This window comes from Ornithorhynchus anatinus, chromosome 11 (genome assembly GCF_004115215.2).
Source record: "Ornithorhynchus anatinus isolate Pmale09 chromosome 11, mOrnAna1.pri.v4, whole genome shotgun sequence".
NCBI lineage: Eukaryota > Metazoa > Chordata > Mammalia > Monotremata > Ornithorhynchidae > Ornithorhynchus > Ornithorhynchus anatinus.
This window is the reverse complement of record NC_041738.1, coordinates 6,733,540-6,805,628: the sequence shown is the minus strand read 5'-3', so window position 1 is coordinate 6,805,628 and position 72,089 is coordinate 6,733,540. Positions and strand designations below refer to the sequence as shown.

Here is a 72,089-nt window from a genome sequence, read left to right as displayed (position 1 = left end):
GATCATTATAAAATTCCATTATCACGGCTACAAGTTGGACTATTTGTCATCACAGAAGAGATGACAAGCTCAGAAATACTACATTTGTTATTATGAGATGATAAATGATATTCCATTAAAGCCGCAATACATCATCTGCAAAGCTGCAAAGAAGATATCAAAGCTATCACCACTTGACTTATAATTTAATTTTCAAAAGCTGTCAACTAAAATTCCAAAGGCTAAGCATTTTCATTTTTAAAGTTCATCTTATTTATTTTCCTCATCTGTTAGTCTAATTTTTGTGATATGGCAAAAATAACTGATTATGTGCAATGTATAATCCTTTTCTTTTGATTAGGTAATACATCAGATGTCACTTAGGTATTAAAAATTAAATGACAGATAATAAAACAAGAGAGCGACACAAAACACACCTGATTTTGATTTACTCCTATTTTTAAATGGAACAATAAAGGACAGGGCAATATTTGTTAAAAAAAAAGAAAAGAAACCAAATCTCAGGTATTAGCTTCAAGGGAGCGTGGGGGATAATCACCTTTACGCTCTCTATTTTTTTATGGTATTCGGGAAGCACTTTTTTATGTGCTAGGCACTGTTCTACATGCTGGGGTAGATACAAAGAAATCAGCTTGGACGCCGTCCAAATCCCTAAAAGGGGCTCACAGCCTTAATCCTCATTTTACGGGTAAATTATTATTTCCTAATGCTCTACTATTTCTCCTATCTGGAATTTATGTTAAACTCTCTCTCTCTCTGTAGATTGCAGACTCCTTGTGAGCAGGGATTGTATCTGCCGACTGTATTGGAGTGTACTTTCCCAAGGGTTTAGTACAGTGTTCTGCACAAAGTACGTGCTCAATAAATATCATTGATAAATCGATTGACCACCCCAGAACTTTTCGAGCTGGACTCCCAGGCTCATATCCCAAATCAGCATGGCCTAGGAGAAAGACCCCGGGCGTGGGAGTCAGGAGGTCACGGGTTCTAATCCCGGCTCCACTACTTGTGTGCTGTATGACCCTGGGCAAGTCATTTCACTACTCTGCTTCAGTTACCTCATCTGTAAAGTAGGGATTAAGATGGTGAGGCCCATGAGACATGGACTGTGTCCAACCTGATTATCTTGCATTTACCCCAGTGCTTAGTACAGTGCCGGGCACACAGTAAGTACTTAAATACCATCAAAATAAAAACTAAACATAACAAAAGACAATTGTATCTTTTTTCCCCTTCCTAATTGCACATCATTTGGGCCTACACCCCATGCTGTTAGCCTCTAGACTATAAACTCCTCCTCAAGAGTGTAAGCTCCTTGAAGGCAGGGAACATGTCTGTGTTATACTGTACTGTCCCAAGCACTTATCACAGAGTTTTGCAAGCAGTACCCAGTCAGGAATTACACACTGATAAATCATTAGGTTGATTGTTAGCTCCGTGAATGTGGGGATCCTACTGGAATATTCCAATCCCTTAGTTCAGTGCTCTGCCTTTAGGAAACACTCTAAATCCCAGTGATTCAATGTTCTGGGATTCACTGGAATCCAACTGGGCAGGCCAGAACTTCTGACGGAGACAAGCATTCTGATCCCCAAGAGGAGAGACCAGCTTGGTGTCGACTTGCCTACTATCCCTGCTCTTACCGAGGGGGTCTCTGCCAAAATGACCCCCAAAACTTCACTGAGCCAGAAAACACCCATAATTTCCTCCCAGCATCCTATGAAGTGGGAAGAAAATAGTCTTATTACCACTTTTTCACGGCTGAGGGAACCGAGAACTGGAAGGTTTGAGGGAAAACTTCCTTGCAGTCCCACTATCGAGGATTGGAAGCTAGACCGGGATGTCATCCCCTATTCTCAGTTACACACTGGGAAAAGAGAGCAGAGACAGGCTTTAGCTCTGCCTACGGCTTTTACACCGCAGCTAAGCGGAGACCGATTCTCCTGAGCACTGGAGTAGAGATCAAGTCTCTCATCTACTCTCACTCTTTCTCTGCCTGAAATGGAGTAATGACAGATGTCCCTACCCTACCTGGAGAAAAGAGAGAGGGAAGGGAGAGGGAATATATCATGGTAAATATAATTAGTATTGCAAGAAAACAAACTAAAGTAATGGAGACAATCTACCAAATATCCATAAGAACATAAGATCAGGAGTAATACTAAAACAGACCAGAAAAACCAACCAGTCCACCCCACTTCCAAATATGCCTAATCCTGTACCCTGAAGGGAAGATCTCTCTGATAGAGGAAACCATCAGCTCTGCCTGGACCTTCTCCCCACCCATTGTATGATGACACTTTCTTCCCTGCATTATGCCCCCCCGCTCAGTTTATCACTCAGGGGTATTTGTTGAGCACTTATTCTCTGCAGAGCACCATATTAAGTACTTGGGCGAGTGGAATACAGTTGGGAGACACAATCCCTGCCCTCGAGAATTTTACGGTTTAGTGGGGAAGACGGTCGTTAAAATAAATTACACCTAAGAGAAGCAACCAAGTATAGGGCTTATGTATTTATATTGGGGTTGAGTGAGTAGCTAAAGGCTTAGGGCAAAGTGATTGAGAGAGGCCATAGGGAGAGAAAATAGGGTGGGGGGGATGATTGCTTAGGGAAGTTATCTTGGAGGAAATTTGATTTCAGTAGGGCTTTGAAGATGGGGAGAGCAGCGGTCTTTTGGGTGTGAAGGGAGAGGAACTTCTAGGCGAGAGGGGCCGATGATGACAGAAATGAGATTGAGGCACAGTAAGTAGGTTGGTGCTGGAGGAGTGAAGTGTGCGCGTTGGGCCACAGTGAGAGAGGAGCGAGACTAGGTAAAGGGGAGAGATCTGATCGAATGTCCTGAATCCAACGGTGAAGAGTTTCTGCCAGAAGTAGAGAGGGATGGGCAACCTTTGGAGGCGACTGAGGAGTAGGGAGACACTTTTGTTCATTTTCTAAAAGAAATGGTTGCCATGCCTATCTCAGTAGAGACTGGCCGCGGGTAGTGAACTTCCCAGCCCGGGTTCTCCGCTCTACTTAAAAGCAGCGGCCCCTTGGTGATCCATCTGGCTGTTACGTCCCTTGAGATTTCCCCTTCCTGAAAGGCGACCTGGAAAGAACACTGCAGGCTCAGCCTTGGCTTAACTTCCTGCCATCTCGAAGGGAAAATATTCCCAAGTACCAAGTGGAAGTTGCTCTGAACATGTCGCCTTTAGCACTGTGCTCCCCACCATCACATCCATCTCTGTCCCTTTTTTCCAATTTGATTTTAAATATTTACACCGTCATACATCTTCCCCACCCGATATTACTAATGAACTGTTATTGTCTGGGGAACCTACCGGATGAGTGATGGCCAACTTAAAAGGGAGCATCAATGTTTTATTCGTAAAATATAAGCTGAAAATAGTCAGGAGATTCTCTTTTTATCGATCCTTCCAGTTCATAGGAGGTGCCTCGTGCACTTAGCCAAATCAAATGGGGCTGAACATTCCACAGAGCACCATAAAATATTTTAAAAATTCAATAAGTGGGTATCAATTTAATTAGCTGGTAAGTGGCGTGTAAAACTGAGACTATTACTGCTTATCCAAAAATCTGGAGCTGGGGGGGGGGGGGGGGGGGGGGCGTGAGAAAGACACATTAGTCAGTCATTGAATCATTGGCACTTATTGAGCTCATACTGTGTGCTAAGCATTATAATAAGCACTTGGGAGAGTGCAGTGGTGCTTAGAACAGTGTTTGGCATTGAAGTGCTTAACAGATACCATAAAAATAACGAAAATGCAGTAGATTTGGTATTCACGATTCCCGCCCTCTAGAAGCTATACAATATGACTGGGGAAGCGGACACTAGAATGCTCTACACTTATCCAAGATATTAATATCACTTTTAAGCGCAGAATTATTTGAAATCTGAAAACACAGACCTCATGGAACATCAGCCCTTCACCTGCACTTTATATTGTCATTTGCACGTGATCGTAGCTAGTGACCTGGGCTTTTTACATAGAGATTAATCTATCGGCTAAAAAACCACCAGAATTCCAGACAAGCTATGTCAATCCTGAACAGTCCCAGAGATTTCTGAAGAGTTGAGTTCAGGTGTTGTAATGACGTTAAGCAGTTGAGAAGTCCTTCTGGTGGTCACATGGTCAAGAAGACCTTGGAAATAATCTATGCTTGCTTCTCTGGATCTGAGCTGTGGTACCTGAGGGTCCCGAAGGACAAATCCTTACTTGCGACAAGTCGTCAACAATTCCGTCGTCCCCTGAGCAAGAATCCAAACAATCTACAGGTCTCAAACTGTCATGTAAAAGTGGAAGTTTTCCTCATGTAAAATGACTGTCACTGACATGAAACCCTGACAAGACCAATCGCTGAACTGAGAACCACGAGAAGCAGCCTAGACTATCGGAAAGAGCGTGGCTTAGTGGAAAGAGCACGGGCTTGGGTGTCAGAGGTCGTGGGTTCTGATCTCCACCCCGTCACTGGTCCGCTGTGTGACTTTGGGCAAGTCACTCACTCTCTCTGTGCCTCATCTTTCTCATCTGTAAAATGGGGATAAAGACTGTGAACCCCAGGTGGGATATCCTGATTACCTTGCATCCACCCCAGTGCTTAGAACAATCCTTGGCACAGAGTAGGCACCTAAATACCATTATTACTATTATTATTATCATCATGGGCGTGGGCGTCAGAGGACCTGGGTTGTAATGCCAGCTCTGCCATCTGTCTGCTGTGTGACCTTAGGGAAAACACAACTTCTCTGAGCCTCAGTTCTCTCACCTGCTAAATGGGGAATTCAATACCTGTTCTCCCTCTTAGACTGTGAGCCCCATGTGGGACCTGATTATCTTGTACCTACCCCAGTACTTAGTTCAGTGATTGGCACATAGTAAGCACTTAAATAAAATACTTCAATTACGATTATGATGTGGAAAGAGCACAGGCCTTGGAGTCACAGGACCTGGATTCTAATCCCAGCTCTGCCAATTGCTTGTTGTATGCCCTGGGGCAAGTCATTTCATTTATCGGTGCCTCAGTTTCCTCAACTGTGAAATGGGGATTAAATATCTGTTCTCCCTCTTCCTTGGACAGTGAGCTCCATGTGTGACAGAGACTGTGGTCCAACCTGATTAACAGGTATCTACCCCAGCACTTGATCCATAGTAAGTGCATAAAAAATACTATAGTCATCATTAGGCATCACCTCTTTCATCCCACCTCACGGCTTCCTGGTTCAGGAACAGATTTTGCCCCCATCGCCAGCCCCACCCCCACCAGCTGGGTTAAAGATAACTGTAAGCCCTTTGAGGGCAAGCATCATCTATACCTATTCTTTTGCACCGTGATGCCCCAAGCATTTAATACAGTAATCTCTCAACAATAGTAATAGTGTTTATTAAGCACTGTACTAAGGTCTGGGAGAGAATACACAGGTGGGAATTAGACATCGTCCCTGTCCTTCTACAGGTTTATAATCTAAGAATAAGTAATGATCATCGATTAATTGATTAGCAGGCCAGAGGATGGGGAGATAACGGGGGTGGGATGACTTGACCTGACTCATCTGGGGGCCTGAAGAACGGAGTCTATCCTGAGCACTTGATATTCACCCCAACCTCAGCCTTACAGCACTCATGAACATACCCACAATTTATTGAAATCAGTGTCTGTTTCTCCCTCTAGACTGTAAGCTCCTTGGGGACTTGGACTGTGTCTACAACTCTGTTGTACTGTAGCCTCCCAAGTGCTTAGTACGGTGTTCGATATAAGGTAAGTGGTCAATGGATACCACTGATTGATTAGTTATCACTCCTCCTTGGGAGACTGCCATTTCATGTAATAATGATGATGATGATGATGGTATCTGTTAAGCGCTTACTATGCGCCAGACATTATACTGAGTGCTGGGTCGGATACAGGCATTTCTAGTTGGACACAGACCCAGTCCCAGCTTGATTCAGTGTTTGACAAATAGTAAATGGTTAACAAATACCATAATGATTGTTATAAACTCTATTCCCCAACCTGCTGGCAGGACACGCTGACTATGACATTGTCAAAGACACGGCTATTTGACTTTCAGCTCCCGGTTCCCTTTCGGTGCTATTTCTAATCAGGGCACAGATTCATCCTTTGATTTCAATTATGTGTGTATCTGTGCAGATCTCTTTGCCTCACTGGGTACTGAAAGATCTAATTTCTGTTCTCTCAAAGAGCAGAATCAGTGAGAGAGAGGGAAGGAAAGAGAGAGGGAAAGAGAGTAAGATTTTCATTCATTTCTCTAAGTTGCCAAGCACTTGGATGAGTACAAGATCATCAGGTCAGGCACAGTCCCTGTTCCACATGGGACTCAGTCTACGTAGGAAGGAGAATATGTATCGAATCCCCATTTTCCAGATGAGGAAACAGAGGCCCAGAGAAATTAAGTCATTTGCTCAAGGTCACACAGCAGACAAGCGGCAGAACTGGGATTAAAACTCTGACTCCTAGCCGCACGTTCAATCTACTAGGGTATTCTGTCCTCCTGGGGAGGTGGGGATAGCTTTGGTCTGCTGGATGTGAAGAAGGAAGAATTTTAGGCACAAGAGGTTGGAGTTGGTGGGCAGGGAGGGAAGAGCAAGCGGTCGATAATGAGAGAGATGAGAATGAGGCCCAGTGAGTAAAATGACACCTGATGTCACAACACGGTGATGTCATCATCAACATTTTGCAGAAATCTGCCCTAGTGTCCTTGAAATAGAGCATTGCTCCAATCCACTCCACTGTCTCAGAGCCATTCAATTCCCTTCCTCCCCGTCCCTGTTCTCACAGGAAAGTGCAGTGAGGGGAGGGAGGTGACTGAAAATAAAAGTACTCATCAGAAGGGCATCCATGGCTTTAACTGTACCAGGCAGGGAACTGATAAGCTGAAAACTGGACAGTCTGGTAAGAAGCAGATGAATGCCCTCCTGTTTTTACCCCAGTTAAGCTTGAATGCTTAGTACAATGTTCTGCATCAAGTAAGCATTCAGTAAATACAACTAACTGATTGAGAATACTCAGTCTCTCTTCAAAATTCTCTGACAGTCACTCAAGCTCCACCTGCCTAGAGGAAAAGGTGAGGAAAAGTCTTAAATCTTGCAAAAAAGGGGGGGGGGACCCCTTAATTTTTAATGTCCCTTTCCTCGGGGGGAGGTAACTGACTTTAGCGCCAGATGCTTAGCTGGCTCTTCAGCATGAATCTTAGCCAATCATAGGGGAGGATTAGGAGAAAAGGAGGGGGTTGATTAATTAGGGGAAGAAACCCCTCCACCATTTTGAGTGAAAGAGTAGGGAAGCAATCCCGGAAAGATCGTTGTGGTTCAATGTTGTGGTCCAGAGACTAGGATCCAGAGGAGGGAAGCTTTTGCCCCGAGTGTGGGGGTAAGAAGGCATCCTGCAGACCGGTAGCATTTCTACCCTGGCATAGGAAAATACTAAGAGAAGCATCCGGAAAGGGTGAATCAAACCTGGATTCCCCAAGAGAGGAGGGGGGGAATTTATTGGAGAAATGGATACACCAGGATAATTCCAGGAAAGTAGGAATGTACTGGAGAAAGGGGAAAGGTTTTCGAGAAAAGGGAAAGGCATTTTGGATGGGACTTCTGCTCTGCTTGTTACCTTAATCAACTCATTTAAAATCCTTTCAATTAACCCATTTAAAAACTCAGTCAAGGCACTAATCAAATCAATGGTACTCTCACTTAGGAGAGTAGAATACAACAGAGTCGGTAGACAAGTTCCCTGCCCACAAAGAGTTTACAGACTAGAGACTAACTTTTATGAATGCTGATGGGAGGGATGGAGAGCTCCTGTGTGCTGGATGGACCTGTTTCTTAGGGAACTGAGAAGAGGAGAAACAGAAGAGTGTTCCAGGCTCCTTTAGCCGACCTGCTGGCAGGTTCTAAAATCTCTCTCTCTGCCAACCCCCACCTAACTTCTTCCCTCTGGCCTGGAACTTCCTCCCCCTTCTTCATCTCCAACAGATTACTACTCTCCCAACCTTCAAAGCCCTCCTATTATCACAGCTCCTCCAGGAGGTCTTCCCTGACTAATCCCAGGGATTAGAACTCAGGTCTCGTGATTCCCAACTCCATGCTCTTTCCCCTAGGCCATGCTGCTTGTCCTTCCTTCCGGACACACTGGCTGGGTTGGGTAGGGAGGCGGTGCGGGGTAATGGAAAGAGCACGGGCCTGGGGGTCAGGAGACCCGTGGTCTAATTCCAGCTCTGACACTGGCCTGCTATGTAACCTTGGGCAAGTCCGTTAACCTCTCTGGAGTAACCTCTGCTGGGTTAACTTCACAAACACTGAAGAAGAAGTCGCAGAAGTCTGCTTGGAGCAAAAATCCTTTCTTTTCTTTTTTTTTTCTTTTAAAAAAAGCAACATTTCCAGGACACCATTCAATTTATCCAGGTTTTGAAGTCTTAAAGCTGTTCTCCTCTATGAGGCAACTGGGTCTGGAAAGAGCACGGGCCCTGGGAATCAGGAGAGCAGAGGTCTAGAGCCTGCTGGGTGAGTCTGAGCAAGTCAAGTATCCTCTCCGTGCCTCCATCTCCTTACCTCTCTTGCTCTCCTTACCTCAGAGTGTGAGCCAGGATTGGAAGGGTGTCTGAGCCTGATCTATTTTGTGTCTACCCTATTTTAGCAGTGCTTGATGTGCAGTAAGCAATTAATGAATTCCACAAAAATTAGTCACCTCGATCCTTTACTGTTTGAAAATGCAGACCCTTTCTTCACATCGTGAAGACGACTGACTTGATGGAAAAAGTTGCCATCATCATCATTTTAGACCATGATGGGAACCGAAGGGGGGAAGTCGCATCAACCGAGAAGCATTAGCTGTTAGTCCCGAAGAATAATTTCCAGGAGGTGACTCTCTGCTCCTTAGGCTGTGTCTACCTAGGTTAAATGACTCAAAGATGGGAGCAATTCCTAAGCAGAGGTTTTTGATCGACCTTCATCAGCCTTAATTGTACCTTTACTGAAGGCAGGACAATGAGCTAGGCACTCGGGAGTGTTGGGACTTGGAAACCCCATCCCTCAAGGGGCTTCCAGTCCGCCAGATCACAGTCCCAACTTTCTGACTCATTTTGCCCACAGAGACCACCCACTGGGATGAAAGAAATACAGCATTTGAAAGCAGGAAACGGAGAATTCCGTATTCCCGAGGCTCGATCGGCTGAGAGAGAGGCAGGTTCCCTTCTGACTCTGTTCAGAAAAGGGAGTTCATCTGAGGGAAGTGGTTAATCCCTTAAACTTCTTCAAATGACCCAGAGGATTTTGTGAAAATATTTAGGGATCTTTGGAATGGGAGAAGGGCAGCATTAAACAGTGGAATCGTTGCTCCCTCCTCTCCTTCTCAAGCTGGCTAAGGATGAAAAACTATCCAAATCCTCCAGGAGTGAGCTTCCAAAGACAACAATAGCGAAAATCCCCACTTCACAAGCTAAATAGCATGAGAATCTTTGCCTGGGGACGCTAAAGCACTACTTCTTCCCATTTAAAGGTTTTAAAATTCAAACTATCACCAACTTTCAAAGGCTACGCGTCTGATGACAAGAAAAAGATTAATGGATTGTTACTGTTTGTTTGTGGGGGGCTTGGCTGGCCAGACCTAACAGATGTTTTACATCCCCAAGAAATTTGGAGCTGTGAGCCTAGCTCCTTTCTGACATCTCACCAATCTTGGAGGCTGACTAGGATAATCCAGGCTATAACTTCAGCTTGCTCCTAGTCAAAGAAAGGATACCTTTAAAGCACGGCATAGATTTCCTTGAAGTAGCTTAAGGTATATTAAATTACCAAGGAGTTAGAATCCTGATCTCACTCAGAGAAGTCTCATTCCACCAAACCCACAGTCAGGTTTGTCCGAAAGGAAAATGAAGTATAAATTCCCCTCTAGAAGCCCAGTGGCACAAAGAGCTTCACCAACTTTCTCTCTAAACCATTCAAAGAGCAACACGCACCACTAGTACTGCTTTTTGGTCATAGCACAGAGCACAGAGTTATTCAGAAGGACTCAGATACTTTTATATGAAGGAAACAGGAAAATGTTTCTTCATCATCAATGTTTACTAAGCACTGACTATGTGCAGGACACTGTACTAAGTGCTTGGGGCCGTGCCATACAACAGAGTTGGCAGACACATTCCCTGCCCACAATGAGCTTATGGTCTGGAGGATTTCTCTGGTGACAAAACATTCTCTTCCAGAATTCAACTTGCCTTAATCTTACGGAATTCCCTGACGACAGGGACCTCATCTAATTCCCACCTGTACATTTCATTTATCGAGCGCTTGCTGTGTGCAGAACACTGTACTGAGTTGTCGGGAGAGTACGATATAATTGTTGATAAACATATTCCCTGCCCACAATGAGTTTATCGTCTAGAGGATGAGTTTGCAGTCCAGAAGATAATAATAATAATGATGTTGGTATTTGTTAAGCACTTACTCTGTGCAAAGCACTGTTCTAAGCGCTGGGGAGATATAAGGTGATCAGGTTGTCCATCATGGGGCTCACAGTCTTCATCTCCATTTTACAGATGAGGTAACTGAGGCCCAGAGAAGTTAAGTGACTTGCCCAAAGTCACACAGCTGGCAAGCGGAGGAGATGGGATTAGAACCCATGACCTCTGACTCCCAAGCCCGAGCTCTTTCCACTGAGCCATGCTGCTTCTCTTACCCAGTGCTTAGTACAGTACTCTGCACATAGTAAGCCCTTGGGAAATTCTGTAATTGCTACCTCTGAATGCTTTCTTACTTTGCTTTACATGTTTCCCTCATGAAACCCTCTGCTCCATTACATTTCAGCTCGCACTTTTTGTCCCTCTCAAATTAATCTGCTCCCTGTATCTCACTTTTGTCACTCCCACCTCCAATCCTTTTCTCATACTCTCCCCGCTTCCTGGACTCCCCCTCCTTAAAAATCTGCCAGTCCCTTCCGAAATCTCACCTCCTTCAGGAGGCTTTCCCTCATTGATTTTCTCTCTCTCCAGATCACAGCTTCTCTGGGAAGCAGTGTGGCCTAGAGTAAAGAGCCCAGGTCTGGGAGTCAGAGGACCCGGGTTCTAATTCCGCCTCCGCCACTCGACTGCTGTCTGACCTTGGGCATTTAACCTCTCTGCGTCTCCGTTCCCTCATCTCCAAAATAGGGATTCAATACCCGTTCTCCCTCCTACTTGGACTGTGAGCTCCATGTGGGAACTGATTATACTGTATCTACCCCAGTGCTTAGTACAGTGCTTAACAAATGCAATTATTATTTTTAATAAAAACTCTGCATTTCTGTATTCACAACTACCTACAGAACTCAACACATTGACTTACCTGCTCTATTTAAACTCTCACTCAACCTCATTTTCATCTCTCTCTTCTCTTCTTATTCCTATCTGTATGTTATTCTGGATCCGACCACTATACTTTAAGTTCCTTCAGGGCAGGGATCACGTCTACTAACTTCATCACTGCATGCAGTAGGCACTCAATAAATACTACTGAGTGAGTAAATGATTGATCATTCGGCCCTTTCCTCTCCATCCAAACTGCTATCGTGCTGGTGCAAGCTCTCATTATATCCCAACTGGATTATTATAGCAGCCTCCTCTCTGATCTCCCTTCCTCCTGTCTCTCCCCCTCCAGTCTATTCTTCATTCCACTGCCCGGATCATCTTCCTACAGAAACGCTCTGGGCAAAAGCCTCCAGTGGTTGCCTATCAACCTCCGCATGAAACAAAAACTCCTCACTGGGCTTCAAAGGTCTCCATCACCTTGCCCCCTCCTACCTCTCCTCCCTTCTCTCTTTCTACTGCCCAGCCTGTACAACCCTGGCCCACGTCCTACCGCTGTCCTGGATTGCCCTCCCTCCTCACATCCGCCAAACTCTCTTCCCCTCGTCAAAGCCCTACTGAGAGCTCACCTCCTCCAGGAGGCCTTCCCAGACTGAGCCCCCCCTTTCCCTCTGCTCCTCCTCCCCTCCCATTCCCCCCCCCCCCCGCCCTCTACTTTTCCCCCTTCCCCTCCCCTCAACACTGTGCTTATGTGCATATATTATTTATTACCCTATTTATTTTGTTAACGAGGTGTATATCTCCATGATTCTATTTATCTGGATGATGTTGTCTTGTTTTGTTCTGTCTTGCTTTCCTGTCTCCCCCGTTTAGACTGTGAGCCCGTCCCTGGGCAGGGATTGTCTCTATCTGTTGCCGAATTGTCCATTCCAAGCGCTTAATACAGTGTTCTGCACATAGTAAGCGCTCAATAGATACTATCGAAGGAATGAATGGTTAGCATTTCGGAAGAGAGTGGGACAAACTTGGGAGTTCTGAGAGAAGCACCTCTGCTTTCAAGTAAAGTTGAAACTGCTTTTTGGTGATTTTTCAGAGCGGTAATAGTAGCAGAAGAAGCTGAGGTAGCAGCAGTATTTTATGAACGCCCGCTCGGTGCCGTGCTCTGTACTAGACGCTTGAATAGAAGAGTGAAACAGTGACAATCCCTGCTCACTAGGTACGTATACTCTCCCACTCTAGATTATGAGCTCATTGCGGACAAGGAATGTGTCTGCCAACTCTATTATATCGTACTCTTCCAAATGCTTAGTACAGTCCTCTTCACCCTGTGAGCACTCAATAAATACAAAATGATTGATTGCTTAAATTCGAACGGGACAGAGACAGCCATGAAAAGATTTACAACTAGAGTGGCCAAAATAAATAAGTTGAGCAGACATATATGCAAGAGTGCTAAGGGAGCTATAAATGTGTTCATAAGTGCTGGAGTTGGATAAAACGATGTTAGGGCTCAGGGTGCTGGGAAATTAATTGGTCCCACAGAGAAAAACTCCAAGAATCAGCTTTAGATTTTGCAAAAGGGAGCGGGAAGCTTGACAAATATCTCCTTCTCTTTCCCTCCCCATCCCAAACATCTCCAACTGATTTCGGGTTAAGCAAAACGTCTCCCCTCACCTTCAACATTAACAGCTTATTCTGAAGTTCCTCTGAAGAAAAAAAGAACTTAAACATCCAAAGTCAAAAGGCCCTGCCAGTTTCCCTGACATATCGACCGTTTTTCTACCAGTTTACCAACGTCTAGTCTGTCCCAGGCTTTCCCGGAGCGGAAGCTGATTGAGGGAAACATATATGAGATTCTCATTGAGATATCCCTGATTATTTATCCTTTGTATAACTTTTATTGATCACGGAGACTCTTATTTGATCTGTTTGTTCGGCTTGAGTTTACTCAGGAATATTGATCAAATAGATTCCTTTTTAAAAGGCTGGAAGGACTTCCATCGATTACTTGGGTGACAGGTTGTTAAGGTCACAAAGCTGACAACCATAATGCAATCCATTGAAATAGTCACACTTACCGAGTAATGTATTTCTGAAATCAGCCTGAGCAGAAGATGGATGGCTGGATCTTGTTTGCTGTAGGTAAGGTGAAAGCTCTGCGATCTTGCTCTTCCCATTCTGTAAAGGAAAAAAACAAAATCGCACCGTTTAGGGTGAGTGTCTTTTCATCTTATTTTTTTTATGGTTTATGTTAAGGGGCCTCCTGTGTACCAAAAACTGTACTAAGCGTCGGGGTAGGTTCAAGCTAATCAGGTTGGACACAGTCCATGTCCCGCATGGGGATCACAGTCTTAATCTGCACTGTACAGTTGAGATAACCAAGGCACCGAGAAGTTAAGTGACTTCCCCAAGATCACACAGCAGACAAGTGGCGGAGCCGGGATTAGAACCCGGGTCCTTCTGGATCCCAGCCCCGTGTTCTAGCCACTAGGCGACGCTGCTTCTCTTTCCCAAGAATTCAGCAATTAATTCATCAATGGTATTTACTGAGTACTTCCTGAGTGCAGAGCACTGATTTAAGCACTAAGGAGAGTAGAGTAGAACAGAGCTGGTAGACAGGTTCCCTGCCCACACGAACTTACAGTCTAGTGGGGAAGACAGGTATTGATATACTTAAATAATTTACTGAGAAGATGGGATTTGAGCCAGGCTCCCGCCTACCTCTTCCGCTCCAGCAGTCAGCACTTCCTCCTTTGCAGCTCCCTTCCCTCCGCAGGGGTGACCCCCCACACCAATCCTCAAGACCTCCTTGCTCCTCGCCCCCCAACAGCCCCACCATGAACTTCCTCCCAAAAGAGGCCACTGAAAGCCCTGGAGAGCACATCAACTCAGACACATTCATGGGGCATGCGCCAAAACGTAATGAAGGAAGAGCAAGGGACTGGAAGTCAGAGGATCTGGCTTCTACTTCCAGCTGCAGCCTTTTCCAGCTGTGTGACCTTGAGCGCGTCCCTTAACTTCCCCGTAAAATGGGGATTAAATACCTTTCCTCTCAACCTCATTAACCATGAGCTCCGTGTTGGACGGGGACTGTGTCAGATTGGCTTATATTGTATCCACTCCTGTCCAGTGTGTTGGGCACATGCCATCATTAATTATTATTATAATGATAACGTTGGTATTTGTTAAGTGCTTACTATGTGCAGAGCACTGTTCTAAGCACTGGGATAGATACAGGGTAATCAGGTTGTCCCACATGGGGCTCACAGTCTTAATCCCCATTTTACAGATGAGGGAACTGAGGCACAGAGAAGTTAAAAGTGACTTGCCCACAGTCACACAGCTGACGAGTGGCAGAGCCGGAAGTCGAACCCATGACTTCTGACCCTGAAGTCCCAGGCTCTTTCCACCGAACCACGCTGATCATCAATTATAAGAATATGCTACAGAGCATTAGAGAGACAGGAGAAGCAGTGTGGCCTACTGGATAGTACCCGGATCTGGGAGGCCCAAGGACCTGGGTTCTAATACCAGCTGTTCCACTTGTCTGCTGTGAGACTTTGGGCAAGTCACTTCACTCCTCTGGGCCCCAGTTACGGTATCCCTTAAAGGGATTAAGACTGTGAGCCCTAGATCGGACGGGAACTGTGTCCAACCTTATCATCTTGTATCTACCCCAGAGCTTAGTACAGTGTCTGCCATATAGTAAACGCAAAACAAATATTACAATCATTATTACGTCTGATTCTAGAGCATTCTCCCAGGGGACCCTTGACGGTCCCCTCATTCGAGAGCCATTTCTTTTCCCACCAGGTCCTTCTGGTCACAGCCACCGCTTCCCAAGTGCGACCCCAGGCCAGGCTCTCTCGCCACGAAGAATGGCTCATTCTCACTGGGAGCCTCAGAGCCGTTTCCCTCCCTCCTACCCCCAAACACCAGCAACTGCCAAAGACCAAGTTCCAAATAAATCTGCTCTGTCATGAAAAAACAAAGCAAAAGTGATTAGGGTAGGAACAATCACACCATCCATTTTCTGACAATGGAACCCCAGATTCCACACAAAAAGGATGGTTAGCAATTTCCATTTTCTTTACAATTAAAATTAATTGTTAGCTTCCTCACCCAAACTAGAACAAACTGAAGAAAGAAACGAGTGAATATCCCAGCTGATCTGAACAGGGGGTCCCTGTGGAAAAATACAAGCCCAGGTTACACATTCCCAGGAGGGAAGTGGTCCTTAGAGCGGGGAGGAGGGAGGTGTGGAAGGGTCGGGGGAGTCCCATTCGGTGTTCTGGGAGGGAGAGGGGCAGCCTCCTAGAGACAGAAAAGAGAGGGAAAGTGCTTTTTCCATTGATCAGGATGGGGAGGAGGGCAGGGGAAGGCTTTTCCCCTTCACTTTCTGTCAGTATATCCCTTCCAACTGAAATGTTTCATCCTTTTCAAAGACAGCAAGATATTCACGTTGATACAAAAATGATTCATTGTATACAAGACTTGGAAGACAATTACTCTGCACTTCCACTCCACAAAAGGATTTTTAAAAATGGCCAACCCACTGACATGAAATGCACATGCATATTAAACACACTGTCCTTTAACTGGCCTCCATATTCAAGCTAGGCAGGGACTCTCAGCACCGTGCTCGTCCGCTCAACTGTATATATCTTCGTTACCCTATTTATTTTGGTAATGAGATGTACATCGCCTTGATTCTATTTATTTGCTATTGTTTTAATGAGATGTTCTTCCCCTCGATTCAATTTATTGTCATTGTTCTTGTCTGTCCGGCTCCCCCGATTAGACCGTAAACCCGTCAAAGGGCAGGGACTGTCTCTGTTACCGATTTGTCCATTCCAAGTGCTCAGTACAGTGCTCTGCACATAATAAGCGCTCAATAAATACTATTGAATGAATGAATGAACTGACTGGATAGTATAGATGAGTGTATTTACAGTGGGAAAATACAGTAATTATAAGCTCCTTGAGGCAGGGTCTGGGTTTTTTCCTCTGCTATGTTCTCAGGACCGGTAAATATTACTAGACAGTCAGTAAATATTGAGAAATTATATTTTCAATTGATGGAAGTTATTGAGCGCTTTACCGTATGCAGAGCACAGTATGAAATGTTTGGGAAAGTTCAGTGCATTATAGTTGGTTGACATGTTCCTTGTCCACAAGGAACTTTCAGTCCAGTGGAGGTACTTACTGAAGAACACAAGTGGGAAGCAGGAGATGGAGAGTTGATATGTAATGTGGAGAGAGGTAGCGAGAGACTTGGAAGGAAGCCCAGTTTCTTCTAATACCTTGGCTAGTTTCTTTCAATCCTAGTTTTTACGCCGTTAGGCTCAAACGGCTGGTTGGGAAAAAAAGGAGAAAACAATTCTTTCCTTGACAAAAACCCTTTCCCCACCCCCCCCCCCCCCCACCTGCTCCAAATGAGTGCTTAGTTACTGACCACTCTATTTCTAAAACATCCAAACAAAAGGAAACTTTTGACTGGCTGATCCAAGCCACTTCTGAAATGGAACTGCTGATTGAATATTGACCCCAGAGGGGTAATTGACTCTTTCTCGGCAAATCATTACAAGTTCATCTTGGTGATAAAAAGGCCCAAATGGAATTTCCAATGGGGCAATCCTTTCCCTCCGCCAGGAACGCACTTTAGGAGAAAACTGTTCTCTGGCCTTGGGAGGGCGGGAGGGAGAGAAGGCAAAGGCTGGGGAGGAGGAAGGCATTGGAGAGGTTTCTGTCATTTCCTAGGTGGGCAAGTCCCCCGTGATGGAACCACGGAAGAACCAAAACAGCGTAGGAAGCAGCCTGGCCTAGTGGAAAAAGCCAGAGGACCTGGGTTCTAATCTCAGCTCCACCACTTGCCTGCTGTGGGACCTTGGACAAGTCATATAACTTGTCTGTCCTCAGTTTCCTTAACTGCAAAATGGAGAGTCAGTATCAGACCTCACTCCTACTTAACCAGGTCAGATACGGTATCTGTCCCACAAGGGGCTCCTAGTTTAACTTGTATCTACCCCAGCATATAGAACAGTGTTGGACATAAAGAAAATGCTTAACCCCTGCCATTAAAAAAAACCATTTTCCCCGAGATATAAATACTCCTAGGAATGCAGAACTAAAATGTGAGCTCTGCTTTATGACTGCTGGACAGAATGTCTGGAATGGCTCCTCTTTGAGCTTCTTGATCAATCCGTCCTGTGGTTACTTGCAGAGAAATTAGAGCAGGGCTCACGTCAGCTCAATATCACCTTCAGGAGAAGCCAAAACCTATCCAGTATTGCACAAGTGAAAGCAAACACTCCGTATCCTCTGATTCCCCAGAAAGAAGTACTGGTATCTGTGTTGGAGTTAGAAGTAAAATGAAGAAGCAGAGGGGAATTAGGTTGGATTGAACTGAAAAGATCGGTATTATCAACTTGGAACTTCTTAGTGCTACATGCAAACTCCTGCTCTATACACTGGTGTAGATACAAGTCAATCAGGTTGGTCACAGTCCCTGTCCCACATAGGGCTCACAGCCTAAGTAGGAGGGAGTAGAATTTAACCCCATTTTACAGATGAGGTAACCGAAGCTCAGAGAAGTTAAGTGACTTGCCCGAGGTCACACAGTCGGCATGTGGAAGAGCAGAAATTAGAGCTCAGGTTCTCCGACTCCTTGGTCTGTGCTCTTTCCATTAGGACAAGTTGCTTCTCCAGAAAGGAACTGATTTTATCAACTTAAAAAAAAATCAATCAGTGAATTCATTGAGAACCTACTGTTTTTGTTTATTTGTTTTGATTGTATTTACTAAGCACTTGCTATGTGCTAGGCACTGAACTAAGCTCTGGGGTAGATATAAATTCATCAGTTTGGACAAGGTCCGTGTCCCATTTTGGGGTGCTTCTCTACTGTTTGTAGAGCACTGAACTAAGAAGCACTTGGGAGAGTACAACAGGGTCTATTAGGCACGTTCCTGGTCCTCAAGAACTTGGCAATTAAAGGTTTTTATTTAAGTGCTAACTTTTCTTTTTAATGGTTTTTGTTAAGCACGATGTGCCAGGACTATACTAAGCACTGGAGTAGATAGAAGATAATCAGGATGGTCACAGCCCATGTCCCACATGGAGATCATGGTCTTAATCCCCATTTTACAGATGAAGTAACCGAGGCACAGAGAAGTTAAGTGGTCAGCCCAAAGTCACACAGCAGACAAGTGGTGGACCCAGGATTAGAACCCACGGCCTCTGAATTCTTTTTCCACTAGGCCACATTGCTGCTCTAAGCAAAGAACTGTATTAAGCGCTCGGGAGAGTATAAGAATATAAGTGTTTGCAGGTCCAATCCCTGTCCTCAGCGAGCCTGCAATTTAGTGGGGGTGGCAGGCATTAAAATGAATTACAAGTGGGACAGGCAACAGAGTTTAAGGATGTGTGCATAAGTGCTGAGAGGGAATGGGGGTTGAATAGCCAAGTGTTTAGGGAGTACAGACTAAGGAGAGACTGTCTTTAAAATAATTTCCAGATAGAAGGAAGGAGGAAGCAGAATAGCCTAACGGAGAGAGCATGAGTCTGGGAGTCAAAGGACGTTGGTTCTAATCCCATCTCTGTTGGGTCACCTTGGGCAAGTTACTTAATTTCTCTGTGCCTCCATTTCTTCCTCTGTAAAGTGGGCATTCAATACCTGTTCTCCCTCCTACACCTTGAGTCCCATGTGGGTCATAGACTTTATCTGCCCTCGTCAAGTTATATCTACCCCAGCACTTCAAACAGTGCTTGACACATAGTAAGTGCTTAATCAGTACAATAATAAGCAACAGGGGATATAAACATTATGTGTGTATGCAAAATACATACACATATGTATAGAGGTCATGGGTTCGTATCCCAGCTCCGCCGCTTGCCAGCTGTGTGATTGTGGGCAAATCACTTAACTTCCCTGTGCCTCAATTACCTCATCTGTAAAATGGGGATTAACTGTGAGCCTCACGTGGGACGACCTGATTACCCTTTTTCTACCCCAGCACTTAGAACAGTGCTCTGCACATAGTAAGCACTTAAATAAATAATAATAATGATGGCATGTGCCCAACACACTGGACTGGAGTGGATACAATATAAGCCAATCTGACACAATCCCTGTCCAACAAAAAAGCTCATGGTTAATGAGGTTGAGAGGAAAGGTATTTAATCCCTATTTTACGGGGGAGTTGAGGGACGTGCTCAAGGTAAGCACTTAACAAATACCGACATTATTATTATTATATAGTTTAGTGCTTAAATAAAAGGGTACATATGATCTGCAATGCATACAAATCCTACAGGAAATTCTGATCACACAAGCATAGAGGTGGCACAGAAGTTGAGAAGTCTTTAAGTCAATGGACGTTTCTCCTAGATGCAGAGGGACGCAGGAAATCAGCAGAATGTTTTGAGAATTGGAGAGATGCGAACTGACCACCCTTCCCAGAGATGACTTATGCAGCAGCATGGAGTGTAGTTAGAAGCCGGGGAGGCCAGAGGCAGGAAGGATAGCACTGAGGCTAATACAAGAGTCGAGAAACGGTGTAGCTGTTTACGGGGAAGGGAACAGGTGGAAATGGATGATTGTGTAAGAGAAATTGATGGTTGTACCAGCCCATCGTCTCAGGACCTGAATTCTATCACTGTTGATCAAGACATCAGCATGACAGAAGTGTCATTTGTGTGAGAAGAGAAGTCAAGTTTTGGCTTAACCTAAGAACGGGACTGGCCTGGACTCCATGGAGATCATTCATTTGGGAAATAACCAGCCTTGGAAATTGCCGTTTTCCTGCAATTGAATGTTTGAGACTGATGTCTGCAAAAGATGATCCCAGAACTTCCTTTGCGAGTAAAATCCAAGACCTAGTCCAAGCTGGACTTAAGATGGCCACTTACAAAACTTGAGATAAGGAAGAGCACAATATGTCACATTTGTAATGTTATGATGCCGCATGTCTAGTGTGATGGTGTCACATATTCAATTTCACAGCAGTACATCGGGCTTGTACAATCCCAGAGTGTTGTTCTTTTCCAGAAGGGGGAGAAATCAACCCCCTCTGATATATACCGGAGTGGGGTGAGGTCTTTGGGGGAGTTGATCCACCACCCAAGCACCCGTGATGTGTCCTTAATTATTATAATAGTATTAATAATGACGCTCACTGGATACTTTCTATATTCATTCAATAGTATTTATTGAGCGCTTACTATGTGCAGGGCACTGTACTAAGCGCTTGGGATGAACAAGTCGGCAACAGATAGAGACAGTCCCTGCCGTTTGACGGGCTTACGGTCTAATCGGGGGAGACGGACAGACGAGAACGATGGCAATAAATAGAGTCGAGGAACCCAGGTCCTTCTGATTCTGAGGCCCATGCTCTACCAAGCCAAGCACTGTGCTAGGATTCTTACCCAAGATCGCCCAGCAGGCCAGTGGCAAATCTGGAATTAAGAATCCAGGTCTCCTGCCCCTAGACCCATGTTTTTCCCACTAGGTTACGTTATCTTTCCATCCTCCTGTGAGTCAAGGACCCTCAAGGGTTCAGTACGGTGCTCTTCCCACAATAAATGCTCAAGAAATAAGCTTTAGTTGAACAAGGAGGGGAGCAACCAATCCCCTGCTAGGGCCCTGGCTGTTTATGGAATGGGGACTAGCAAGGGGGGGGGTTCTCTTAGGGTCCATATTCATTCCCAAATATCGTGCAACATCATTTTCTCACTAGACTATAAACCCTTTGAGGGCAAGGATTGTGTACCTACTCTATTGTAATCTCCCAAGCACTTAGTATAGTAAAATCACAGATACAGTTCAGTCCACTGAAAGTGCTCAATGAGTACCACTGGTGGATTGATTGATTTTCCCATTTACCAACCTGGGCAACTCCTCAGAGACCAACAACAAAGGAGGAAACAGATACCGTAAGGTCCTCGTAAACTCCAGGGAGCCCCACCTCCACTTCTCATAACAACCGTGCAGTTCTCTCTCAGTACGGCAGGCCGGCCTAGTGGAAAGAGCGCGAACCTGGGAGTCAGAAGACCTGGCTTCTAATCCCGGCTCTACCACTTGCTTGCTGGGTGATCTTGGGCAGTAACTTCACTTCCCTGAGTTTCAGTTTCCTCATCTGTAAAATGGGACTTAAATCCCCGTTTTCCCTCCTACTTAGACCTCGAGTCCCATGTGGAAACGAGGCAGAGTCCTACCTGATCATCCTGTATCTATCTAGTACTTACTTTGGTGCTTGGCACGTCAATCGGTCAAAGGGATTTACTGAGTGTTTACTCTGTGCAGAGCACTGTACTAAACACTATGGAAAATTACAACAAAGTTGCTGGGGGTGATCCCTACCTACAAGGAGCCTGCAGTCTACGTAGAAAGCGCTTATCAGCAACAACGAAAAAACCCAGGAGCAGTAGTAGTTTAAGTAGCAATAATAATAACGTGGGTATTATTAAGCGCTTACTATGTGCCGAGCACTGTTCTAAGCGCTGGGGTAGAAACAAGGCAATCGTGTCCCATGGGGGGCTCACGGTCTTAATCCTCATTTTACAGATGAGGCGACCGAGGCACCGAGAAGCGAAGTGACTTGCACAAAGTCACCCAGCTGACAGGTGGCGGAGTCGGCATTCGAACCCGTGACCTCTGACTCCGAAGCCCAGGCTCTTTCCACTGAGCCACGCTGCTTCCCTAGTAGTAGTAGTACAGGGTGCTGGAGGTTTGGGTTGGAGGTTAAACCCAGAACCCAGACTTTATAAAGCAACTGTTAGAAATATGCTCTCTCAACCTAAGAGGTCCCTGAAAATAATAATGTTGGTATTTGTTAAGCGCTTACTATGTGCAGAGCACCGTTCTAAGCGCTGGGGTAGATTCAGGGTCATCAGGCCGTCCCACGTGAGGCTCACAGTTAATCCCCATTTTCCAGATGAGGTAACCGAGGCACCGAGAAGTGAAGTGACTTGCCCACGGTCACACAGCTGCCAAGCGGCGGAGCTGGGAGTCGAACCCATGACCTCTGACTCCGAAGCCCAGGCTCTTTCCACGGAGCCACGCAGCTTCCCTGCTCTGGAAGGGCAATCGGGTGCTCCATCGTGGGAGGACACGGTCAAATTAATTCTTCATAAATTGGATTGGTCCGCTTTGCTCTTGCCAAAAATGTTGACAACTTCGTAAACGTTAGCTCCATTCCACTCCGGGGGGAGGAAACCTGGAAGGGGGCTGTGGCATCTCCCATCCTAGCCAACTGGCTTCACCAACGCTGGCGAGCAGCAGATGTCAGTGTTGGACTGACTTTAGAGCTCAGCCAGAGCAGTCCCGGTTCCTTCGGGACACAGATGCGCTCAAAATGAGGGATGACCGTGGGCCGCGGGACCACGAGCCACCCGTCAGACAGGGACAGATCAATCCCACCTCAAGCAGCAGAACGAGGGGGCAGAATCGGACTCATCTGTGGAGTCAGAGGGCCGTAGAGACGGACGGACGGACGCTCACACACACATTCCGCCCCCAAGGCCCAGCTGAGTGGCTGTGTGGTCTAGTGGAAAGAGCACAGTCTGCTCTGTGATCTTCGGCCGGTCACCGCACGTCCCTAGGCCTCAATTCCCCCATTCGCCAGATGGGGATTCACTGTCTGTTCTCCCTCCTACTTCGACCGTGCGCTCGACGTAGGACCCGATTACCCTGTATCCGTCCTAGTGCTTACTGCAGTGTTTTTCACACAGTAAGTGCTTACCAAATACCATTATCATTACTGCTACTAAGGGGCAGGCAGTTCAGAGGGTCAGCTGAAGCTGGCTTCTCCCTCAGCCCTCGGGCACTGAAGAGAGGAAGCCTCTGGATTCCCGTCAGACACAGGCACCGTGGCCTATATTAGCAAGCTGCTAGGCCCGGCTGGCGTCAGCCAGATTTTAGCCCATCTCCCCCGTTTTACCCTGAGGTAAAAGTTCCTCCTATGTTTCCGTGTCAAGGTGCACAGGATTAGAACAGGAAGGGAGTCTGTTTTTCAGCTGGCCTGTCTGCTAAGGGTTGTTTTTCTGTTCACCTTAAGAGGGCTTAGTCGCTGCACTAGAGAACACGCTGAACCCTGGGGGGTTGAACTAAAGCACAACAGAGTTGGAAGACACATTCCCCATTCCCTACCCAGGAGGAGCTTGCAGTCTAGGGGGGAGATAGACATCAATATACTTTATGTCTGTGGGACTTAGGATGGAGTATTTAAGGGTACCAATCCAAACGCAAGGGCAAGACAGAAGCGAGAGGGAGAAAAGGAAATGAGGGCTTAAACAGGGAAGCCTCTTGGAGGAGTTGTGATTTTGCTGCATATCATGACTTCTGAGCCTCACCGTCCTTTGTTAAATGGGGTTTAAATACCCTCCCGCAAAGTCTCAAATGGGAGAGAGGTTGGGTCTGATCTTATTCTCTTATATTTGCCCCGGCTTTTCAAACGGTGCTTGGCTCATAGGAAGCACTTAACGGATACCACAGTCATTATCAGCACCACCGTCCCGCTCCAAGAAAAGTGCTCTAGAATCACAGATACCCGCGACATCATCACTTTATGCTGCGTGACGGCCGTGGGCCTACATCCTCCGCCCCGGGGACTTCGCCGAAGATGCAACTGCAATCTAGGGATGTCTAATAAATACAAGGGGCTAGAAGCTGGTCCATCTTGCGTACCCAGAGAGTTGCATTTTCTGAAGTTCTTTACGATTCAGAGTCCCGTAACTGAGAAATCCTTTCCTTTTCCAACTTGTGCCCGCAAGGACTCATGCCTTGTGAGTAGCGTCAGCTTTTCCAGCTGGTCCACAAGATGGAGCTAGGAGACTTCAGCCGTGGGAAGAGAAACGGTGAAACGGGAAGGAACATTGGCCTGTTTGAGGCTGAATGGAAGGAGTTGATTTGGGATATTTCAGTCAACTGTGTAACACATCCCCGCAGAAAATCGTGGATGAGATAAACATTTGCCATCAGGCCTATTAGTTTAGACTGGGGGCTGCAAGCGGGATCAGGGATGAAGAGGAAAGACCTGGCGGGCACTAAAATGGGAGAAGCAGCGCGGCTCAGTGGGAAGAGCCCGGGCTTCGGAGTCAGAGGTCATGAGTTCGACTCCCGGCTCTGCCACTTGTCAGCTGTGTGACTGTGGGCAAGTCACTTCACTTCTCTGTGCCTCAGTGGCCTCATCTGTAAAATGGGGATTAACCGTGAGCCTCACGTGGGACGACCTGATGACCCTGTATCTACCCCAGCGCTTAGAACAGTGCTCAGCACATTGTTAAGCGCTTAACAAACACCAACATTATATTCTCTGTGTCTCAGTTACCTCATCTGTAAAATGGGGATTAACTGGGATTGTCCTCAAGTGGGACAATCTGATTACCCTGTATCTACCCCAGCACTTACAACAGTGCTCTGCACGTAGTAAGCGCTTAACAAATACCAACATTAATTAAAAATGGAACACTGGACTGTAAGCTCCTCATGGGCAGAGAACAGGTCTAACAACTGTTATATTGCACTTTTCCAAATGCTTCATACAGAGCTCTATGCGCAGTCACGGCTCAATGAGTGATTGATGGAAAACAGACTTCCAAGTTTCACAAAGACTTCCATTATATATGTGGCAGAAACTAATAGGGCCACCACAACACTACATTAAGAGGAAACCGTAGATGAGATAAAATATGTACTTTGAGTTAAAGTATTTAAAGACAATCAATCGGGAAGACTGCTTTCTACCTCTTCCTGTCTCAGCCCGAGGTTAATAGTGGATGATGGTAGGATTCAGGGGAATATTCCATTAATGCTTGGAATCAGCCTCCACATGTAGCCATTTCAGCAGCTGAATTTTAGCATTACGCTTCTGATCTTTTTCTCTATTCTAAATACTTTCCGAGCTGAATCTATTTCACAGCTGATAGAGATTTATCCAAGAAAAAAGCCCTATACCTGTCCTGCCAAGAAGGTGAGTGGCTCTTGGATAGACAGGACACGGATGCACCCAGGATGACATATGTGGGAAGTCAGGCATGCATAGAGGATGTGCATGGAGGATGTGCAGCCTATGAGCCATTTTGCAGGAACATACTAGGTTCACCCAAACCTACAGAGTTTCTCCAAGGGGACCCCCATGACATGCAACACCCTCACCGGCTCCAAAACAGCGGAGAAGCAGCGTGGCTCAGTGGAAAGAGCACGGGCTTTGGAGTTAGGGCTCATGAGTTCGAATCCCAGCTCTGCCACTTGTCGGCTGTGTGACTGTGGGCGAGTCACTTCACTTCTCTGGGCCTCAGTTCCCTCATCTGTAAAATGGGGATTAAGACTGTGAGCCCCACGTGGGACAACCTGATTCCCCTATGTCTACCCCAGCGCTTAGAACAGTGCTCGGCACATAGTAAGCGCTTAACAAATACCAACATTATTAAAACATTAGAGTTAATTTTCCATGGACAGCACATCTGAACGCATAGTAATAAAATCACTGTGGTATTTGTTAAGCGCTTACCGCGTGCCAAGCAATGTACGGAAGTGCTGGGCTATATAGGGAAGAATTACCTCCTTCATGCAGCTCACATTCTAAGTAAGAGCGAGAATAGTTATTGAATCTCCATTTTCCAGATGAGTAAACTGAAGCACAGAGAAGTTAAGTGATTTGCCCAAGGTCACACAGCAGGCAAGCACTTACGTACACATCTGTAATTTATTTATATTAACGTCTGTCTACCCTCCTAGACTGTAAGCTCACCGTGGGCAGGGACTTCATCTGTTTATTGTTTATATTGTACGCAGTACAGTGCTCTGCACCCAGTAAGTGCTCAATAAATATGATCAAATGAAGGAATGAAAGTAGCAGAGGCAGGAAGCAGCGTGGCTCAGTGGAAAAGAGCCTGGGCTTCGGAGTCGGAGGTCATGAGTTCGACTCCCGGCTCTGCCACTTGTCAGCTGTGTGACGGTGGGCGAGTCACTTCACTTCTCTGTGCCTCAGTTACCTCATCTGTAAAATGGGGATTAACTGTGAGCCTCACGTGGGTCAACCTGATTACCTCTATCTACCCTAGCGCTTAGAACAGTGCTCTGCACATAGTAAGCGCTTAACAAATACCAACATTATTATCCCAGGTTCTCGGACTACCAGGCCTATGCTCTTTCTGCTAGGCTACGATGGGTCCCAGCAGCAGGAGCTGAAGCAGAGAGAGGCCAGTGTTGAAAATGAAGGTATCCGATGCCAAATCTGGCCTCGGAGATGGAACTAAGCAACCGAAAAGTCGACTGTCCAGTACCAAGTAGAGAAAATAACCACCCTAGAAAGACCTCAAGATTGCTAAATATTTGTGCCAGGGAAGCCTTTAGGTAGTGGGACAGGGCTGAGAGCCAGAAGTTTTAAAATCAGCAGGGGAAAAAAAACGGGGAATTCATCTCACTGTTTTTAAAGGGGTGGGGTAGCGGAAAATTTTTCCACTCTGAAAAAATATGAAGATCTGCAGAAGTTTTGTGAGTCCACGGGTCACTAGGAAATGTTTCACAAGTACATTTGCTGGAAAATTTCCCCAAGAAAGGCCTTGGGCATTAATAGGAACAGGAGATTGTTGGAGAAACAATTTCGCGAGAGTGCCATTCCTACCGAGCGCCTACTGCCTGGTGTCCCCACTGATTATTTGGACGATTGCCGAGCTCCGGGTTTGAGAAAATAAGTGACGGGTGACAAACTGAAAAAAAAGACTAAGCTTAGAAAACTCCACTCAGTTCGAACACTCCCAAACCACATGGCTTCATAGAGGAGGAGCAGAATTAATAAGTATTATAATTACCACTACTAACAGTCATTAACAAGAAAACTGCAAGGACCACAAACACTGAAGTAAAGTTTACCTGTCGGCATTCCCGTGGGTTCTCCGTGCAGAGTTTCGGATGGTGATCTCTATCCCCGTGTGGAGTTGCGGTGGAAAAGGCAGTTGAGGGACAGAGAGAGCCCCATCTATAAAGTTCACGTAGACACTCCACTGAGTTGTGAGTTCCTCGAGGTCAGGGCCCAGCCTAGTATAGTGTTCTGCGCATAGTAGGTGCTCCATGAATATTACAATATTTATTCACAGAAAAGCCCCACTTTTTGCACAGCCTTCGCCACCCAAAAACAGGGTCACAGCTACTGCACGGGGAATGAAGTCTAGTAATAAGGGAGGCGGAAGAATAAAAGAAGGGAGAAGGAAAAAACAGCAAAAAAAGGCACTTGAAACTGTACTTGCATTTCAACTGCAATCCTTTAAGTGTTGCATACAATAGGTACTCAGCGAATCAACTCTCCCCCTCCAGGTGAGTTGACTTTTCTCATCCTTCTGATCCACCTACCCTAGCCCTGGCAGTCTTAATGATTTAATTCCCTCCACCTGCCTTGTCCTACTCTTACCTTTCTGCTCTTCTTCCTTCCCAGCATGGGGATATCAGTGCTTACAGTTCTGTGCTACAGAATGTTATTTCACCTCCTTCTCCAAAATCCGGATGGGATCCGTGCAGTGGAAGCAGATATGTGAGTTGATATGGTATTGTTTGATTAATTCTTGTGTTTCCTTGTGGTCATGCTGCAGTCACTTCTGGTGGTGGATTTGATTTGTGTGTGCTTCCTCAGTGGCCCTGAAATATGCGTGATTGAGAGTTGCACTCTGGAAAGACCCCACTCCAACACCTCTTATCTACCCTGGCTGGACTCTGCCAGGACTAGACTCTGAGGGCTTCCCCCAGGCCCCCCAGGGCAACCACAGGATAAGGGGTCAGGAGTCAGGGTGACATGCTGTCATCAGTTTTCCAGGGTGGGCTTGGAGTGTGTAGCCTCTAGGGTCGACTTTCCCAGTAGAATTGTTTCCCCTTGTCTGTCTGTTTTGGAATTGTCTGTTTGTGGCCCACGTTCTCTCTTCCTCTTTCTTTGCTCAAAGTAACAGGCACCTTCTAAAGGTGATTATCAGACCCACCCATGTGAGTAAGACAAGATAGCAGCCGTTCCGGAGCCTTTGACAGATACCAACAATTTGACATCAAATAACCTAAACAGTGACAGTCATCTCATGTCGAAGGACCCTAGTCGAAGGAAAGTGACAGGAATCATCAAGAGCCAGTGTGGCTAAAAATTGCCTTTTAAGCATGACCTGCCATCCCTGTTCCCGACTCGGTACAGAGTCCAGATCACGGCCAAGCCGGCAAATCATGAATAATGTTGGTGATACAGATGTATCCAATCCCATATGCCTCAGTACCAAAGGTATTTTTTGAGAATCAAGTGGGCACAAAATACAGTACACCCAGTTCTGCCAGAATATAGGTTTCCACTATGCGATTTTTCTAGAGTATTGTTAAGGAGTTAAGGAATTCACATATGTTTATAATTTATAGGATTTAGGCAGCCCTTCTCAAGAAATACACATGACCTGGGACTATCCGATCCGGTGCAAGTTGCTGTGTCTACTGAGCGTCTATGAAGGTGTAAAATAGGTTAAACAGCTCTGCTTCACCTCAGTTGTAATGGGGGAAAGATGAGGCCAGGCACCTTCATCCCTGGCTTAAGAATAATAATAATAATGTTGGTATTAAGCATTAACTATGTGCAGAGCACCGTTCTAAGCGCTGGGGTAGATACAGGGTATCAGCTTGTCCCACGTGAGGCTCACAGTCTTAATCCCCATTTCACAGATGAGGGAACTGAGGCACAGAGAAGTGAAGCGACTTGCCCAGAGTCACACAGCTGACGAGTGTAGGAGTCTGGATTTGAACCCATGACCTCTGACTCCCAAGCCCGTGCTCTTTCCACTGAGCCACGCTGCTTCCCTAATAATGTTGGTATTTGTTAAGCGTTTACTATGTGCAGAGCACTGTTCTAAGTGCTGCGGGAGATGCAAGGTCATCAGGTTGTCCCACGTGAGGCTCACAGTTAATCCCCATTGTCCAGATGAGGTAACTGAGGCACAGAGAAGTGAAGTGACTTGCCCACGGTCACACAGCTGACGAGTGGCAGAGCCGGGAGTCGAACCCATGACCTCTGATTCCGAAGCCCAGGCTCTTCCCACTGAGTCACGCTACTGTAACTGGCTTTAAGGCATGGAGCAGCCTGAGAGTTTTCATGAACTTCTCGGGACAGCTAATAATTGTACGACTTACTGGGCTCTTACTATATGCCAGGGGTAGTTACGAGATAGTCACTCTCTGTACCTAGGAATAACAACAACAATAATAATATTTGTTAAGCATTTACTGTGTGCCAGGCATTTAACCAAGCACTGGGGTAGATACCAGATAATTGGGTCAGACAGAATATCTGTCCCACGTATGGCTCATAGTCTTCATCCCCATTCTACAGATGGGGGGAACTGAGGTACGGAGAAGTGAAGTGTCACCCAACAGACAAGTGGCAGAGCTGGGATTCAAACCCATGTCTTCTGACTCCCCAGTCTGTGTTCTTTCCACTGGGCCATACTGTTTTCTAATGGGGCTCACAGTCTAGGAACCAGGAAGACCAAGTATTTCATCCTTATTTCATAGATGAGGATGCTGAAGTTCAAATAAGTTTAGTGACTTACACAAGACTACACAACCGACAAGTGGCAGATCCAGGGTTAGAACCCAGCTCTCATGATACCCAATCCTGTGTCATTTCTGTGGTCCACCCTGCTTTCCAAATTTAAGAAGAATTCTCCCACATCTCCAGCTGGAAGGGACTCTGTCATGATCCGTCTTTTCAACCACGACCCCACACGTGGGTAGATTCTCCCTCTCTGAAGGGTCATTTCCTAAACTAAACATCTCTGGGCAGACCATACCTTAGAGATAGTCTTACCCATCTAATAATAATAATGTTGGTATCTGTTAAGCGCTTACTATGTGCAGAGCACTGTTCTAAGCGCTGGGGTAGATACAGGGTGATCAGGTTGTCCCACGTGAGGCTCACAGTTAATCCCCATTTTACAGATGAGGGAACTGAAGCACAGAGAAGTGAAGTGACTTGCCCACGGTCACACAGCTGACCAGTGGCAGAGTCAGGATTCGAACCCATGACCTCTGGCTCCCGAGCCCGGCCTCTTTCCACGTATTAGAGAAGGTATAGGTTGGAGTTTCCCCATCATCACCTTGCTTCCAATAGGGAAGCCAACATGACTCCTGTTGGTGAAAGAGATCCTTTGTAAAGTCAACAGAAAATGAATTTGGTTCTGGCCCAAAAGCCATGTTATCATCCCACTTAACTTCTCCCCTCTGCTCACTCTTATCTACAGGCTGTGAGGCGCTTCATTTATTTTTCTGTAATAATAGAATTGTGGTGTTTATTAAGCACTTCCTTTGTGCCAAACACTTCTCTAAGCATTGGGATTATCAGACCAGACAGGCCCTGCCCCCCCCCAGCATTTAAGTCTAAGTGGAAGGGAGAAGGGGTGTTTATGCCAGCTTTACAGATAAGGAAAGAGAGGCCCAGAAAAGTCAAGTGACTTGCCCGTGGTCATACAACGGAGAAGAACGGAGTTGAGATAGAATCTGGGTCACTTGGCTCCCAGTTGTACTTTTTCATCTAGGCCATACTGAGATCTGGCTATAAGAGAAGCAGCGTGGCTTAGCGGAAAGACCACGGGCTTGGGGGTCAGCAGTCGTGGAGAAGCAGCGTGGCTCAGTGGAAAGAGCACGGGCTTTGGAGTCAGGGCTCATGAGTTCGAATCCCAGCTCTGCCACTTGGCTGTGTGACTTTGGGCGAGTCACTTAACTTCTCTGTGCCTCAGTTCCCTCATCTGTAAAATGGGGATTAAGACTGTGAGCCCCACGTGGGACAACCTGATTCCCCTGTGTCTACCCCAGCGCTTAGAACAATGCTCGGCACATAGTAAGCGCTTAACAAATACCAACATTATTATTATTATTCTACTCCCAGCCCCACCATTTGTCAGCTCTGTGACTTTGGGCAAGTCACTTACCTTCTCTGTGCCTCAGTTATCTGTAAAAGGGGGATTAGACTGTGAGCCCCACGTGGGACAACCTGATTACCTTGTTTCTACCCCAGCGCTTGGCACATAGTAAGCACTTAACAAATGCCATCATTATTATTATTATCATCACAGTTCTGACCACACGGGCCCTCTGATTTCAATAACAGAACAGTGGCTTGGATGGATGTCAGTAGATTGCAATTCAGAGTGATTTCCTCTTCCAAATCTAAATTATGTATCATTAAACAGTAAAATTGGGAAGGAAATCGATGGGGAAAAGGGCAAGGTATTTCTCACACATTTTCTCTATCTTCCACCCAAGGTAAATAAGCCGAACTTGCAGAAGAAAGACTAATAGGAACAGAGGAGAGATTTGGTTTTACGATTCCTTTTTCCAAGGCCTTTCTTCTCCCAGCAAAAGTGTCTATAAAATTTTTAGAGGAAAGTAGGTTGCTAAAATGTACTTAATTTGCCATGATAGATTGAGTCCATGCTTCAGTGACTGTAATTGAATCTGTGACCTATTTCTTTAGTAAAGTAGAAATAGTCTCTGGGGATTTTGTCACTACCATCTTTTAATGAAATTCAAAAAGACCGTCAAAATGTCGACACTTTTTCCACCAGTTGTTAATGTTATTACTTTACAATTTGTTACTTTTTAATTAATCTTAATAAATGTGTACGCAGCCTACCGGACGTTGGAAATGCTAGACATCAATTCTTCACTGTCATCCTAGAGAGCAAAATTAACAGGACAGAAAGGGCAGAGGAGCCACAGCAGAGCTTGACACATTTTGGTTCCACTTAAAAAAAAAAAAAAATCCTCGAGTCTCCAATTTGCAGCCGCTGCACCTGAGGAAAGGAGAATTCCTCAGCAGCATCAAGGATGCTGTCAGGTAGTGTGTGTGTTTGCCTTCAAACATAATATTTTTACAGCCTCTTCCCTTCTCTTCCCCTCTGCTCTCCCTCTCATTTTCCGGGGTTCCTCCCCAAACCCCACGATTTTCCTCAAGACCCGAAACCTGGCACTCCGACAGTCTGGGGGAACAATATTTTATTGACAAAATGGAAGAGAAAATATGTTCTCCGGCTTTTAAGAGGTGTGTGGGAGGGTGTTAAAGAGACAGATGGCGTGAGTTAGTCTTTCAGTTGCCAGGCTTACAGAGAAGCTCTACCCCACCTGGAAATAAGCTCGCTAGCGTCTGCTTCACCAGTGGGCTGCCTCTCCTCAGGATTGCAGTGAGCGCTTAGTCAGAGGTCCTAACCAGGAGGGAAGCCAAAGGGGAGACTCCTACTTCCTTATGGGCTCCACCGGTGGCTGGCATCTAAAGATGGTGCCGACACCATCTGTGTCTCCTGCTGCTCTTTAATGGACAGCCGCCACGTCCTTCCTCTCTTGTCCCTCTCGAACTTCTCCTCCAGTCCTAAATCTCCTCTCATCCTTCCGGTGATCTCAAGGGGCTCCTTAGTAAGGGAGGGATGGTGAGAACAAGAGCTCCAGTCAATTCCTAGGAGCAGAGCGGGGTGGAAAATTGAGATACCTTCCCATTTCATTCAGGCCAAACCCACTCGATCAATTAATCCTTTCCACTCCACCGAAATGACCCTTCCGCCTACTCAAGGTAATCCTAATTTTGATAACTTCCTTCGCGTGTCGCTTAAACAGTTGGAGGCTCTCCATCGCAAGTGATCTACCAACCTGGAGATGAGGCAGTCAGAAGGTTGTTACCCGGTTAAATTTGGCTGTGATGGCCGTAGTCGTCGCCGTTACGGTAGTAGTGATGGAATTTATTGAGAAGTCCCTGGGTGCAAAGTACAACGGAATCAAGAGACGCAGCGTGGAGATGCTGGAGAAGCAGCGTGGCTCGGTGGAAAGAGTCCGGGCTTGGGAGTCAGAGGTCATGGGTTCGAATCCCGGTTCTGCCACTCGGCAGCTGTGTGACTGTGGGCAAGTCGCTTAACTCCTCTGTGCCTCAGTTCCCTCATCTGTAAAATGGGGATTAACTGTGAGCCTCACGTGGGACGACCTGATTACCCTGTATCTACTCCAGCGCTTAGAACAGTGCTTTGCACATAATAAGCGCTTAACAAATACCAACATTATTAAGAGACACGTAGAGAGGGAGTTCCATCGTGTAAGTAGAGATTACAGTTTATATCACAGCTACTGTTGTTGTCTGTCTGATATAAGAGAGTCCCCGGGCCAAGATAGTGAGGGCAAAGGATGCTAGTAAAATACCTGAGGGGTCATTTCCCGTTAGCAAGCGCACTTCCGGTTAGCAGTGCAAAATTCCTGTCGGTATCATTTAACTGTTCAAAAGCAACACGAAACCGTAAGCTCATTATAGACAGGGACCAACTCTCTCCCAAGTGCTTAGTACAGTGCTCTGCACACAGTAAGTGCTCAAAAAATATAAATGAAAGATTTACAAGACTGGGCGAAGGGTGGCATCTTTGGTGATGTGTTTGTGAGCCAAAAAAATTAAAACATTCTGGCCCTGCACACGCTTCTCCAGAGAGGTTGATGATTGCATTTATTAAGCACATACTCTTTGCCAAGCACAGTGCTAAACACTGGAGGAGTTGAAAGATGATTAAATCAGATACATTTTCCAAAAGTGAGACACTGTCAATAGCATTCACATCCCAAGTTCCTATCCTCAGCACTTGTGTATGGATGCACATTTTGTTTATAGAATTATTTGCACATTCACTTATTTATCCAGTTCTCTTTTAATGGTATTTGTTAAGCGCTTCTTATGTGCCAGACACTGCACTAAGTAATGGGATAGATACAAGCTGATCAGGTGGGAAACAGTGCATGTCCAGGGTAATAATGATAATAATGATGGTATTTGTTAAGCGCTTACTATGTGCCAAGCACTCCTCTAAGCACTGGGGGAGATACAAGGTAATCAGGCTGTCCCAGGTGGGGCTCACAGTCTTAATCCCCATTTTACAGATGAGGCAACTGAGGCACAGAGGAGTCACTTGACTTGCCCAAAGTCACCCAGCGGACAAGCGGCGGAGCCGGGATCAGAACCCACGACCTCTGACTCCCAAGCCCGTGCTCTTTCCCTCATAGTATTAATTCCCATTTTCTAGATGTGGAACTGAAGCCCAGAGAAGTTAAATGACTTGCCCAAGGTCACACGGGAAGTAAGTGGCAGAGGCCAGATTAGAACTCAGGTCCTTCTGATACCTAGGCCTGTGCTCTATCCACTAGGTCAGGCTGCTTCCCATCTCATCTCATCTCATGTCTTCTCTCCTCTCGCCTTCTATCCTTCTTCCTGCTATCCCTTAGTCCCCTTACCCTTTTCACCATTGATGCATCATTCTGGTCTACCTTGAAGGCAGGGAACTTGTGCTTCACTTCTGCTAGGCTTTCCCAAAGGGTAAGTACAGTGCTCTGCACTCATTCATCCCTCCAAAAATGCCACCGGTAGATTCACTGATATAGAACTAAATCGCTGGAGATGGAGAAGATCCAGTGAGGGAGTAAACTCCAAGAATATCGGAACCTATTTTATTTAGCACTCGGCATGGGCCCGGGAGTCGGAGGATCTGGGTTCTAATCCCGGCTCTGCCACTTGTCTGCTGTGTGACCTTGGGCAAGTCACTTAACTTCTCCGTGCCTCAGTTATTGTAAAATGGAAATTAAAACAGAGAGCCCCATGTAGGACATGGACTGTGTCCAACTTGATTAGCTTGTAAGTACCCCAGTGCTTAGTATAGTGCCTGGCTCATAGTAAGTGTTTAACACATACCATAAAAAAGACCTGTACTGTAGCCACTTTTACTGCACAAAGGATGCTCCCCAATGCTAATGATAAGTTGTGTGCCTTTGGTTACCTCAGTTATTTGAATCCCTCTCTATTATATATAGAGAGAGAGACAGAGAGAGAAAGTTGAGAAAGAGTATTTTTAATTTTGGCCACTATCTGCTTGGTAAATCCATTAGAAGAGTTCCCTTCTGTATTTTCACAGGGCTTGCACAATTAATTATTCTCTCACTAGAATAAATGTGCTGGCTGCCTCCCCTAACGTATGAAGGGTAATTTAAAGGGAGGAATCCAATTCAACAGGATGATTGTTTCCTCAAATTACAAATTCACCATGAGATCTCGGGGCTTAAATGCTCAGAACTTCCTCCTTGGCTGGAACTCAAGGAAGAAACGGTCCACTGAACAGGCGTAAAGGTGCAAATAATTTGGAAAAGTTGGAGGCCCAAAAGACAGTACTGATGTCAATCACCTGGCCATAGCAGTGCTTGCAAGTGAGTAAAGATAGGGATCGAGACTTCAGATGTACAGTGCTCTCCATGCTGCTTTCTCTATAAAGGAAATTCCCCGTCGTCGTGGTTCACAGAGTTGGGAAGGACCCGAAAATGTCACCTAGTCCATTCCTCTGCCTCTAGACAGAATTCCATGCCTCCCCTTTTTATGAGAATCTTCAGCAGAGATTTGCCTCCCTTTAGAGTCTCACCCTTCGTGGCTATAGTTTCCTGACCCCTGGGAGCTTTAAGAATTCCCATAACAGCAGAATAAACCATTGAATTTAGTCACTTGGCCTAACCTGTTCCCTGTCAGAAATTAGAATTATCAATCAATGGTACATATTGAACACTCACTGTATGGAGAACTAAACACTTGGGAGAGTGAAATATCACAGAGTTGATAGACACGTTCCCTATCCACAACGAGCTTAGAGTCTAGGGTCTACAATCTAGAATTTACAATATAGAGAGGTATAAGACCGAGGGGTATAAGAGAGGATTGGAGGTAGATCTCACCCATAAGTCCCCGAGCATATTCTATTTCCAGAACTCCTCAAAATCCAAGAAATGCCTCCATCATTAAACGAAAGATGGACTGTTGCCCCCAGAAAGGCGAGATGGAGCCTGTCAAAAAAGCTGCATGCTCAACATTTTCAGTCCACGGGCCTAAAGCAAGTAACCTTATTATGATCATAAAGCGATTCTGTGTGTGTTTGGATCAGGAATGAATGTGGGCTCATGTTAGCAAAGAAAGACGTGTCTCTCCATGCAGCCAAACATTCCTCTGGGCTGGGGTATAAATGTCGCCTTGTATTCCCAACTTCACAGTGTGTTTTCACATCATGAAAATGCTCCCATAGTTGTCGCTCGCACAATAAACAAAAGCAACAGCCAAATCCTTCTGCACAGAGCAGGGTGGCATGATGCGAAATGAAAATGCTAATGGACGAACACCACGCCATCACACTGCAGAGCTCAGGGATGGGAGAATTTTCTCCAAATGTCTCTTTGGCCTCTAATCTGTGCCTGCCCTCTCACCCTCTCGTTGACTTGGTTCCACAGAAGGGTGAATCAACCTTCCAAACCTCGAAGTGCTTGTGGAGTTTCTTTAGCTACTTTTGCTTTAATCTTCCTGCAGTGAGATTATGTGAAGTCTTAAGAAATCACCCCTGGCAGTTCTCTCTCCCAGAAAAATCTTATTTTTTTTTCTACAGTTTATGTGATGGAACTATTTTGATCTAAACAATAAGACACAATTATCCTGCTGGGTGAACTGTGGGGAGAGAATGGCCCACTAAAACAAACAAACAAAAAAAACCCCAAAAAGCACTGGAGCAGAACGGGGATATTTACATTTAAAACAACAGTCATAACTTATGATTCCAAGATCAGGATCGCTAATAAGGCAAATTATTTTGTTTACAAAAGTCAATGAAATTACAGCAGTTCCCCTGCTAACAGAATTATCCCTTGGGGACTGAACTCAGCACAGAGATGTACATAGAAAATCCCTAGGGAAAAACACACGCAAACACATTCTCTCTCTCTCTCTCTCTCTCTCTCTCTTTCTCTCATTTCTCTCTTTTTCTGTGTCTCTTTCTCTCTCCCACTCACATACACATTTGTAATGAATTCAGGTCTGAATGCCATTATGGAGGGTTTGACAATAAAACAGGGAGTCTATTCAGTAGTTAGCTGGAGGGCCAAGCATTGAAACCACGTTCAGGAAATTCTCACTGAAGCAGTCCTAGAAAGATGCATTAAACCCCACTGAGAAAATAGTCTTGATGGCTGTCTGGTTCTTCAACTAATTGGAAATTCTTAAGTCCAAGGGGATGTTGCTTGTGTTTTTATTGAATATAGTCAAGCTATAAGATTATATTGATTCTTCAGTTGCCAGAGTGAAGCAAACTTATTGGGTAACGATTTTGCCAGAAGTGAAGATCGTGTAAATCTCTAATTCCATACTCTCCAAAAGTCCAGTTCAGACTCCACTGAGTTAGGTTCCTTGAAAATGAGGTTTTATTCATGAATGAGTGTGTTGGGGTGTACATTTTCCTATAGGCTCACATCTTATATATTAGGATCCATTCCGGAAACTCTGATAGCGGCTTCCTCATACTTCCAATGGCTAGCCATCCCTCTTCACATTAAAGAGAAACTCCTGAGTTTGAAGCTCTGAGCTTAAAGTATTCTATCAGCTCTCTACCTGTTGCCTATCCACTCGGTCTTCTCTTAGTGCACCCCAGCTCACGTTTTCCTTTCCTCCGAAGCCCACCCTTTCAGTGATTCTCGATTTTGACTCTCCTACCTCTGACTCATGATTCACTCCTTTCCTATTATTCTATGCTTCAGGAAGAATACGTTCATTCATTCAATCATATTTATTGAGTGCTTACTGTGTGCAGAGCACTGTACACATGTCAGAAGTAGTAACATTCGCGTATCAAGTTTTTGTTTTTGGTTTCATTTTTCATGGTATTTGTTATGCACTTACTATGTACTAGGTATTGTACTAAGCGCTGGGCTAGAAACAAGATAAGTGGATTGGACACATTCCCTGTCTCGCATGGGGCTCATAATCTTAATCCACGTTTTACAGGTGAGGTAACTGAGGCACAGAGAAGTTAAGTGATTTGCCCAATGTCACATGGCAGACAAGAGGCAGAGTCAGGATTAGAACCCTGGTCCTCTGGCTCCCGAGCCTGAGCTCTTTCCTTGAGGCCACTCTGCTTCTCAAAGAGGATTCAAAGAGAGAAAAGCAGAGATAAACAATAATGCAGATTTAGTGTGCCCACATCTAGCTGTCCACAGTTAAGATAAGCTTTTGTTCATCCCCTGATTTTCCTCTGAAAATCTCTGAGTATGTTGGTCTTCTAAGGATATGGAACATGGAAAGACCAAAGAGGTCAGTAGAATCAATATTAGAATATTCAGTAGAATATTTTGATAAATTCATGGACAAGAAGTTTGTAAAGAGATATTAGAGGGAAACACAAAGATAGTAGAATAAACTGTTAGAGGTTAGAGAACTCAAGAAGGATCTTGAGGTCATTCCTTAGAGAAGTCCATGAGAATTTATTAGAGAAACAAGTTAAGGAGGCTATTACATGGTCCATTTCTAGCCATGAGGATGGAGGTGAAGGGAAACCAGCGCGCGGTTCTTCCGAATCTGTTGTCACTTGGAGGAAGGAGCCTCGACTGGATGCCCCACTGATTTGAACCAGGAACGGTCTTGTCTTATGCCGTCGAGTCGTTTCCAGCCCATAGCGACACCACGGACACATCTCACCCAGAACGCCCCTCTCTCCATCTGCAATCCTTCCGGTAGTGGATCCATTGAGTTTTCTTGGTGAAAATACGGAAGTGATTTACCACTGCCTCCTTCCCCGCAGTAAACTTGAGTCTCCGCCCTCGACTCTCTCCCATGCCGCTGCTGCCCGGGCACAGGGGAGTTTTGACTTGTAACAGATGCCCTTCCACTCGCTAGCCACGGCCCAAGCTAGGAATGGAATGGATATGCCTCTGCTTGAGTCTCCCTCCTGTAGCCGAGACTGGTAGAGGACTGGAAACTCTCGAGGTGACCCTGAGAGGGGAAGTCTTGCACAAAGTCTTGGGACAATTGTTATCATCATGCAAAGGATGCTGGAATTTACTAATCGGTCGTATTAATCGACTCTTACTGTGGGCAGAGCACTGTGCTAAGTGCTTGGGAGAGGACAATAGAGTTGGTAGACATGATCCCTGCCCACGAGAATCTTACCTTTCCCCTTTATACCTGGAGCACTTATGGCCATATATCCTGCTTCTCCTGTTTTCATTTTTTCACTGTCTCCCCAACTAGATTGTAAGTTTCAAAGTACTCAAGCGGGTAGGGATGGAAATGCATAGACAATGAAGGAAAGAGACAGAACAGAATGGGAAGATGAGGAGTAAGTTAAGGAAGACTTCCTGGAAGGGAAATGATTTTAGTAGGGCTTTGAAGATGAGGGGAGTAGTGGTCTGTTGGGTATGATGGGCAACGGAGTTGTCTGCCGTGTGACCTTGTCTGCTTGTCTGCTTTGTGACTTCGGGCAAGTCACTTCACTTCTCTGTGCCTCAACTGTAAAATGGGGGTTAAGATTGTGAGCCCCATGTGGGACAGGGACTTCGTATCCACTCCAGTACTTAGTACAGTGCCTGGCACATAGTAAGCACTTAACAAATGCCACAGTGATCATCATGATCAGAGGAACAAAGGGCACAGGTTGGGTTGAAATGGGAAAAGAACAAGGATATGTAGGAGGAGAGAGATGACTGAGTGCCTTTAAACCCCATGGCGAGAAGTTCCATTTATGTTTAGACTAATTTTTTCAAATGATATTGTCCGGGGGTTTTTTTATTTAAAAACAGTCACGGTTTCTAAATATGCAAACTGATGAAATGCCAAGAAGTGGATTTGCCCACAAAGCATTTCCACAAATCACATCTGTGAGTTTACTCCGGCGGCAATGTTATGAAAACTTATGGAGAGAACAGAGTCTTCGTCCATAATCAGTTCTCATTGAATTTCAATGGCTTTAGTCCTACGCCGGTGCTGATAAAATACTTCAGATGTACAGAATATTAACTGAACGTTTAAATTAAGGAACTGCTTTCAGGCGAAAATGGACTCAGCCAGTACAGCCTGCCAAGCCCATTTGGTGAATATTAATGCTCTGGAGATTGAGAGATGGCTACAGAAATCCAGAGGTGGAAGTCAGAGGAACGATGCTAGGAACACTTGAGGGGCAGGACTGCCCTACAGAGGCGTTGTGCGATCCCGTCGGAAATATCAGCATGGAGGCGCAAACAAGTTTATAAATGAGCTCAATCCAGTTGGTTTTGAGCTAGGAGACCGTGTCTGAAGTTTGTTGGGAATAGAGAAGTCTATGCGGGTACCCTATCCTACTCAACACTAAATCAGAGTGGGAATTTACCTGTAGCTACCTAATTTGCTTCCAATTAATCGGCAAAGTCAAGTCTATGCCCTGCTGTTGGTCCATGGTTCTGGAAATCAAAAGAACTGAGTTCTAGTTCTGAATCGGCCTTCTGACATTATGCCAAGAGTGGTGAGCTGTCTGACCAAAGAACCGATCTCACCCAAAAACCATTTAGCGTATTGTGGGAGATGGACAGCCCCAGCAAGAATCCCCACCCCACCCCGCCGGCAAAATAGCCAGCTAACGTGGACTGAGAGGAGCACATTGGTTACCGAAGTAATTGCCTTTCAGGTCGTGCTGTGGCACAACCCTGGCGCTCTGGTCACTCTGTAAATGGATTTTGCATGTCCGCATTTGTGGATTCTTTACATTCATTCAGTAGTATTTATTGAGCGCTTACTATGTGCAGAGCACTGTACTAAGCACTTGGAATGTACAAATCGGTAACAGATAGAGACAGTCCCTGCCCTTTGACTGGCTTACGGTCTAATTGCGGGAGACAGACAGACAAGAACAGTGGCAATAAATAGAATCAAGGGGAAGAACATCTCATGCATTTCTCCCTACCTACCGGCTCATAGCAATCCCCGCCTTAGCAGCAATTTGCCTGGCAGGGACGAGAGAATGAGCAAGTGGTGGTGTGCTTAACCAGAGGGAAGTAGCATGGCTCGTGGAAAGAGGTTGGGCCTTAGAGTCGGAGGACATGGGTTCTAATCCGTGTTCGGCTACTTTTCTGCTGTATGACCTTGGGCAAGTCATTTCACTGTGCCTCGTTTTCCTCATCTGCAAAATGGGGACTTAGACCCCGAGCCCTGTGTGGGACATGGGACTGTGTCGAGGCCGATTATCTTGTATCTACCCCAGTGCTTAGTAGAGTGACTGGCACATAGTAAATGCTTAACAGATACCATAATTCTTGTTATTACCACTCTAATCCATTCCTCCCCATGGGTTCTTGGTCCTGAGGTCTAAGAACTGATTTCGTCCACCATTTCCAGTCATCATCTTTATCATCATCATTATCATAAACATCATCATCACCGTCATCATCACAACCACCATCATCATCATCAAAGTTAAATCTGGTTAAGTTGAAAGAGATGTTTCTCACGGGCCTAAAAGGGAGGAGATGAAGGGGAGGAGGTTGGAGCCCTAAGAAAAGAGGGGTTCTGTATTGGAGGTGGGAAGGGGTGGGGCGGGGGAAGAGAGGCTTGGGCTCCTTGTTATACCCCACTATCACTCTTTCCCCACCCCAACAAGCCCTGACTCCACTGACCGCTGTCCCACGGCAGCTTGTAAGCACTTTGAGGGTACGGAATATATGTCCTGCTACTCTCCCTGGTGCACTTAGTACGGTGATTTGGACTCAGTAGATTCAACGGATGTCACTCACTGGAATATCTGAGGACTAAAAGCCAAGAAGCAGTCAGAACAATAGTCCCTCTCTCCTCTGATCTCATTCTTGGAAGGGGTGGAACGGAAGGTCCCCAAAGTTACAAGCCCTTCTTTATTTGTTTCTTTGTATTATGGGACTTTTTAAGCACTTACTATGTGTCAAACGCCGTTCCGAGGGCTAGGATAGACCCAAGTGAGTTAGAGTGCTCTGCACACAGTAAGCGCTCAATAAAGAGGATTGAAAGACAGGTTGAACACAGTCCCTTTCCCACACGGGGGCTCACAATCTTAATCAGGAAGAACAGGTATTGAATTCCCATTGTATAGTTGAGGAAAATGAGGTACAGAGAAGTTAAATGACTTGCCCAAGGTCATGCAGTAAGCAATTGGCAGAGTCAGGATTAGAACCCAGGTCCTCTGACTACCAGGACTGTGCTCTTGCCACTAGGTCACGCAGCTTCTTTCCACCCCCTACTTCATTATCCTGGCCCTGTGTTTACCAGGTGGCCATTGCTTCTAATTTAACTCAAAATATGTCAGATGCACACTGGCTCTCTTCAGGGTTCTGTGTTATTCTTCATTAAATCAACCATCTGCTTGCATCATTTATCTGCAAATCACAGAGTATGTGATAAATCCCCTAGAAATTCAAAGTCTCCATCAAACCAGGGCTTTTCCCTCCCCAGCTGGATTGAAGAGAAATGGCAATAAACATGTGTTCTATGGCAGGTGGTGGGAAAAGCACCAGCTGGAGAAAGGAGAACTGGAAGCACTTCTCGATTCAGCCAGTGCCCGCTCTGTGATCTTAGTCGAGTTACTTAACCTCTCTGTGTTTCTGTTCGCTTTCTAAATATGGACTCTGAAGAGGAGTTATTTCAAAGCCAAGTCTTTTGAACAAGTGCCTTGGGAGACAGGTGATTAGAAAAGAAATTCAAGGGTTGATTCCTACATCTAGACATTGTTTACACCGTAAGCTAGTGTGGGCCGGCCGTGTGTCTACCGACACTGTTTTACTGTACCGGAGGTAAGCGCTCAATAAATATGATGATAGACAAGGCATGTAGTTTCCAGTGGATTTTCCAAATATTAAAAAAATCTAATTCTATCTCCAGGAGTCACTTGAAATATGACAAGTACTGAAGTCTGCTTCTTACATGGGCACATCCAAAATGAATGGCATAAGGGACTTCTAGAGAGATTCCATCCATCCGCTTACCTGAATCATCTTAGATATGAGATAGTCCACCTATCTTAGAGAACGATGGAGAAGGGAATGCTACAGCCTTCCTTACTTTTGTAAAATGAGGAAAATGATCATTGTGGTATGCATCAAGTATTTGTTATATGCTAAGCACTCTACTAAGTACTGAGGTAGATACAAGATGATCAGATCAAAAGCAGTCCCTGTCCCACATGGGACTCCCAGTCTAAGAAGGGGATATGGGTATTGAATCCTCATTTTACAAATGAGAAAACTAAAGCCCAGATAAGTTTGGTCACTTACCCAAGGCCACATGGCAGTCAAGTGGCAGAGTTGGAATTAGATCCCAGGTCCTATGATGCTCAGGTCCATGGTCTTTCCACTGGGCCTCATTGCTTCTCTAAGACCTTATTAAAATCTTCCCTTCGTATGGCTGTTTCCACTTTGATATTCATCCCCATACCTGCCCCGCAGCACATACATACCTATCCTTGCACTCTGACATTCTCCAATCTGTAATTTATGTTAATGTCCGTCTCCTCATCTGGACTATAAGCTCCTTGTGGGCAGGACTCATACCTATCAACTCTTACGGACAGGATTTGTACATTCCAAGCGCTTAGTACAGTGCTCTGCACATAGTAAGCGCTCAATAAATACTATTGGATGAATGAATCATGTCTATCAACCCTATTGCACTGTACTCTCCCAACCACTTAGTATTATGTTCTGCACACCCAAAACCCTCAATTAATATCATTGATTTTGTTGTGTTATCTGGGGGAGAAAGAGAAGCAGAAAGAAGTCTCAGCCCTTGCTTTGGACCACACCCAGCATAGGCTGTGTGGAAGCTTGTCCTTGGACAAGCAACTTTAGACCCCACTCTAAAATGGAACAGCTATGGTCATTACTTCAGAATTTTCAATAGTCTGCCCTGGAATAGGCAGCCTTCCAAAATTCCTCTTCTATTTGCAAAATGGTAGAGTACCAAAGAAAAGCTCCGTGTTTCCTGTATAATGAAATGGCTGGTTAATTAGACCTCTTTCTCTTGACTCAGCAATCTACATTCATATGCACAAGCAGACGGCTTCGAGAATAACCTAACGAGCTTTCTGTGGAATGAGATGTCTTGCCAAGAGACCGAGGCTGAGAAACTCTTCTGGAAACTGGAAAGCTCTGAAAAATGCTTAAGTTGTCCTTTCTTCCAAGAAGTGGGAATGGAATAAAAATGTGACTTCTCAGATGAGGAAGGAGAAATGGATCCAGATTTGGTGGGCCGCCTCGAGGATCCTGGGTCTCTTGAGATTGTCCAACAAAAGTGCAGCCCATTTTCCATTTTACTCTCCCACCACTCTATTGAGAAAACTTCTTAAGAATGGATATTGTATCTACCAGTTCTGTTGGATTGTTCTTTCCCAAGCGTTCTGCACACAGTAGCTGCTCAATAACATTGTTTGATTGTACTGAGGCTTTTCAAGGGACTATGGAAAAACATGATGATCCTTTCTCAGCTCCCTCCTGAAAGCTTTCTCAGCTTGCTCCTTTTGGGCTTCTTGGCCTACCCACACATGGTACAGTGCTAAAGGCTTAGTAAAGTGCTCTGCACATAGTAAGTACTCAGTAAATACCACTGATTGATTAATTTTGCCCCCCGTGTCTATAGAGAGGAATAATTGCTTTACCTGCAGACACCATTCACAGAGTTCATTTTCTATTTCATTTTATGGTTTTGTTAAGTCACTATACTAACTTCTGGGGTAGATACGAGCTAATCAGTTTGGATACTGTCCCTGTCCTATGTGGGACTCAGTCTTAATCCCCATTTGCAGATGAGGTAACTGAGGCACAGAGGAGTGAAGTCACTTACCCAAGTCACTCAGCAGACAAACGATGGAGCTGGGATTGGGTAGGCCCGTGCTCTACCCACTATTATTATTATCATTAGGCCACTTCTACTGACTTTATTTCATTCTTGGTACTTGATTATCAGGTCGGAGGCCTTCAGTCTCCGCCCTGCCCCCAACCACCTGGGCGAATTTACACGTCTAGAACAACAGGAGCCAGAAACAACTGGCCCGCTGTGGTTCTCCTTAGTAGAGGCTTCAGGATGGGAAGAGCCAAGGGTTTGGGGATAAGAAAGGTTAACGTTAACATACGTATAGTGCGGAATGGATTGTGGACCAAAATAGGCGTTTTTAAACTGCTGCATCCACCCACATGGACATGATTCATACGCATAGACAAGCATTCTCCTCACCTTCAGAGTTCTACTGAAATTATGTCTCCTCCAGGAAGCCCTGACTAAGTTGTTTTCCCTCTCTACTGCCTCTCCCATGCGCTCAGTCCTACCGTCTAAGCATTTAGATACTCACCCAACCCTCACGCCCTCCAAAAATGTATGTCCATAACTTTGTACTCCTATGCTTCCCCTACCTCTTACTTCTTTTAATTTCCATCCCCCCAGGAGGCAGTAAGCTCCTTGAGGGCAGGGATCACGTCCACCAACTGGATTATATTCTCCTAAAGCCTTATAATCAGTGCTCTGCATAAAGTAAGGGCTCAATCCATACCACTGGTTGAGTGCCTCCTAATCTCTCTACCAGTGGTAGCTAAAAAAGATAGCCTACATAGATGCCTAGACATTTGTATAGATTTGATAGAGTAAAAAATGACAGTATATAGTTATGTGTTCAAATATCAACGTGAAAATAGACCAGCCATAAAATATTTTGAATTTGAGGTTTCTCGGTGTGGACATATTTACTTTTCAAAGTATTGTCTTTCTCATCCCCTTCAGCCGAGACACCTTGAGCTGACACGCTAAACATCTATCGTTAATCTAATGAAAAACAGAACAAACAGCAGTTGGAAATGGGCTTTTGATCTCTTGATTCAAATCAATTTAAAGTACTTCAAAGGTTGAGGATGTGGAAAAAAGACAGAAGGGGAAAGTGGAGAGGAGTTTGGGCCAAGATAAACTTTATATGCACTGAAAATCAACAGAGTTATTTCTGAGTGCACTCTAAGAAATACTGAGATTAAAATGCAGTAGTGTTATAGGAAAAGAGAGTGAAATGAAGAGTGCTAGAGCAAGGGTCCTCTGAATATAAACATTTACTTCCCACTAGAAGTTTAAGATTAATGTGCCTGCAGAACACCAGAAAATTTATGAGCTGAGTCTATGGGCCCAATATAAGGCATTCAATTTTTTTTTCCAACTTAGTAGTTGCCTGGGAGACAGAAGGACCTGGGTTCCAATCTAGGCTCTGTCACTTGTCTGCATTGTGACCTTGGGCAAGTCACTTACCTCTGTGTGCCTCAGTTTATTCATCTGTAAAATGGGGGTTAAGACATTGAGCCTCACGTGGGACAGGGACTATGTCCAACCTGATTAGCTTTTATCTACCTCAGTGCTTAGTACAGTGCCCGGCATATAGTAAGTGCTTAGCAAATACCATTAAGAAAAGAAAAAAAAACCAGAAACACCACCATTTGGCATAGGGGTCCCATGCTGTGAACCCCCAAAGGAACAGAAGGAAAAGTTCATGGTCAGTGATGCCAGCCAGATAGGAAGTCTTAGAAGGTTGAATACAGTGAGGATCACACGTCACTCATACACAGTCAGGCCAGAGAACTGGGAAGAAACCAAATAATCCACCCAAGAGGACTGGTGGCCCATCTTTGAACACACCCAAAATCACTGTGTGCTCTGCACCCAGTAAGCGCTCAATAAATAAAATTAAATGAATGAATGCTCTCACACTCTGGGAGAGAACAAGGTGGAAGAGAATGAGGAGTCTCCAAACTGAATCAATTGTCTTTCCCTCCAGAGGCCATTCCCTCATACCACAGCCCAGTGGTACCACTGAATTAATTCACTGATTGTTGCATTTGTTAGGCCCTTACTATATGCCACGCCGTCTGGTAGATACAGAAGAATAAGCTCAGATCCAGGCAGGTCTCTTATCCTCCTTTTACAGATGAGGAAAACTAAGGCTCAGAGAGGTTAGGTAATTTGTCCAAGGTCACACGGTATGTCCGTGGCAGAGCTGGGACTAGAACCCCGGTCTTCTGTTTCCGCTCCCTTGCTCTTTCCAATTAGCCATACTGCTTTGGGGAAGAGAGCAGGCTTAAGGTTGCGACATCTTGAATTAGAGATTCACAAGAGCTTCCAAGAATGTCATCTTGCTAAATATTTGCTTTTTTAAAAAGTGGCCTTTCCTTCCATGCAAATGACTACGCTCAGTCTTTCTTCATTAATATCAACGTCGTTTATTTTTTGTCTGTGGGAGTTAAAGCCACTTTCACCTCCATGCCCACCTAACGATATTCATTCACCTCAGTGGGTTGACCAAGAGAAGAGAGTGAGAACCCTTCAATCAGAGAAACTGAGCGCTTCCTATGTGCAGAGCACTGTTTCAAGCACTTGGGAGAGTAATAATAATGCTATTTGTTAAGCACTTACTATATGTTAAGCACTGTTCGAAGCGCTGGAGTTTATACAAGCTAATTAGGTTGGACACAGTCCCTGTCCCACAGTATAAGAGAGTACAGTACGACAGGATTAGCAGATACCTTCCCTGCCCATAATGAGTTTAGAGTGTAGAAGGGGAGACAGGCACTAATGTGAATAAATCAATCATTTAAAGATACGTACATAAATGCTGTGGGATTGGAGGTGGGGTAAATATCAAATATCCAAAAAACACAGTAAGCACTCAATAAGTACCACTGATAGATTGATTTTTAGGGACCTTGACTAAGCCTCGTGAATCCATGACCTCCATTTAGCATAGTAGACAAACCACAACTGTTCATGCAAACTTATTGTTCCTGGCCAGATTTCATTCCAGCTGTTCAAGATGATTTTTTTGGAAACTGTGAGATGGGTTATTAATAGAATCAGACAGTTAATTTAAATCTGACAAAGTTCTGACAGTTACATACTACAGCAGATGCACATGTATGCTGAATACATTTAATCCATCTGTGCCTAGAAGCCTATCCTTGGCACACTTAAATACCTTTTGGTAAGAGTTATTTTTTTTTTCCCCAGCTCATTTTTTCTAGTGTCCAGTAAAAATGATCAGTTATATATTTGTGCCTGAAGTATCCAAAGTCTATCCAGCACAGCTTAGTGGAAAAGAGCACGGGCTTGGGAGTCAGAGGTCATGGGTTCTAATCCCGGCTCCACCGCGTGCCTGCTGTGGGCAAGTCACTTAACTTCCCAGTGCCTCAGCTCCCTCATCTGTAAAATGGGGATAAAGACTGTGAGCCCCACGTGGGACAACCTGATTACCTTGTATCTACCCCAGCGCTTAGAACAGTGCTTGGCACATAGTAAGTGCTTAACATATACCATTATTGTTATTATGATTATTATCCCACTAGGCATATGTGAATAGCCTCACATCAAAGATGTTGACTTTGTGGAAATCTAGACTCTTTCAATCAATCAATCAATCGTATTTACTGAGTGCTTATGTGTGCTGACCACTGTACTAAGCACTTGGGAGATTACGATACAATAAAGCAGCGTGGCTTAGTGGAAAGAGCCTGGGCTCGGGGGTCAGAGGTCATGAGTTCGAGTCCCAGCTCTGCCACTTGTCAGCTGTGTGACTGTGGGCAAGTCACTTCACTTCTCTGTGCCTCAGATACCTCCTCTGTAAAATGGGGATTAACTGTGAGCCTCACGTGGGATGACCTGATGACCCTGTATCTCCCCCAGTGCTTAGAACAGTGCTCTGCACATAGTAAGCGCTTAACAAATACCAACATTATTATAAAGTTGATAGACATGATCTCTACCCTCACAGAGCTCCTTCAACACATAGTGGATAGAGCACGGGCCCGGGACTCAGGAGGTCATGGGTTCTGTTCCTGGCTCTGCCACTTGTCTGTTGGGAGACCTTGGACAAGTCACCTCACTTCTCTGTGCCTCAGTTACCTCGTCCGTAAAATGAGAACTGAGACCGTGAGCCCCATGTGGGCCAGGGACTGTGCCCAACGCTGTTTGCTCGTATCAATCCCAGCACTTAGTACAGTGCCTGGCACATAATAAGCACGTAACAAATACCATCATCATTATTATTATTATTCGAGGAGAGATGATTTTGCAAATGTTTACCTTGAATTAGCATTGTCATCTCTTTCATTTCATTCACAGGCTGTTCCAGCTGTAATTGACGGGAGACATCAGGCTTCAACCAATATCCAATCCTTGGCATCCTCCAATTTAAGTCCATCAACAACGTGCCATTTTCACATTAACGATTCATGTTGCTATTGGAAAGTCTTAAAATTTTTATTAGACATATCTTAGTCATTCACACCTTGATTTTGTGCTGGAAATCTTCACCTTCCATTCCATAAATTTGATTTACAGAGGAATTGGAATTTCATTTCAGATTTTTGTCACTTTAATCGTCCCATGGAGATACGATCCAAATATGAAAATATTCCACTGTGAAAAAGACCTTAAGGCTTCGGATTAGCTCTTGGATGGAGCTTGGTTCTGCTAATCTTGGTTTAGAAATATAACATTTCAGCCACACCTGCTCTACTCTCACCGAGGATGGTCCTTTGTCCAATCTTTCAATGGTCAGTGCAGTTTTCAACTTGTTTGCCCCTGGTCCAGTATGGTTCTGAATACTATGTCCATTTCAACATTTTCAGCACCGAGGCTCTCTGCTGTGGCTCAGATTTGGTGTCAGAATTCATTCAGATCTGACTGGAAAGCTAAAGACCCTAGAGAAACACTCTAAGATGATACAAAATTTGCATTATTTCACAAAATGGAGACTGAGGCATCATCAGGTTTTGCGGCATGCCTGGCATAGAGCACATGGCATCACACACATCTCCCAATCCGGTATTCAGGAACCTGACAGGGATCGCCCTCCTATCAACTGCTAGTTTGATTACTGTGGTTCTACGGGCTTGCTGACTGACCATAGTAAATGGACTGAAAAAATCAAGGTCCAGGCCGAAGCTGCTATAAACCCATCATCTTGATGACCACAGTCCAAGCACAGGAGAACAGGGACCATACCTTCTGCTTTTACTGTGTGTTCCCAAGAGGTTAATACAACATTTTGCACAGAGTAGGTGCTCAATAAATACTGATGATGATGATGATGATAAAGGAGACATCGTCAAAAGTGCACTGTTTAAGGCTAACTAGGTCTAAATCACTATTTTAACTCACCATTTGCCAGGTAACAGACAATAATAGCAGATGAAAGCAACAACCCTAAACAACAACCCTAAATCCTTCAACGTGTATAGTACTGAACTGCACTAAATTCATGCTGGTAAAGACACATAGCATACCAAAAGTTTTTTTAATTAAAGAAAAAGGAGATTTTAAAGGGAAGGTTGGGGATTCGGAGGTGAGGTCCGAGGTGGAGCTTCCCTGCCCAGGAAGATGGAGGTCAAAGTGGATAACTCATCACTTGGTCTCTACAAGCATCCTGATGTCCTGTGGCAGATACAATACTGGGTTGACTAATGGATTGCAGCAAAAACATTGCTGATTCATTCATTCAATGGTATTTATTGAGTGTTTATTGGGTGCAAAGCACTGTACTAAGCGATTATATAGACTATAGCCTGCAGGGCTAATTTGCCAAGGCTGAGAGGCAGGATAGAATAAGAAGGACCTCTCTCAACTAAAGTGCTTAAAGTTCCCGAGAGATATTGGAGGGCAACCCTGTCTTCACAGCTGTAATCATCCAATTAGGTCCAGGAATGTCTTTAATGAGACATTCCATGTAAAGATTAAAAGAGTTCCCCGTTTTCAGACTCGGTTCTTCAGGATTATTGAAGCTTTGCCTGTTTGGATATACTATTTAAATAAACAGACACTAAATTCTTGCTCAGGTGACCCGCTCCTCTGACTCTGGAGCAACTGAAGAAAACAGACTTCTTCTCTCTTTCCCTGATACCAAATTAACCCATGATCAAAGTCACGTCGGTGTCTTTCACAGCATCCCAAAGTTTCTGATGAAATTCATCAAAATATTCTAGATGGAACATCTAGTGGAAAGAGACCAGGCTTGGGAGTCAGAGGACCTGGGTTCTAATTCCAGCTCCGCCACTCATCTGCTGTGTGACCTTGGGCTAGTCACTTCACTTCTCTGCCTCAGTTACATCATCTGTCAAATGGGGATTAATAATAATAATGTTGGTATTTGTTAAGCGCTTACTACGTGCAGAACACTGTTCTAAGTGTTGGGGTAGAGACAGGGGAATGAGGTTGTCCCACGAGAGGCTCACAGTCTTCATCCCCATTTGACAGATGAGGGAACTGAGGCACAGAAAAGTGAAGTGATTTAGACTGCGAACCCTGCATGGGTCCTTGTGTCCAACCTGAATAACTTATATCCACCCCAGGGTTTAGTACCATATCAGGCACATTATAAGTGCTTAACTAATATCACTTTTAAAAAAATAATGGAATTACTCCAAAATCAATTGTTAAGCAACTACTCAGTGCAGAGCACTGGCTAAGGGATTGGGAGAGGACAGTAGAAGCAAAACCCATATTTCTTGCCCTCAAGGATCCTACAATCTAACCCAAAATACTAAGAAAAAGAAGGAAGAAGTGCCGATTTTGGTTCTTCACAAAGGGTGACATTACCCTGTTGATCTTCTCTGCAGGCTCCCTAACCTTCCACCCTAACCTGCTTTCCCATTAAGTCTGGCTGAGTCCTAATTGAGGATTTCAATTCATAGTCATTAATTGCAGACAGTCTTCTTTTCATCTCTCAAAATATACGTGATCACAATGGGCTTGAACAGAATGCCGTAAAGGCAATCTACATTACCGCTAAATAATCACATTCACTGGTTTTATCTTGGCTTCACATGCCTTTCATCTGCTTTAAAAACATTCAAACTCATTTAATGCACTTTGGAAAAATGAATAAGGCAATATAAAAGGAACCCATTAATGGCTGTTCACATAACTTGTTATAATTTCAATCAGGTTTATTATTGGGTAGGCCGTAGATCAAATTAAGTACAAATATTAGTACCGACGAGGTGTGTATAATTAGTTTTTAATCTTTCTTGCCTGAATATTGTTGCGGTGCTGGAAAGGACCTCGAAGTTCTACGTGGATTTGTTAATGGTCTGTTTAAAGGTAAACCCTTGTAATTCATTCACATTTTGTTCAAGAATAACCCTTTGATGACTCTCTTGTGATAGTTAATAATCCAATACCGAAATTATTCGAATTAGCCAGGAAAGTAAATTTTGCAATGAAAATTAGTTCCTTCCAGAAAGTGCACACTTCCCAAATACTTAATTTTAGGTGAAAAATACTCTGAAATGTGTAACAATCTCCAGATGGACTGGTGAATCAGCTTCCATAGCTACACTGGTCAAATGTAGTTCTGAAAATATCAAATCTAATGGATTCTCCTGCCAGAGTTACCTTCGGTCTGCTCTTGGAAGGGTTTATCTGGAGGCATCTCCTCCCTGCTTCTCCCTTCCTCTGAATGTTTAAACCTTCTTCTTTCAGCTCAGAGCCAGGGATTAACCTCAGGAGTCCCAAATATTTGACTGCACCCTTGACAAGGGGCCTAATCTCACCATCGTGAGCTTCACGCTCGCACCTCAAGGACAGCGATACCAACCTACTCAAGGAACCTCTACCTCGTCTACCTCACAGCCGAACCCTCACCCGCATCCTGCCTCTGTCTTGGAATTCTCGCCCCCTTTCTATCTGACAGACCATCATTCTTCCCATCTTCAAAGACTCATTATAATCACATCTCCTTCAAGAGGTCTTTCCTAAGTCCTCATTTCCCCTCCTCCCTCTCTCTTCTGTATCCCCTTTGCACTTTATTTTCCCCACCCTCAGCCCCGCAGCCCTTATGTACGTACTCAAAATGTATTTAATGGCTGTTTCTCCCTCTAGACAGTAAGCTCCCTGTGGACAGGAAATACGTCTACGGACTCAGTTATATTGTACTCTCCACGCACTTAGTAGAGTGCTTTGCATCCAGGAAAGCCCTTAATAGATATGATCGATTGATCGATGAGAGTCACTGATATAAGACTGACATTCTCTTCCTCATTCTGTGTAAGTACAGTGCATTTTCTTCACCCGGGAAAAGAAGAATGAATCGGGAGAGCCTCTTGGAAGAGATCACGCAAGATGTGCCATTGCCTAACAGGAGGCTGAGCAATAGTTTGGCAGGCTCAGATCACCACTGAAAAACAATTCAAAGACACAACCTTTAGACGTAGAACACATCATTTTGACCTTTGACCTGAGAGAAACCAGGACAGTGGTTTCTTCTAGGAGAAATCCTTCCACCTAAAGTGTGAAGGCAGCTGTGCTACTGAACTAAAATGTACTGCCAGCCTTCTCCGTAGAATATCGGTATTCAATTCCTCCTGTTTTTTTTCTCTTATTTTTCCTTTTTTTAACTTCAGTCAGAAATCAAATTTGAATGCCATGACTTCTCATGCATCTTCACGATTTATTCATAAGTCACGGCTGAATGCACCGTGTGTTGTATTTATGTGAACAAACACATATAAAAAAAGAATCAGTTCCATTATCTAGATAGATGTATGTTTGTCAGCATCTGAAAGAATATCCATCCTGGAAGTTATAAGTATTCAGTGATTCTTTTAAAAACATCAGTCAGGCATTGTAAGACGTATCACTACAGCATAAGCAATGACCTTTAAGATGTCTTCCTTCATATTATCTGCACACTGTGAAATAGAAACAAGTTGATATTGGAATCTCTGTAATATCTGTAGAAAGGCTATTTATTTGGAACTGATTTCACCCCTTGCAGGAACTATAATTTCATTTATAATGATGTGCATTAAAAAAATTCTCACAATTTTACCACAGATTCTTTTTGGAAACGGTCTGGTCCATCTGTCTTCCAACAGAGAACCTCTTCCCCAACGACTTAAATTCTTCATTCATCGTTTTTGATTTAATTTATAAAGCCTTCCCAAATGTATAGCCTCTTCAAAGGAATAAAACTTTCTTGTCTCAATACTCTCTAAGCCTCGCATTATTTCAAGTGACTCAACTAGTACGATTCATTTACACTCATTTCTTTCTCACTTTCTCTCAGAGGGGCAAATGTCATCCTTTAGAGTTGTGATTTCAGACTGAAAACTTTCTACCGGATTTTGCTTTAGATGTAGGTCACAGCACCAGTGAGTAACCACAATGACTGAATCATAGCATTCCTCCCGTCGGGAGCCAGTGACCGCGTGGTTCAGAAAAAAGCCCTTGCGGGAACACCACCAATCCAAAGCCACAAAAGCCAGCGCCCAATTAAGCTTGGTGAATTTGGCAATTTAGGGAGGTACTTCCAACCTACCCACCTTAAAAAACAAAAACAAAGAAACCCACAGCTCATTGTGGGCAGGGAATGTGTCTACCACGACTTTTGTACAGTACTCTCCTAAGCGCTTAGTACAGTGGCCTGCAGCAGTCAGGGAATACCATTGATTGATTGAAACGCTTGCCTCCGCCACACCTGAAATCATGGCACGGTTTTGGAGCTGATTGCAGGAGGGTTTGAAAGAGGCTTGCACCCTCAAGAAATCCTGGAAGCAGAGGTTGAAATTCTGATAAAGAAAAATACTCGGTTCCCCAAATAGTCTCACAGCGAGAGGGGGGCTGTTAAGCTGCTGATCTTATTCTCTGCCACTCAATTGAGTTGTTTAGAAGAAAAAACAAAGTATTCAGAAGCTTCTTTCAACACTGGACATCGTCCAGGCTGAGAAAGCCAAGAATGGGATCAATTCCCAGTGAAACAGTGCCCAGCCATGAAATCTTTAGAGTCACGCCAAGGACCATGTTGACCATGCTTAGCAAGAATCCTGGTGAATAATTCAGCCCAGGACAGTGTGCCCTTATCTACCCAATCCAGGCAAAGCGGATTGAGTATCAGGTAACAGTACTAAATGCCTAGAGGGGGCAGAGTACTGAAGGTGGTGTTTAGAGAATAGACACTGAGAAGCATAATCCTTGCTCTTAAGGATCTTACGATCTAATGGGGGCAATCAGTGTGGCCAAGTGGAAAGGCTCTGGGCTTGGGAATAGGAGGACTTGGGTTTTAATCCCAACTCCACCACCTGCCTGTTCTCTGAACCTCTCCGGGGCTCAGTAACCTCATCTGCAAAATGGGGAGAAGAAATCTCTTTTCGTTTTTAAATAGTATCTGTTAAGTGCTTACGCGTCAAGCGCTGGGATAGATAGAGGATAATCAGGTTGGATACAGTCCCTGTTCCTTCCACAAAGGGCTCAAAATCTTCATCCCCATTTTACATGTGAGGTAACAGGCACGGAGAAGTGAAGTGACTTGGCCGAGATCACACAGCAAACAAGTGGAAGATACGGGATTAGAAACCAGGTCCTCTGATTCGCAGATCCCTGCTCTTTCCACGAAGCTGTGCTGTTTCTCGGTTCTTCCCACTTCTTTGATCGAGTCTCTTGAGGGACAGAGATGGTGTCTGATCCGATTATTTGATAATCAGCGTTTGGCATCTAATCAGCATTGGGAAAACCAAGGGGCAACCAGTACAGTTCTTGGAGGGAGGAGGCCACTTCAGTTAGCCCGCCAGTTCTGGGGCCTTCAGGTTGGCCCCTCCGGCCTCCTCAGTCATGATTCACCCAAGAGAACGTAGGTGGAGGGTGTGACAGGCCAGGCCAGCTGAGGAGAGGTCTCCCTGGTCTATGTGACACAGTGGTCTCTGGGCTGGGACCCTCTAGGGACACCCAGGTCATGTGAGAGCTTCTTCAGCAGTTCCAGCAGCCCAACTCCCACTCCCCACTCATGCCCACCCAGTCCACCTGGCCCCGACCCCATTTGACTCCCACACCAGTGGCTACCCAAGATTTGTTAAGCATTTAGTATGTGCCAAGTCCCACAGTAAGTGCAGAGGTAGATCTAAGATAAGGAGATAGAGCACAGTCCCTGTCCTAGAGAGAGGGTCCACAGGTCCATTTTATAGAGATGATAATAGCAGCACAGAGAAGTTAAGTGATTTGCCCGAAGTCATACGGCAGGCAAGAAGCAGAGCTGGGATTACAATACAGGTTCTCTGACGCTTAAACTCAGGTTCTTTTCCTTAGGCCAGGCTGAGATAGCACTCAGGTGTCAAGGGTACCAGGCAGAGGTAATTCAGGTCCAAGCTCAGGGCCCCGTGGTTGGCATGGTTTGGGTGCCCCTCCACGAAGCTGAGGTAGATGCCACAGAAGGCAGGCAGACCCATAGAGACGAATCCAGCCAGCATCCGGTTTCTCTCATCCCTCAGAGTGGACAGAAAAATTCAACCTGTGCTCTCCTGTCCCCTTCCTTACTGGATCGGGCCTGAAAGGACGCTTACCCTTCTCTTCCCACCACCCTCACCTTCACCCTTCCTCGTCCTTTGTCCCGCTTCTCCCCGTCTCAGGTCCTCCCCACACCCCAACATCCTCCCGGCGGAACGAGGGCCAAGTACGGTGACTGATGTACCCGAGCAACTCTGCCTGCCAATCCCATGCCAGGGCCCCCTGGCCCAGTGGACCTCTCCACCCTGGGCTTTGCTGCGGGGAGAAGGAATTCTGCTGTGGGATGGGGAGTGATTGGTGGGGGAAGAAAGCTCATTCCAACCAGATATGCATATACATAAGTATCTATATATATCTGGAAATTATTGATTGATTGATTGATATTAATGTCTATTTCCCCCTCTAGACTGTGAGCACACTGAGGGCAGGGAATGCATCCCAGAAGACCATGTTTCATTCTGGTTCTGCTTGTAGTACAGATGTTTGGTTCTAGACAACAAGGGGACTTAAACCTCAGACTTCTTCCTCCTCCTCTTTTTCCTCCTCCCTCTCCCCTCCTCTTCCTCTCCTTCTCTTTCCTAGGCTTTCAGTCAATCAATCAATGGGACTTACTGAGCTTTCTCTGGGAGGAGCACTGAGTTAAGCACTTAGGAAAATACAAAAGAGAAGAAGAAATAATCTCTGCCCTCAAAGTGTTTATAATCTAGAGGAAGAGATAGATGTTGAAGTAAATCATAGGTAGGGGAAGCAACTGAGTATAAAGATTTGCACTTAAATGTTGTGAGGGTGGAATGGGAGGTGAATAGGGAAATGCTTAGGGAACGGTCACCAAGAGAGGAGGAGGTGTTCCAACTTGGGATGGGTTCCCTATGCCCCAGTTTGAGTTAAAAATCTTCTGGTCGGTCAACATTTGAAGGAACATGAAAATGCAATCCTAGCTGTGGTTTCCTTTTATAGGGGAGAGATTAATATGGTTTATCCACACCAATCTTTTCTGGCCATTTATGACAGCAACTGATTCTCCCAGGAAGATCTGAGCTTTGGCATTCTGACAATGTAACTTAGATTTATCTCACTCCCTTCTAAAAAATCGAGGCACTTTCCATCTGTTATCTCGTTTCAACTTCACATCATCCTTGTGGAGGAGAGAAGCAGATATGAGTCTCTCCATTGTGCTTATGGGAATAGTGACACACAGACAGGCTAAGGAGTCAGGTTGTTAAGGGTCAGAATCCAGGTGTCATGACTCCCAGCTCAGTTTTTTAGCCACCAGACCAGCGTTCATTGGGTGCGTTTCCAGAGTCAGTAAAATCTCTCTGATTCAGACTTCTTTATGCCAGAATTCATGATCAATAGGGCACAATGCTTATCCCTTGTTTTCCCCTCTATCCGATGATAGGGGCAGAAAGGCAGGGCATTAACCCAGAGGACTTGACTCTGAGGTGGCCCAGAGAATTATTACATCTTATCATGGACTGCAAAGGGACTACCACAGTTATTTAAATCATTATGGGGGGAAAAATCTGGTTGAAAATGTGCAGTGCAATTAAAATCGAAAACATCGTGCATCCGTCTGCTGTCTTGTGTAACCTCATTACTGGACCACTGGACCATCCTAAAGATCGATAGGCCTTGTCCTACTTGCTGTGACTGTCACTTACACTAATGGAGCATGAATGAGAAATGATTGCTGGTTATGGACAGAGAAAATTGATCAGAAATACGATCACATTATTGTTAATATTTTATGTGATTAATTCATTTGTTATGATTAGGGGGAAATGAAACACAATCGCTTCATCCAGGATTTATTACCAAAGTAGGAAAAACAAGAGTTCCTTCCACTGTGACCAAGTTCCAGTAATAGTCAACTGGCCTTACTTTTCAGGGGTGGGAGGACACTTGTTATTTTCTACCCTGAACCTCCACTTAATCTTAATACTGTTCCTGACTTTACCCTTTCTACCACTGCCAAAGGAAGATAGATCTGAGGCTGAAGTGGAAAGCTTTTCCTCTTCACTGATGTTAAAGTCCCAGTTCACCAGTGGAGAATATGTAGAGACACGAGGGTCGTGGAGAAGGGGGAGAGACCCAAAGCACTTCCTGACAAGATTAAAAAGGGCTGTTCGAGGAAGGGACAAGCACTTACTGTGTGCAGATCACTGTTCTAAGTGCTTTGAAAGTACAATTCAGCAAAAAAGAGAAACAATCCCTGTCCAAAGCAGGCTTATAGTTTAGAGGGGCAACAGGAAATTAAGGCTAAATTTAAAACATACCCCGAGACACAAAGGCATACAAACAGAAGGACCACACACCCTTAAAGCCACAGAGGCACACACCATTCATATTCTAAATGTTTAACGCTCTCTATCAATCAGACAGTCCCTACTTTAAATTGGACTTCACTCCCTTTGGTGAATTAATGAGGTTTTTCTATCTGTCGGATTATGTGTTTGCTTTGTGACTACTGAACACATTTTGATCCTATGAGGAATTCACAATAATGCAGATGAGGCTAATTCAGATGATCTTCAAAAATCAACTGATTTTTAAACGTCAGATAGAGGACACTGTTTCTAGGGAATGGCCGGAGTGAGGCAGAGAGCAGAAGGAAGGGAGCGAAGTATTGGGTGAAGAATAGGGATGGTGGGTGCTGGGAGAGAGGGGAGGTGAAAAACAAGTAGGAAAAAGGGAGAAAAGCGAGGAAAGGAAGTAAAATCTGATGTCAGGTGGAAGTTTTCAAATATTAAATAGTCCTGAACACTGCTCTCCCTTGCCAGAAAGAAGACAGGGAAATGAATAGGGAGAACATCTTAGAGACACTTAGTATTTTCAGAGCCCACCTTACTGAGATTGTCCTGATAGCCTTTCTGTTTCCCCACCAAAGCTCTTCACTTCCCCACCCGCTTTCTCCCTCTCTCTCTCTCTCTCTCCAGGATGCTGGAAGGAGTATTTAATGGTTTACCACATATTGGTTAGAGAAGAACTATCTAATGTCCTGACCTTTATCCTTCACCATTCTAGCTTTTCCTTTCATCCTTGAATCATCCAAATCAGAGTGACCTCCTCGAAAGATCACATTTACCAATTCTTGTAGTAATGAATTCCACACATCTAACCACAGCTGGGTGAAGAACTGTTTCCTATGACCTGTTCCTAAAATACCTTCTTCAAGTCCCATTGGGTGCCCCCCTCACTCAGGCATTATGGGATTTAGTGAACAACAATTCCATATTCACCCTTCCCTTTCCCTTCATGATTTTATATCTTCAATCATCTCCCCTCTCAGAGTTTGTCTTTTCAGACCGGAGAGTCCTAATCTTTTCCATTTGACCTCAGACAGAACACCCTCCAACCCCCGCCCCCGGCCGAAGAATCATATTTATTGAGAGCTAACTGTAAGCAGAGCACTGTACTAAATGCTTGGGAGAGTACACTATAACAAAATAACAGAGTTGGTAGACATATTCCCTGATGATTCTGTTTGCCCTTTTCTCTTCCTCTAACCAATTTCCCTCAGAAAACTGCCAAATTTCCCTCAGAAAACTGCCAATCAGCACAACCCGAGCTGGGAAAACTCTCCTGCTGCCCTCGGTTGGCAGCCAGATACCAACTGACGTCAATGGCAGTTTCTATCCAACCTGCACCAAGGTCAGTTTAGGCTCCCAAATGCCTAAATGTTTCTAAGAGGTCATTGTGTTGCCATTTATCTTAAACAGTAAGAATTTGATAACTGAGCCAGGTTCCGGCAGAAATACAATATTCGCTAGCGGCTAGATCGCTCGTCACACGCTTACGTTGGTAAACTAAGTAATTTAATTGAATTTTTTTCAAAAGGGAAACATGAAAAATCCTTCCAAATGTTTTGAGATATGACATTTTTAAATGGGCTGATATATTATCTGCAATAGGAGACAACTGTTTATGTCCTACTTACAATGTTAGTGCTCATTCCTGCAGCTTGGCGTAATGGATGAAGCATGGGCCTGGGCATCAGAAGGTTCTGGGGGTCTAATCCTGACTCTTCCAGTTTTCTGTTGGGTGACCTTGGTCAAGACACTTCACTTCTCTGTGCCTCAGTTACCTCATCTGTAAAATGGGGTTTGAGACTGTGAGCCCCGCGTGAGACAGGGAATGTGTCCAACTTAATTTGCTTGTATCCACCGTTGACGTCAGTTGGCACACAGCAAGCACTTTCCAAATATCATCATTGTTATAATTATCATTATTCTGTGGCTCGATTCCTCACATAATGATATTTAATTTGCAAAAACCTACTCCACCCTATGGAAATTTCTTGACAAACATCCAAAAAAAAGTTATTTTCCGATCAAAGGCGAATCTATAAACACCATGTGGAATTGTGTGGCAAAGCTTGCATAAGAGTGAAAAATAAACACAACCTTGAAAGAATGGAGATCCCGAAAGAAATAGAAAACAAACTTCAAAACATGTCTTTGGGAATAAATCGCTCCTGAGAAATATGTTTGGATCTACAGTTGGTATTTATAGCTGTGGGAAAGCCCGGTATTTCAAACAGAAGACATAGAGCAACCTCATTTTTTACAAAGAAACCCATAAAGATATACAGATCAACTTTTAAATTTTATGGATGCATTCCCAGCCGGCTGGTGAAACAATAATATCAGGCAAAATAAAAGCTCGGAGAAAAATACTAGGTCTTGGAGTGTTCTTTCAAGGGGAAGATGTCTGTAAACTAAGAGGTGGCCAAGATTTTTACTTGAGTCTAAATGGGTATTCAGTGTTAGCTTCAATATGAATGCCTCTGCTTGTTGGTCGATCAATCAGTGTTATTCACGGAGCGCTTACTATGCGTAGAGCGCTGTATTGAGCACTTGGGGACTACAGTACGACAGAAATAGCAGACACGTTCCCTACTCACAACTAGCTTACGGTCTAGAGACGAGCTACTAGAAAAAGCCCCGCTCTGGCAATCAGGAGACCCGAGTCCCAGTCCTGGCTCTACTAGTGATCTTCAGGGTCGACTCCATCAGTCAGAAAGGTTTCTGGCTGAAAAGGTGTTTCAGGAGGGGATAGGCCCAGAAGGCGTTCTAAAACGTAGCTGGCCAACATGGGTGACGTTACTAGCCTCCCTTTAATAATGATAATAATTATGGTATTTGTTAAGAGCTTAGCGTGTGCCAGGCACTTCACTTGGGCCTGGGGTAGTTACAAGCTAATCAGGTTGGATACAGTTGAATCCATTTGATTCTTTAAAAAGTATTTAAAACTCTCAGAGTAAAGAATGGCCTCACACAGCCCCTGAGATTTATTATAATCAATCTATAATTATAAATAACTTATAATTTATTATAATGAGATATAATGGAGAGTCAAGCATTTTTTTCAGATTTGGATTTTATCCACTTTTCCCAAAATGCGAATATAGGTGACTTTCCAGATTTCCAGAGAAGCAGCAGGCCTAGTGGGCAAAACACAGGCCTCGGAGTCAGGAAACCTGAGGTCTAATCTTGGCTGCCCCTTGCCTGATGTGTGACCCTGAGCAAGTCACCTGACATCTCTGTATCTCAGTTTCTTCTTCTATAAAATGTGGATCAAAGACTTTTTCTTCCACCCCCTGAGACTGTATGGGACAGGGACTATGTCCTTTATGATAGTTTTGTATCTTAGTACAGTGTTTTGCAAATACCACTATTATTTCCAAATTCCAATTCTTCTCAACTGCATACACATCAATGATCCATTAACAGATTACACTGTAACATTTCCCCCCGTGATTTTCAGATCAAGCTCCCATTTATTCTCGCCTCCCCCCACCCTCCATCTACCAACACTGAGCAAACATCACCACCATCTATTCACACCTAGTACAAATCCACCAGATTTCATAATCTGGTGTGGTGCTCACCTAGGCAGCCAGCAGTCAGGAAAGGCCTTGGACACCATAATCACACGCTGAGTGCGAATCAGCATCATGGTGCAAGTTTTCAAAAAGTCAATTTGGACCTCAGCTGCATCCCCAGGAATAGAGCCTAAAAGAGTCAAGCTGGAGGGAGGAAGAAAGTGACAAAAAGTTATAAGGTTGTGCCGTTCTGGGATCTACCCAGCCCGGTATTCTATCCCTGACAATTATTATAAGATGTTTAGAGTAACATTAGGAGGATCTTGGCTTTCTGGACATCTATTTTTGAGATTAGGGATGGATAGGCCATCCAATATGCCTAACTTCTCCCTCCTTCATCCCTAACTTTCCTCCCGCATTCCAACTTGGGCCATCGGAGAATGAATTCCTCCTAACTTGTGTTGGACTCACTGGTATTTTCTGCCCAGATAACTTCCTTGGGGAACAGATCTCATATAATTATACTTGTTAATAATTATACTTGTAAAGAGCTTACTATGCGCCAGGCACTCTTCTAAGATCTGGGATACGTATAAATTGATGGGTTTGGACATAGGCCCTGTCTAGCATGGGGCTCACAGGCTACTTAGGAGGGAGTAGGATTTAATTCCCATTTTACAGATGAGGAAACTGGGGCACAGAGAGGTTAAGGAGGATGCAATGAGGCCTAGTGGGATAAAAAGATGGGTCTAGAAGTCAGAAGACCTGGGTTCTAATTCCAGCTCTGCCAGTTGCTTGCTGAATGACCTTGGGTAAGTCACTTAAGTTCTCTGTGGCTCAGTTTCTTCAATTGTAAAATAGAGATTCAATACCTATTCTCCCTCCTTCTTAGTCTGTGAGTCCCAAATGGGACAGGGGCTGTTCTGGACCTGATGAACTGATTAGCACCTTAGCACTTAGAACAACGTTAAACATGTAGTAAGTGTTTTTAACACCCATTATTATTCATTCGTTCATTCACTCAATCGTATTTACTGAGTGCTTACTGTGTGCAGAGCACTGTACTAAGCACTTGAAAAGTACAAGTCAGCAACAAATAGAGACAATCCCTACCCAACAGTGGTCTCACAGTCTAGTCTAACTATTATTATTATTGTCATTATTATCATCATTATTACTCACAAGATCATTAGCGGCAGAACCAGAACTCTGGTCTCCTGACGTCTCTCTCATGCTTGCTCCACTAGGCTTCACTACCTCCCCAAGTGGCAAACTTGCTTTTTAATTTTTTTTAAAGACATTTCAATCCTGAGGGATAACCCAGTTTCTACTTCTACTTCACAAGTTTGGCTCTCTGTGGGGTGTTTGAAAATGAAGAGGGAGGAAATGCGGAGCTGCGGTGATGGGGATTTGCGTAAAATCCTGCTGGGTGTCTAATAAAATTCATTCCCTGATTTAAAAGAGAAAGAATCACACTGTCCTTCACTTTACAAACAAAGTGCCACTTGTCCTGATTAGGCACACCATGCTGTTGCTGCATCTGCTGCTCTGACAACTCCCCAAAGAATTCTGGGTTGTGTGGTGCGTGTTTCTTTTTTTCACAAGCCAGCAAGCTGTTCTTGGAAAGTACAAAGTGAAACTTGCTTCAGAAAAAGAAAAAAAAAAGTTTTTCTTTACCAAGACAAACCCATCAAACTCTGCATAGAAATCAAAAGCTAAAACTCCAAACAGCAGAAGGCAAGGGAAGAGGTACAAACAAGGTAAAATGCTGAAACGCAGTCCTCGTCCCAGGAGCTGGTGGTTTGAGAAAATCCCCTTAAAATCAACATCCTTGCCAGAGGTCCTTAATCGGCACCACCATTTGGAAGAGTGGACGGTCTGAGGGCCGGAAGAAAGGATGGAGCTGATGTGATGGGAGGAGTTTTCATTCTCTATTTCCCGGGAGGATCCCTAAGAAAAAGTTGGTTTACACTGCAGCAAGAGAAGGTAGGTAGACAGAGGGAAGAATTGATGGTCTATGAGAGAGATTCAACAGAGTGCTGAGAGCATGAGGAGTTTCCAAGAAAGATTTTAAGAAAATGAAAATGTGTTCTCAGTAATATATGGTTTAGGTTTTACCTGTCTGGAGAGAAGGGGTTTGATGAAATTACCTTTCAAGGTCAAAGACCCTAAACTTATAGGAAAAGAAATCAGGTCTAGAAGGAAAGACATTCCCCACCTTCGCTATGGACTCCCATCCTGTCTTCTTCACCCTAAAGAACCCTACGGGCAGAGTTCCTCTCCATTGTTACCTGAAGAAACAAATAAAATGTCTTCTCTTCCTCCTTATTTAAATTATTTGAATTAGATCATTAAATCGTTCGTACCCGTCATCCGACAGAATTCCTGAAGCCTCAAAAATCTTCAGTAATAGCCCATCCATCTCCACCTCAAGAAGAAACTCCTCCCCAACAAATTCAAGGCACTTAGTCAACTTTCCTTCCTTACTTTTCTTCATTGCTCTCCTGCTACAAGCCAGTCTGTTCACTTTGCTCCTCTAGTAGTGACCCACTCACTCTCCCTCACTATAGCTTCACCCATTGTTGACTCATTCTCACATCCTCCCTTTTATCTGGAACTCCCACCCACTTCACAAATAGACCAGTACTCTCTCCAATTTCAAAGCCATTCTGAAATCATAGCTCTTCCAGGAAGATTTCTCTGACTAAGCCTATCCCCCCCCCCACACACACCCTATTTTTCCTCCCTACTGCATCATCTGTGCACTTAGCCCCATTCTCCACCACTTAAATACTCCCTCTACCCCTCACAGTACTTATATCATTATCATCATCAATAGTATTTATTGACTGCTTAACTTTGTCCAGAGGCCTGTACTAAGCTTGGGAGAATACAACAGAGTTGGTAGATATGCTTCTTGCCCAGTATTTAGCACGGAGAATAGGTTATTTTGTGTAATTCCCTCATTCAAAAAATCTTCCATCTCTCTCTTGTCGGTTGCTTGACCTTTCTGCCCTTCTTTGTGTTAATTTTTCACAAAACTATTTCCCAGTAGTGTGGATGGTTGTGGAGCAACCTTTCAACGAACACTTTGCTAAGCGCTGGGGTAGATGAGCTAATCAGATCACAGTCCCTGTCTCACCTCAGGCACACTGTTTTAGAGGGGAGCAAATAGGTATTTTATCCCCATTTTATAGATGAAGAAACTGAGGGAAGTTAAGTGATTTGCCCAAGGTCACCCAGCAGGCAATTTTTAGAGGTGAGACTGCAAACTGCATCTCACTCTTTCCCAATTCTACCCACTTTCCAACAATTTCATTCTCCGGGTTTAGTGTTTCGATGGTCAATGAGACTGTGAGCCCGTTCTTGGGTAGGGATTTTCTCTATTTGTTGCCAAATTGTACTTTCCAATTGCTTAGTCCAGTGCTCTGCACACAATAAGCGCTCAATAAATACGATCGAATGAATGAAAGTTCTGATTCTTTAATTTGAATTGACTGTTATTCAGGAATGGGATGCTCTGCAAGTAAGATCTGGTGGGGACAAGCTCTTTGGGGAAGTAATCTGTCTGGGTGAAGACTCAATGAATGCCCCTGATTATGTTCCAAGCCAATATTTTTTGTGGTACCAGAACAGGCTAATCCCATAGTCATACCTCACATTCCTCCCTGGATCATTGTTCTGCACTGTCTCTCTACACCCATCACTTTGGAGATCAAGCAGAAATTCCTAACTATTGACTTTAAGGCATTCTGACAACAACACCACAACCCTTTTTTATCCACTCGCTTTTCCCACTACACCCCAGCTCACACTCTTTGTTCTTCTTAATAATAATGCTATTTGTTAAGTGCATACTATGAGTCATTGTTCTAAGACCTGGGGTACATACAAGCTAATTGAGTTGGACACCGTCCATGTCCCACATGGAGCTCACAGTCTTAATCCCCATTTTACAGATGAGGTAACAGGCACAGAGAAATAAATGACTTGCTCAAGGTCACACAGCAGCCAGCAGACAAATGACAGAGTCAGGATTAGAACCCAGGTCCTTTTGCCCTACCCACTAAGCCATGCTGCTTCCCTAAGCTCTCAAGCATTCACAGGACTCTTCTATATTGCATCTCATCCAAATCAATCAATTAATCAGTGGTATTCATTGAGCACTTACTGTGTGCCGAGGACTGTATTAAGCGCTTGGAGGACTACGATACAATGGTAAACACATTCCCTGCCCACCAGGAGTTTACAGTCTGAGAGAAGGCAATAAGTCCTTTCAATTTTAGCACTTTGAAAAAGTTAAAATCCAAGGCTTTTATAATTGACACCAGACGCTGAATTGTAGAAAGTTTCTCAAATTAGCAGAATAATGACACACCTGTGCCAAATTTTCAGAATAACTTAATCCAGAAGAATCTGATTCAAGCCAAACTCTGCATACAGAAACACCAACTAATCTCCGCTGGCACATTAGCCAGTGTAAAGCACAATGCATTAAGTGAAATAAAAATGCAAAAAGTCAAAATTTAGGATCTATCCACTTATATTTGATTATGCGGCCAACCTTGAATGACAAATATAAGTCAAGTTGGCCCAGTTCTCACATTGCCGGTGCCCCTCACAGAATGAAAATTAGGGCTGTTTACGTTCTGGGTAGCATTTGATTCTTTGTATTTAAATCATCGGATGGGGTACCTTCAACATCATCATCATCCTTAATATTTAGTAGGGGCCTGCCACGTACAGAGCAGTGTACCGTAGGGATTTGGAAATACACAAGCCCGTCGATTAGACTGTAAGCCCGTCAATGGGTCTCTTCCCCTCTTCAAATCCCTACTTAAAGCTCACCTCCTCCAAGAGGCCTTCCCAGACTGAGGTCCCCTTTTCCCTCTGCTCGTTCTACCCCCACTTCACCTCTCCGCAGCTAAACCCTCTTCTCCCCCCTTTCCCTCTGCTCCTCCCCCTCTCCCGTCCCATCCCCTCGGCACTGTACTCGTCCGCTCGACCGTATATATCTTTATCACCCTATTTATTTTGTTTAATGAGATGTACATCGACCTGATTCTATTAATTTGCTATTGTTTTAATGAGATGTTCTTCCCCTTGACTCTATTTATTGCCATTGTTCTTGTCTGTCCGTCTCCCCAGATCAGACTGAAAGCCCGTCAAAGGGCAGGGACTGTCTTCATCTTTCAATTCATTCAATAGTATTTATTGAGCGCTTACTATGTGCAGAGCACTGTACTAAGCGCTTGGAATGTACAAACTGGCAACAGATAGGGACAGTTGTACATTCCAAGCACTTAGTACAGTGCTCTGCACATAGTAAGCGCTCAATAAATACTATTGAATGAATGAATTGTACATTCCAGGTGCTTAGTACAGTGCTCTGCACATAGTAAGCGCACAATAAATACTATTGAATGAATGAATAATTTGGCCAGCCTGAATGGGAGAGTTCACTATAATATGGAGATTTGGAGAACTTTGATAAGTCTCTGGAAAATTACCCAACATGGCCTGAGAGTTGGGTTGCTATCAGTTCAAAAGAAGGGACACCCCTGGAATGTGTGTCCTTAATTACTCAGACTGCAGAGAATTATAATTTAACTTAGATGAACACAACCTTTCTGCTCCTAGACACACATAAATCAATCAGTCAAATGATGGTATTAATTGAGTGTGTACTACATGCAGAAAACAGTATTAAGCCCTTGGGAGAGTACAATACGACAGTATTAACAGACACTTTCCCTGCCCACAATGGATTTATAGTCTAGAGAGGGAGATGGACACTAAGATGAATAATTTATAATATATCATTTAAAGATATGTACATAAATGCTGTGGGGTTGGGGTGAAGCGAATATCAGATGTCACCGATCCAAGTACATAGACTACGTACAAAGGTGAGCCAGCCAGGGAAGAGAGGGCTTAATCAGGAAAGGTTTCCTGGAAAAGCTATGACCTTAAAAATGCTTTGAAGGTGGAGAGACTGGTGGTCTGGCACATATGGACGACGAGGCAGTTCCAGACTAGGGGAAGGACACGGGAAAGGGTTCGGCGGTGAGATGGACGCGATCAGGGCACAGTGAGTAAGCTGACGCTACAGGAGCGGAGTATGAGGCCTGGGCTGTAGTAGATCACACATCTCCGAAGTTCCCTAGATTAGATCTGCGTGAGAAGATCTCAGCTACAACACAAGACGGACTGCGAGAACCATGTGGGACAGGGACCGTGTACAACCTGATTAACTCGTATCTATCCCAGTGCCTGGAACAGTGCTAAACGTATAATAATCACTTAACAAATACTATAATTAATAAAGGCAGTGGATCGAAGTGAGAGCTTAGCTTTTAGAAGTGTACGGCTTTGGGTTTTACGATTAGACAGGACTCCGGCTTGCTCTGAGGACTGCAATCTTATGTTTACCTCAGCACTTAGCCAGCACTTGGTAGATAGTAAGTACTTAACAAATGCCTGTGCAAACCAACTGCAATTGAACTGGGCCTTTCATCATGAAGTCCCTTTCAAATGGGTCCTTCTATAGGCCAGACCATAGATTCAAAATTACTACTGACCATGAGATTCCTATTACACCCCTTTAAGGAATTCCACGAATTAGGAAGTACCGCAAAGGAATGCAGGTCTCGGAAAAGCTGGCGACATCTTCCGGGCTTCTGGTTTTGGATTGGGAAGAGGCCCCACACTGAAACCCGTGTCAGAGCAAATGTTTATTCTAAGGCTGATCACATTTTTAATTAATTTGTAATCTGAGCCTCACTGCATCTCTTTTCCTCTAATGCGAGCACCTGACTCAATCTGTGTTCTAAATTCATTCATTCATTCATTCAATAGTATTTATTGAGCGCTTACTATGTGCAGAGCACTGTACTAAGCGCTTGGAATGGTCAAATCGGTAACAGATAGAGACAGTCCCCGCCCTTTGACGGGCTTACAGTCTGATCGGGGGAGACGGACAGATGAGAACAATAGCAATAAATAGGATCGAGGGGATGAACATCTCATTAAAACAATAGCAAATAAATAGAATCAAGGCGATGTACATCTCATTAACAAAATAAATAGGGTAATGAAAATATATACAGTTGAGCGGACGAGTACAGTGCCGAGGGGAGGGGAAGGGAGAGGGGGAGGAGCAGAGGGAAAGGGGGGAAAAGAGGGCTTAGCTGAGGAGAGGTGGGGGGGAGAGGGGGAACAGAGGGAAAAGGGGAGCTCAGTGTGGGAAGGCCTCTCGGAGGAGGTGAGCTTTAAGTAGGGTTTTGAAGAGGGGAAGAGAATGAGTTTGGCGGAGGTGAGGAGGGAGGGCGTTCCGGGACCGCGGGAGGACGTGGCCCGGGGAGTCTAAATCCAGAGATATGGAAATTAGACACCCATTCTGAGGGCTAGTAATATGACTTATTGACCACGACGGAGGTTCACTTCGTTCTGGGCCTGCTCTATCCTAGTAGGTGACGACTGACATTTTTCTTTCTGGCCATGGAGGAATGACTGCTACCCATGATGCTCCAGTGCCCCCAAGACGTTCTCTGGGGATATATGGCACGGTACAGTACTTAATGGATCAAGAGATTTGATGTGGACATTCAGCAATAAATCCACAGTCAAAGCAGGGGGAATCCTCCTCCCTACCTGTTTCCCCCAAAGAGCTATTAATATAAGATAACTTGGAGAATATATTGCTACTAAACCAAGCTGATTCCCGGGATGTGAACTCTTGCTGAAGTCACCCTGAGCCCTTTATCCCCTACTGACAACAGTCTAAGATGATTGATGAATCCTTCCAGGGTAGTGTCGCTTCTTTCTCTCTGCACCATTATGTACATTTCATCCATAGTAAACTTTACTATGAATATCTCTCAAGCTCCTACCTGGAAATCGGTGAGTATAACAGAGGCAATTTTATCCCCCGGTTCAGAATCGATCATGGAGGAGAGAATGGTGAGACAGCTTTATGGCTCACCGTATCCCACCGATGGAACAGAAACCACCAAACTGGGAGGATAATTCAAATAGGACAGGCCAAAGGTGACCCAGAGAGGAACTTTCTACTTCTTGATATTGAAATTTGGGGCTACACTCGACGTGGAGATCGAGCATTTACAGAGAAAAACTGAAGGTAACTCAAATTCTGTAAGAAAGGCGTTTCAGGAGAGGTAGTCTTCATCAGCAGTGTGTGTGTGTGTCTGAGAAAGAGAGGAAAGACACAGAATGAGAGAGAGGGGAGAGAGAAAGAGAGAGATTAGGGACAGAGAGAAAGCACTGGAGTGGATCATCCAAATAATATTGAGAGTGATGTGGCGAAACTGTGGGGCGCCTGGGAAGAAGCCAGAGGGCCTGGGTTCGAGTCTGACCCATTCTGTTAGTCTGCCGTGTGACCGTGGGCAAGTCACTTCACTTCTCTGTACCTCAGTTTCTCCATCTGTAAAATGGGGGTACTAATACCTGCCTTATTTTCCCTATCTCACAAGGATGTTGTGAGGGTTTGAAATGAACTAATGAATGTGAGAGAGCTTTGGTAATAAAAGCGCTATAACAAACCCAAGAAGCAGCATGGCTTAGTGGAAAGAGCATGGGCTTGGGAGTCAAGGACATGGGTTCTAATCCCGGGTCCACCACTTGACTGCTGGGTTACCTTGGGCTAGTCACTTAACTTCTCTGTGCCTCTGTTAACTCACCTGTAAAATGAGGATTAAGACTGTGAGCCACAAGTGGGACAACCTGATTACCTTGTATCTACCCCAGCACTTAGAACAGTCTTTGGCACATAGTAAGCGCTTAATAAATACCATTATTCTTACTATTATTAAAGAGGATAGAGGAGGTAAGGCCAAAGAGTAAGGGAACCTGAGTTCTAATTCTGCCTTGATCACTTGCTTGATCACATGAGGCAAATCATTTAACTTCCCTGTACCTCCCTTTACCCCTGTAAAATGGGGATTTGATACCTTTTTCTGCTCCTACTTAGATTGTGAGACCTGTGAGGGAGAGCGTCTGTTTTTGACCTGATTATCTTGTATCTACCCCAACTTTCAACACAGTGCTTGTCATATAGAAGCTGCTGAACAAATACCACAATTATTATTAAATTGATGGAAAAATGACTAAGCTTACCTATATCAATTCTTTGTGCTATACTTTTTATTTAGTCATAGGTATTTTGGAAAGGGCATTTTTAAATCAGGAGTAACCCCTGCCTTCAGAGAGAGAGAGAGAGCTAAGGGACCAGTCAGATGGTCACTCAATTGTATTTATTGAGCACCTACAGCGTGTAGGGAACTGTACTAAGCACTTGAGAGAAAACAATACGACAATATAAAAGACACATTCCGTAATCACAATGAACTTAAGTCTAGAAGGGAAGGCAGATGTTAGTGTAAATCAAGTTACAGCTATGTACAGAAGTGTTGTGGGGTTGGGAGGGGACTAGGAACAGAGGTCCAGGTGGGGATGTGATGATGATGATGGTATTTGTTAAGCGCTCACTAAGTGCTAAGCACTGTCCTAAGCGCCGGTGTAGATTCAAGGTACTCAGGTTGTCCTACATGGGGCTCACAGTCTTAATCCCCATTTTACAGATGAGGTAACTGAGGCACAGAGAAGTGACTCGCCCAAAGTCACATAGCTGACAAGTGGCGGAGGCGGGATTAAAACCCACGACCTCTGACTCCCAAGCCTGTGCTCTTTCCACTAAGCCATGCTACTTCACTAATGTAATGTAATGAGAAGTAATGCGAGGGTAGGAGAGAAGGAAGGGGAAGGAATCTGGGGAGGAAAGAGAAGCGGCTGGCTGTAAGAAAATGACCCTTTTAGGAATTCTGCCCTGTTCAGCCACCTT

At 44.6% G+C, this 72,089-nt stretch overlaps 1 long non-coding RNA gene across 1 annotated transcript; it reads left to right on the top strand.

Moving 5' to 3' along the window:
• Positions 1–27,519: 27,519 nt before the first annotated feature.
• LOC114815089 lies at positions 27,520–49,486 on the top strand. Its single transcript, XR_003762869.2, has 3 exons — positions 27,520–27,611; positions 27,730–27,825; positions 49,252–49,486. It is a non-coding gene; the product is annotated as an uncharacterized LOC114815089 (long non-coding RNA).
• The last annotated feature ends 22,603 nt before the right edge of the window (positions 49,487–72,089 follow it).